The sequence below is a fragment of the Lampetra planeri genome, chromosome 17, assembly GCF_965212315.1.
Source record: "Lampetra planeri chromosome 17, kcLamPlan1.2.h2, whole genome shotgun sequence".
NCBI classification, from domain to species: Eukaryota; Metazoa; Chordata; class Hyperoartia; order Petromyzontiformes; family Petromyzontidae; genus Lampetra; species Lampetra planeri.
The window spans coordinates 12,525,005-12,597,093 of NC_136123.1; the positions used below are offsets into that span (position 1 = coordinate 12,525,005).

At 50.5% G+C, this 72,089-nt stretch overlaps 1 protein-coding gene and 1 long non-coding RNA gene across 2 annotated transcripts; one reads left to right on the forward strand and one right to left on the reverse strand.

Annotated features, from left to right (window-relative positions):
* Positions 1 to 31,083: 31,083 nt before the first annotated feature.
* On the reverse strand, positions 31,084 to 38,945 carry LOC144723386 (chymotrypsin B-like). Its single transcript, XM_078602125.1, has 7 exons — positions 38,748 to 38,945; positions 35,741 to 35,844; positions 35,489 to 35,568; positions 35,288 to 35,369; positions 34,940 to 35,120; positions 34,612 to 34,751; positions 31,084 to 31,376 (listed from the first exon to the last, which is right to left on the reverse strand). The coding sequence occupies exons 1-7, from the start codon at positions 38,797 to 38,799 to the stop codon at positions 31,215 to 31,217; spliced, it is 801 nt and encodes a 266-aa protein (XP_078458251.1). The 5' UTR covers positions 38,800 to 38,945; the 3' UTR covers positions 31,084 to 31,214.
* Positions 38,946 to 41,763: 2,818 nt separating this feature from the next.
* LOC144723388 (uncharacterized) lies at positions 41,764 to 46,265 on the forward strand. The gene is made up of 2 exons (XR_013586158.1): positions 41,764 to 43,048; positions 45,540 to 46,265. It is a non-coding gene; the product is annotated as an uncharacterized LOC144723388 (long non-coding RNA).
* Positions 46,266 to 72,089: the final 25,824 nt, after the last annotated feature.

A 72,089-nucleotide genomic window follows, 5' to 3' on the forward strand; every position in this document is an offset into this window, starting at 1 on the left:
AACCCCGTGCGACGGTGAGCCAGCAATTTAGCTAGGTCCCTCAGAGAGGGCGCTAGGATGGGGGGGGGGATCACCCGGTCGCCGGGGGTGGGAGCCAATCGACGCGGCGGACTTCGCGCCCCACCTGCCCGGGGTGGACGCCGGCCCCCACAATAGTATCAGCTCATTGTGGGATCATATTTCATACCTGTCAACCCCCTTATCAGTGCCTATCTTATTTACAGACCAATTCAAACCTTATTGGTCACCCTGTGCCTTTATCAATGTCAACGTTTATGCTTTCAAAGTCCCATCACAAGGGAGAAACACAAAAAATAGAAAAAACATTTATGCCCGTATTGAAACGGCTGCATGCCGTATGGACCTAAAAACTCAATTTCCCTGTACATGAATACGGGTAAACCGTATGGGTTGACGGATAATATATTTAATATTTCCACTATCAGACAGAGAGGGAGAGTCATGCGGCTGAATTTTCAGGTAGATTGTTTGATAAAGGGGAAGTGTATAAACAGGTTCCAGTGTTAAAGGCAGCATGGTATTTGGGCCACTCCCGGCCATTGCAGTGTCTGGTTGGTGGTCATGCCCCGCCTCTGCCGTGCACTTTCAATTAGGGAGAGTTTGCCGTTAATGAAGCTGCTAGGCCTCCACATTTCTGTGACCAGTGGGCATTCGACATCTACCGTACCACCGAGTATGGAGACTGCGAGTCTCCCAGACATTCACCTTGCTGCAACTAGTGATAGGCGTGTCTTCACTGCATCAGAGCCCAGGGGTCTGAGGCTTGTTGTATATGTTGTGTTGTAAAGGACGGACTTCTAAACTTCTTTATGGCACACACTGTTTATTATCTTAACACACAGTCTCCTGACCCTGCACAGCTCACACTCACTCTTCGCTCCTATTCTACGAAGGTACAGCCTTCGGACTTGCTGTCTATCTAATCTTCCCGCTAGCCTAGCGTCCTCCGGCTGGGACCTAGGGGAGGCACACTGACCCACCGCTGGCCCGGCGGGTCCCCGACCTCTGGTCGCTCAGGACCGTCACCCTCACAAGGGCGGGAAGGCTGGGAACCAGGGTCCTATCCAGGACCTATCTCCCCTGACCACTCGTTACACTGAGCCCCATCCCTGACAAGGGCTGGAAGACTTGGTCCAGGGTCCTAGCTGTCTTCAGCCGACTTGGGTCTTCGTGTAGCAGAACCAACCAAGAGCTCTCAGTGCTCCGGCTTTTATACCTGTTCGTGGCCGGGTTGACCAATCCCCGGCCACCTCGTGGACCCCTCCGATTGGTCCATCCCAATCTGGCATTTGGATCCTACCTCACCCCATTTGACCCTGACTGTTTGATTGAGCGGGAGAACCTTGTTTACTAACTGCTCTCTCACAGCCTGTGCACAGCGAGTAGTTAACACCACTACATCACCCCCCCCCCCCCCTCTTCAGAAGCCTCAGCCGTCCCGGCTGTTACAAACAGAAAAACCCCCCATCAATGAACCGATGTATGTGCCAAAAACAACAAGAACCACAAGAACCACAAGAACAACAAGAACACCCAATATAAATACCCCCCCAATAACGCAACATATGTACACGGTGAGAGACAATCACCAATGGCCAATCATGAAAACCGACGCGATTTAGCCCGTGTATATTTCGCGGGCCCATTGTAGGGGACGGGTGTCCTCATCCGGGTTGCAGGCTGGTCAGGCAGCCTGGCAAAAATGTCGGTAGGGACAGGAGGCCTCTCTGCGGAGACTCTTGGTGCAGACGGGTCAGGCAGTCTGGCAAACATGTTGGGTGGGTCAGGAACCCTCTCTGCGGAGCCTCTTGGTGCAGACTGGTCAGGCAGCCTGGCAAACATGTTGGGTGGGTTAGAAGGCCTCTCTGCGGAGCCTCTAGGCGCAGGCCGGTGAGGCAGCCTGGCAAAAATGTCGGGCGGGTCAGGCAGCCTGACAAAAATGTTGGGTGGGCCCAGAGGCCTCTCTGCAGAGACTCGTGGCGCCCCCCGGTTCCCAGCGGCAGAACGTGGCTCACACGACTCCATCAGTCCCGCGTCATCTGCGGGAGGAATGACACGTCTGCGCCGTGGATTAGGCATCAATGGGGCGACATCCGGCTCGTCGGACACATCACACGCTCGGCCCTCGTGTTGTGAGTTTGACGCAGAGCCGTGCGGAGCAACAAATGGCTTCAGGCGAGAAGGGTGCACAAACCAGCGACGCCGTCCCCAACGGATTTTAATACATTGTGGTCGCACAATCTCGACTACCTCAACCGGACCTCGCCATGGTTTAAGGAGCTTTGCCGATGTAGACACCGGCACCTGGGGGCAATGAAGCCATGCCTTATCACCTGGAGCCCACTGATGCACGGACGTGCGAGGGGCTTGCAACCTCGAATTGGCCCGCTGGCGGGAGGCGGAATTTTCAATCGCCGCATCACGTGCCTCAGACAGCTTCCGGAGATTGAAGCGTAAGTGATCAGTGAGCTTCGATGACCGTGGAAGCTGCTCTATCCCAAGCCGAACGTCAGCAGGGGGAATGGCCTCCCTGCCATACATTAGGAAAAACGGGGAGAACCCTGTCGCTGCATGTGGCGTCATGCGGTAAGCAGCGAGGACCCCTGGGATCTGCAAGTCCCAGTCTACGTGGGATTCATCAACCTGATGGCATAGCATAGAGGTGAGGGTTCTATGCAGCCGCTCCACCATGCCATCTGTTTGGGGGTGATAGGGCGAAGTGCGCACCTTCTTAGTGCCCAACAGGCGACATACCTCGCTCAACAGGGTACTCGAAAAATTTCTTCCCTGATCGGTCAGCAGCCGTTCTGGAGCGCCCTTGTCCAACACATAGCCTTGAACAAAGGCGTCCACGATGGCCGCTGCCGACTGGTTGGGGAGGGCCCAGGCCATAGGCCACCGTGTAAAATACTCAACCCCAACCAGAAGATACTTGTTACCACGAGGCGTAGTAGAAAAAGGCCCCAAAATGTCAAGAGCAACCAGCTCGTTTACACGGGATACCGAGATGGGCTGCAGTGGTGGGCATGCCGGCTTCGCTGGCGGTTTTCGTTGCGCACATTGGGTGCAGCCCATTAAAATATCAGTCACGTCGCGAAGCATGCCCGGCCAGTAAAATTGCAACCTTAGCAAACCCATGGTTTTGTGCACACCCAGGTGCGACAATCGCTCGTGTGCCGCGCACACGGCTGTACATCGCAAAGCCGAAGGCACCACAATTTTGTAATGGCAGGAATCCGCATCCCAATGCATGAGCAGACCCCGCCGCAGAACAAATGAGTTCAATTTACCAGAACGTGAGGCCGTATCACATGCGCGACGACGCAGAGACAACAATGACGCGTCCTTCATTTGGTGCTGACCCCATTCGTCCAGCATTATCCCCAGCAAGTCGTCACTCGCTGGTGGACTTTCGTCGTCCGCTTCTGGCACAGAATCGGAGGGAAACGCGGCAGAAAATGTTTCAGGAGGTGCAACCGGCTGTACCATTTGCGGTTTGCACCGGCCAGAACCCGTAAAGCACGCACATTTTTTTTCTGGCGGAAGACGAGATAGCGCGTCAGCATTATTGTGTTGTGTACCCTTACGGTAAATCACCATGAAATTGTAGTCCTGGAGGACTTCAAGCCACCGGGAGAGCTGGCCAGACGGTTGGTCAATGCGCAAAGCGTATTGCAACGCAGAGTGATCGGAGCGAATGGTAAACCGTTGACCATACAGGTATGGCCTGTATTGCTGGATAAAGTAAACAATGGCCAGCAGCTCGCGTCGGGTCACGCAATAGCGTTGTTCTGCAGGGGACAAGACCCTGCTTCCATAGGCAACGACCCTCTCAACGCCATTTACGGTTTGGGACAGCACCCCACCGATCCCGGTGTTACTGGCATCGGTGTCCAGAATAAACGGTTTTGCAAAATCGGGGTAAGCCAGAGGCGGTGCTGCTACGAGAGCATTCCGCAAGGAGTCAAATGCGGCCTGTTCAGTGTCTCCCCAATGAAATTTGACCCCTTTCGCCGTAAGAGCATGCAGTGGCTTGGCGATTGTTGCGAAACCAGCCACAAAACGTTGGTAATACGACGCGAAGCCGATAAAGCTGCGAACGTCCCCCGCAGAGGTGGGGGTAGGCCACTGGCTGACACATTTTGTCTTTTCAGGGTCAGTGGAAATTCCCGAGCGGCTGACTATGTGGCCCAGATAGCGCACAGACTCACGCAGAAGGTGGCACTTCTGCGGTTTGAATTTCAGGTTGGCGTGTGGCGGAAGGAGGTCCGTAGACATCGGACAGCCGCCAAAGTAGTGTCGCTCTTTGTCGCTTGGGAATGGAGATAAGCGCAGCGAGAGAGTCGTCGTCCAAAGTGGCTGGTAGTGCACAAAGAGCCTGTGCATCTGACCAGCCCACCATCTCCTGGTGGCTGAGGAAGCGACGCTCAAATGCCGCCCAGTCGCCCCCTGTGGACGAGAATTCACGGAAGACGGCCAGGCGTTGCTGTAGAGTAGCTGTGTCGTCGTCTTCGTCCAAGTCGGACTCTGTCCCGAACGCGGCGATCACCTGATCCATGACATTTACTGTACGGCGTCGCAGCCGTGATGATGTAGCGTTGCTGGAGGGTCCTGCAGAGGCAGCGTCGTGCTCTGATGACGCGGTGTGCCGTGATTGGCCGCCGGAGTTCCCATCATGCCCGTGACTTCCGCTTCCGGCGGAATCACGTGACCCATCGGCGGGAAACACGATCTCTTCCGGGTTTGTGATGGCGGGAATGTCCGCCGTCGGTCGCTCCGCTCCGCCCGCAGCCCCCAAGGTAATCTCTTCGAGGATGGCTGCTGCAGCATGCAGTAGCTGGACGAGACGGGCGTGGGCAGTCGGGATGCCGCCGCTCGCGGCGATCGGCTGCACCGCTGGTGGTGGGGTGGCTGTCGGCATGCCAGCGTCTTCAGCGCCGCCCTCAGCCCCCACAGGTGAGTCGGAGCTTGCGTTGTCGGGACCTCGCATGCGGTTCGTTCGTCTTGTTTCCATCTTCTGACGCCAGTTGTGTTGTAAAGGACGGACTTCTAAACTTCTTTATGGCACAGCTCACACTTACTCTTCGCTCCTATTCTACGAAGGTACAGCCTTCGGACTTGCTGTCTATCTAATCTTCCCGCTAGCCTAGCGTCCTCCGGCTGGGACCTAGGGGTGGCACACTGACCCGCCGCTGGCCCGGCGGGTCCCTGACCTCTGGTCGCTCAGGACCTTTGCCCTCACAAGGGCGGGAAGGCTGGGAGCCAGGGTCCTAACCAGGACCTATCTCCCCTGACCAATGGTTACACTGAGCCCCAGCCCTGATAAGGGCTGGAAGGCTTGGTCCAGGGTCCTAGCTGTCTTCAGCCGACTTGGGTCTTCGTGTAGCAGAACCAACCAAGAGCTCTCAGCGCTCCGGCTTTTATACCTGTTCGTGGCCGGGTTGACCAATCCCCGGCCACCTCGTGGACCCCTCCGATTGGTCCATCCCAATCTGGCGTTTGGATCCTACCTCACCCCATTTAACCCTGACTGTTTGATTGAGCGGGAGAACCTTGTTTACTAACTGCTCTCTCACAGCTTGCGAACAGCGAGTAGTTAACACCACTACATCTATACACGGGTTTTTTAAAATTAATAAAAAATATACAAATTAAATGAAAATTGAAAAATATGTCATTAGCCGAAATTATGCTAATTATGAACTTATGCTAATGTATGCAATTATGATAATTAGGCTATGCTTCGTTGTCTCGGGTTGTATTATCAATCGGGATAATACGATTAATTTCGCTTTAACTTTTACTGATTATGTTTTAGTGTGTTTATGTCAGGTCTCAAGATTCAGATCTCACCGCAGGATACAGTTATCATAAGGAAGGCACCACTCAGACACTTCTGTGTTAAGCAACTTTAATCTCTAAACAAAAACATAACACTCTAATATGCGAACTCTTATGCTTGGAATGTCAACACAGTACTCCTGGAGATGTCCTCCTCATTGCTCCGTACATTTAACCCTCAATCATCACGTTTGTTAAACTGCTGGTTAGCAGAACAATCGGTTAATTCCACAGAGTAAAGCGAGCATACACGGCGATGGGAAAAAGTCCTTAAAATGAATGTGACTATTCATACGAACAGCAATAAAGAAACATATCCCGAAAGCAACAGTAGACCTCAATGAATGCATTGGTAAGATTATGCAATTAACGAAATGTCTTGGAACAATGGTGTGCGGCAGTGTGCCTGTCTGTCTAGAAAATGCTTATCAATTGGCTAAGGGCTTCGATAAATTCACGGGCAAGATTCTGTGGTCAAAAGAAAGATTTCAACACAATAGTCTCCCTGCGAGTGTGTTGATTCGTAACGTAGGTTTCTAAATGTTTAGTTTCATCAATGAATTCATTGGTACAGTTATGCAAATAACAAAAAGAATGACTAATATACTTCTTAACGACCGTATCCACGTAACTCAATGGGCAGCATTGCTTTTCATGATCAGCTAATAGTTGACGCACCACCTTAAGATGGCCACCCTTTTTGAAACACAGAGATAACTTTGGAGTACTCTTATTAGTCCCAATATGTGCGTTATGTGTGTGTTAGTGTATCGTCTCCTTGCTCAACTCTTTGCGTTGAGCAGACGCCGAGGTGGCGTTTCTTGTACCAAAATTAGTTTGTTCCCTGCTGGGCGATGCATTGTGGGTGTGTGAGTGTGGAGTTTCATACACACGGCGCTCTCTCTCGCTCGGCGGCAGCTGCAGGCTCCTTTCACTGCTGGATGAGCTGAGTTGGCACGACGCTTGTCTTTGAAGGTGCTCGATCGCGCTCGCAGGTCGTCCGCTGACTGCTAACACCCTCGCCCGGTGGCGCTGGTTGCGCGCTCTCTCCTGCTTGTGCTCTCTGGTGATGCACGAATCACTCGCAGCTCGTTCGCTGGTGGCAGACACCCTTGCTGAGTGGTGCTGGTTGCGCTATCTCTCCTGCCCCGTGCTCTCTGGCAATGCACGAGGCACTCGCAGCTCGTTCGCTGGTGGCAGACACCTTTGCTTAGTAGAGCTGGTTGCGCTGGTTGCGCGCTCTCTCCTGCTCCATGCTCTCTGGCGGTGCACGATTGCGCTCGCAGCTCGTCCGCTGCGGCTGGTCTTCTGCGATGCTCGCTTGGTCGATGCTTGGCGCTTTCTGCCCTTCCTCGAGGTTGATTGCTTGACGTTGCTCGTCACTCTTTCTCTTGGGCTGCAGCTGCTGGTGGGAGCTGGCACTCAATGTAGAATAAACTTTTTGCGATACTTCATCTTTCAGCTCATCACTACTCTGCAAGCCTCGTCATCCTTGGTTGATTGCAGGGCCCACCCCGGAGCCTACCCCCTGCAGTACTCAATTGTGCGTTTCGTTTCTCCGTTTATATCTGACATTCTCTCCCCTCGGCTCGCCTTCTCACAAAGGAACGAGATTCCTTTGATTTTGCTCTTTGCTGTGGGGGCAGTTGTTTGTCCAGTGTACGTGTGTGTGTGTGATTCCAATAAATAATCTGGAAGGAGGGAGGGGTTCCTTTTGCCCAGGTTCATTCTCCCCCCCCCTCTTCCCTCGCGGCTCGGGTGTTGTGGCCTTTGAAATAGTGTTCTCTCATACCGTTTGGAAGTTAAAATATTATTTTACCTCTTATAGCTTGATACCGTACCACTTTTGCAGTTCTGACTCTGCAAGTGACTCAAGGTATGTTTGGAACAGTGTTTACAGTACTTCCATCAAGGTTTGGAATTCCTTCATGGTGTTTGATATTTCAAGGGGAGGGGCCCTCTTCATACGTATGTAATGTATTGCTACCACATGCTGCTGGGAGACAAAGGCGGTTGGGAGGCTCTCTCTATGAGATACATTTTGTCTTGGCCATATGTGAATGACCTATTTCGCCTTGTATCTCTGCTGGATGACCCTCGGTCTAATACTTCCCAAGTATTATTTGGTCTATCTAGATTTGAAGCTTTTGTGACTGCAGGAATCCATACTCTTTGGTTCTTTTGGTAAAGTCACGCAGATAGAAAAATACAATAAAAAACAATGTGAGTTGAATAAGAGTAAAATAAGGTAAGTAATAATACAAGGACACCAATGTGGACTGCAATCTGTAATGTTGATCTCCAAAATCTTTAATAAACACAAGATCCAGGTCCGATTCAACACATTACATAAAATCCGTGATTTGGTTCCGTCTGTAAAAGATGTGATTCCGGACATACAGTACCCTGGCGTTTACAAACTGAGTTGCCTTTGTGGTAGTGTAGAGGTGTTACGGAGGGAAAACAAACACACTGGGCGTGGTTATGCCCGTACGCCGAGAAGTGCTTACATCTGTAATGCGGGCGAAAGCGACCTTCCGGATGTGACGTCACGAGGAGGCGGAGCCAGGTGACGTGGGTGAAAGGTAGGGGGTCCTTAAGCGCGTAAACCGGAAGGAGAAGTCAGTCGGGGTGTGAATGGAAAGGTGTGGGGCCACGCGGGCGTACGAGCCGAGGGGGCACCGTCAGAAGCGGGAGCCAACCCTGGGAACAGTAGGGAGCTACTGGGAGGTGTAAAGCAGCAGACAGAGATAGGCAGTAAGGCTGTGTGTGAGGGGCAGCGAGGTGGCTGCCAAGAGTCGCAGGAGCAACGAGAAGGCGAGACAGCACGAGGCTGTCAGAGCTGCAGCAGGAACAGCCAAGGGAGCTGTGTGAGAGTACAGCAGCGGAGCTGCTGTGGGGCTGCAAGAGCGACAAGAACAGCAGCGGGGTTGCTGATGTGGACTGGAGTGACATCGGAACCAGCACAGAGAGAATAAGAGAGACAGCCGTGTGGGAACGCAGTACGGACCGAATAAAGGACACTGAGCCAGAGATCGTGGTCAAGTCTTTTATTACACTGGGGTCAGAAGTGAAACGGCATGTCTAAGCAAGTAAGGAAGAAAATTCCCCCGGCGCCAGCATCGGCTTCTTCGTCCGACGACGACGAATTCCCTCCGACCACGGATTCTGCTGGGGTGGTGGAGGAGAGCCCTGCTGAGGCGAGCACGGGGACGGGCGTGGAAGATGTCGGCGCGATGGCGGGTCCGTCAACAACATCGGACGCTGACCAAAGATGGCAACAGGTGGCAGAACAACTGAAGACACTCAAGGACGTCCTGGCGCATCTATGTCACCTCGTTACGCCAAGGACGACGATGGAACGAGAAGGTGCTCCACGGGCCGCCACGTTGCCTGCCCTGCCGCCGCCATTGGCCACGCGGCAAGAAGACGCCAACTTGCGCGCTCCGCGGCGCCAAACCGCCATCTTGGCCACGCCGCGGGCCGACGCCATTTTGAATTTGCCTCCAGAACAACCATCATTGGAAGACGGCGTCTTCCAATGATGGAGTCGCCACCTTACTACAGTTAAGGAATTCTCTATCGGGGGCGATTGGAGCGCTTTCTCCTGCCGATTTTTGGCGGCGGTTCGTTCAGCAAGATGGACCGATGCGGAGGCCTTGGAAGTGTTGCCGACTCTACTGGACGACGAATCTGTTCGATTTTTCCGTTCCATAACGGCCGATAAGAAGAAGACTTTATGTGGAGTTTTTGAGGAAATGGCCGACGCCTATGAGCCACCTGACGACGCGCATCGGCGATTCGCTCAACGACAACGAGCACCCGAAGAATCGCCCGTGGCGTTCAGGGGTGCGGTGTTGGAGCTGGCCATGGCAGCATATCCTGACACGCCACAGGATCTGCTCGAGCCTCTCATATTGGGGAAAATGCTGGAGCTGTCTCGGGATCTGGGGATCCCCATGCCTGTGTGTGGGCATGAGAAGCTCACGTCCCGGGCGGCAGCAAAGTGTCTGGATGCGCAGTTTAATCTCCGTCGCTGGAAGCAAGTGGCGGCATGGACGGGTGGGCCCGTCAAGGAAGGAGGCGCGATGGGGTGGGACCCCACAAGGGCGATCTATGTGCCGGATGAGCGGGGTCCACAGGAGCTGACGGCTGCCTCCTCTCCATGGCCGGGGCCGCGCGCTACGCCATCGGGACGGGGCCGCCGGGATGCAAGACCTGCGCTTCGGCGCAACGAGGCCGATTGCTTCCACTGCGGCCGTAGGGGCCATTACGCCAAAGATTGCTGGGCCCGCTTCCCGGGTCCGCCGCAGCAGGAGCCCACAACACCGGACAAGCCGACCAAGGAACCTCCGAAACAGGCATGTCGGCACGCACCAGACACTCGGCAAGGCTTTACACCTCACCCACCACCTTTGTTGCGCGATCCTATTGTTGTTGTTAAAGAAAGGCCATCGACGGGGCCTTGTCATTCAGTTACGCAGTGGCGCAAATTGGCACGGAGAGTTGTCGCGGCCGCTACGGGTTCGTCCACTGTACCGGGGTCCATACAAGGTGTGGACGTGCGCATTTTGGTCGACTCGGGAGCGTCTGCGACTATTATATCGGATGTCATTTTCCATCTGTTGGGCATTCCGCCGGGGGCTGTGCGTCCGGTTTATGGGTCTTGCGTCGCTGCGAACGGGGGTAGTATGGGTATCGTGGGCCAGGTGGATGCTAAGATATCTATAGGGGATGTGTCGGCTTCGGGCGTTGTGTTAATATCGAGATCTTTGGCGGTTCCTTGCTTACTAGGCACGGATTTTTTGGCTAAGATGCCCATTTTGATTAAAATCAATGAGAATTGTATTGAATTGCCGGGGGGCCGTCGAATCTCGTTTCTGCCGTCGCCCTGGGGGCGACCTGCTTCGGCCGTACAGGTGCAGGCGCTGTCCGTCGCATCTGTGGACATCCCACCTGGTTCACAGATGCTTATACCCTTGCGGTATCGGAAGCCCCTGCCCAATCGGCTAGGAGCACAAGGGGTCTTGTTGTCACCATCCGCCACGATAACAACGGGATTGGCGTTAGTTGGGGCACAGACCATCGTCCGGCCGGATCAATTACCGGTTTTACAGGTGCTTAATGCGGGGGTGGAAAACATCCGTGTTCCGGCCGGTACGGTTGTGGCACATGCCACTACGGCGTTTGCGACGCACGATTGTCCGCATCGCCGGGGAGTGGTCGCTGGTGTTTCCGAGCCAAGGGGTTCGGATAATCGTTGGATCGCTACCTTATGTGACGAAAATTCTTCCCTGTCCGTGGGGCAACGTGATGCGCTGCGTAAATTGTTGCTGATGTATTCGGATGTGTTCAGCTCCGACGATTTGGATTTGGGACGCACATCGTTGCTTTCCCATCACATTGAGACGGGCGACGCTGCCCCTATTCGGTTAAATTCGCATCGGATGAGTCCAGCGGAGCGAGAACACGTTCGGGGGGCGGTGGAAGACATGTTGGCTGCGGACATTATATCGCCATCGAACAGCCCATGGGGCGCTCCTGTGGTCTTGGTTAAGAAAAAGGATGGCAACTTGCGATTTTGTGTCGATTTCCGGAAATTGAATAAGATATCGGTGGCAGATGCGTACCCCCTGCCGCGTATGGACGACTCCCTTGACGCATTGTCGGGGGCTAAGTTCTTTTCCACACTGGACCTCTCTTCGGGATTTTGGCAGCTTCCCCTTGACGAGTCCTCACGGGAGAAAACCGCATTCCGTACGCCGCAGGGGTTATTTCAATTCAACTGCCTCCCGATGGGATTGAATGCGGCCCCTGCTACATTTCAAAGATTGATGGAGCTCGTTTTGACGGGGTTGCAGTGGGAGACGTGTCTTATATATTTGGACGATATTATTGTGTTCAGCCGCACATTTGAGGAACATTTAACGCGGCTGGAGACAGTGTTCACGAGGATGCGCTCTGCCAATTTGAAATTCAAACCAAAGAAATGCCACCTACTGCAACGGTCCGTCCGTTATTTGGGGCACATTGTGAGTGCAGAGGGGGTGTCCACGGACCCGGAAAAGACGGCGTGTGTCCGAGATTGGCCGACTCCGGCCTCTGTAGGGGATGTTCGGCGGTTTTTGGGATTTGCCTCGTATTACCGAAGATTTGTGCCGGGGTTTGCGACGATTGCGAGGCCCTTGCATCTCCTTACGGGTAAAGGACGGAAATTTGTTTGGGGAGAGCCGGAAGAGGGGGCCTTTCGGAGTCTGCGTGATCTATTGGCTACGGCCCCGACATTGGATTATCCCGATTTTGATCGCCCTTTCATTCTTGATACGGACGCGAGTGACACAGGTATTGGGGCGGTATTATCACAGTCTAAAGGGGGCGTAGAGCGCGTCGTGGCGTATGGTAGCCGAGTCTTGTCGCCTGCGGAAACACGCTACTGTGTCACTCGTAGAGAACTTTTGGCGGTTGTTTTTTTCCTACGGCAATTTCGACCGTACCTTTACGGTCGTTCTTTTATTGTGCGTACGGATCATGCGGCCTTGCAATATGCACTTAAAATGGACCAGCCATCGGGACAGTGGGCACGTTGGTTGGACACGCTGCAGGAATTTTCCTTCCAAATTCAACATCGGAAGGGAGTGCGCCATGCGAACGCTGACGCACTTTCTAGATTACCAGGGCGCGCCCCTTGTAAATGTGCGTCGGGGACGCATAGGTGTTCGCCGATTCTGAACCCCCCTCAGCCGCTTACGTTGGCCGTCGGGAAGTCGGATACTCCGATGGAACCGGGACCGACTGATGGGGTTTTGAATCTGCCGCGGTCTGTCTGGATTCGGGAACAGATGATGGACGAGTCGTTGTTGTCCATGCGGAAGCGGTCTATGAGGGACAATGGGAGTCCGAGTTCGGCTGTGGGGCCGCGAACCGCTCTCCGAGATGGTCTGCTTATGTGGCAGGAAAGGTTCCAGGAAAGCTGGCGTGTGGTGGTACCAACGTCCTTGCGATTTGAGTTGATTAGAACTCTCCATTGTGACACACTATTGCATTTAGGGGTGCAGAAGACCTTGTTGACGTTACAACGTCATTATTTTTGGCACGGCATGGCGACAGATGTCGTAGGGCACGTGCGCGCGTGCCCTGAATGCGCCCGGCGTAAGCCGCCTAAACATCCTTACGTGCCGCCTCTCCAGTCGATTCAGGTGTCTCGAGTCAATGAATTGGTGGCACTGGACATATTGGGACCCTTCCCACCATCGGCGAGGGGAAATAAATATTTGCTGGTAGGGGTTGAGTATCTCTCCCGTTGGCCGATGGCCTGGCCGTTGCCCGATCAGTCGGCCGCGGCCATCACCGACGCCTTTTTGTTTGGGTACATTATGGACAAGGGGGCGCCGGAGAGACTCCTCACGGACCAGGGCCGAAATTTCTCTTCTAAATTATTGGCTGAAGTGTGCGCAGGCCTTGGGACTAAGAAGATACGGACATCTCCATACCATCCGCAGACGGATGGTATGGTTGAGCGGCTGAACAGGACATTGTCTGCCATGCTTTGCCATACTGTGAGTGAACAGCAATCGGATTGGGATCTGCACATCCCCGGAGTGCTTTCGGCGTACAGGATGACGCCCCATGCGGCTACAGGGTATTCGCCGTTTTACCTTATGTATGGTCGGGAAAACGTGCCTCCGGTGGATGTGCAATTGGGTACTGGGGTGAAGGGACCTCGTAAACCACTCCCTGAATACATTCAGGACACGGTTCGCCGGGTTACGGAGGCGCGGGAAAACGCCCGCGTGGCTACGGCCAAAGCCCAGGCCCGGAACGAGCGGTATGCTCGGCGGTCTGAGGGAGAGTGCCCCTGGAAGGTGGGAGACCTGGCCTGGCTCCATTGCCCGCAGGTGCGGCCGGGGACCTCTCCTAAATTGCACAAACCTTGGCATGGTCCTGTGCGCCTCATTGAGGTTCCCAATCCACAGTCGGCGCGCGTTCAGTTTGGTTCTCGCCGTTGGTTTGTTCATACGTCGCGGTTGAAACCATATGTTGCTCCCCTACGTGATGCGTCATCTCCCAATGTTGCCTTGCCGGGGTCTGTTGCTGCTGACTCTGACTCTTCCCCGCCTACGTCCATTGATCTTGCTGGAGCGCCTGTCGTACCTGTTCCAGACAGGCCGACCGTGACACCGCGGGGGAGGAGTGGGCCTGTTCGGAGGGCGCCTGCCAGGGCTGCGGTACCTTCAAGCCCGGCGACCCTTCCGACCCCGCTGCAGGCGCATTCGCGGAATACGACCAAGACTGATTCGTCAGGGACACGAGATGTCGGTGGACTTCCAATCGCAGCAGGGGAATTACCCCCTGTCATTTCTCGTGTTCCTTCGCGTCCCCGTTCTACAAGTGGGCCGCCGACCGTCCGGGACGGGCCGGCGACCCGCACTCGTTCCAAATCGCTTACGTTTCGTTGATTGTATGTTGTTATTGTTCTTGTTCTTGCCGTCGTATTTATCGCATGCTTTCGTACGTTCGTCGATGTTACTTGTGTGTTGTTCTTGTTGTTATATTGCATGCTTAGTGTCCTTTAAGGGGGAAGGTCGGTTCACCGCATTACGCTTTGGTGTTGTTCAGCCGAGGTCGGCTGGGTTTTTTCTATAGGGGAGGGTGGTGTAATGCGGGCGAAAGCGACCTTCCGGATGTGACGTCACGAGGAGGCGGAGCCAGGTGACGTGGGTGAAAGGTAGGGGGTCCTTAAGCGCGTAAACCGGAAGGAGAAGTCAGTCGGGGTGTGAATGGAAAGGTGTGGGGCCACGCGGGCGTACGAGCCGAGGGGGCACCGTCAGAAGCGGGAGCCAACCCTGGGAACAGTAGGGAGCTACTGGGAGGTGTAAAGCAGCAGACAAAGATAGGCAGTAAGGCTGTGTGTGAGGGGCAGCGAGGTGGCTGCCAAGAGTCGCAGGAGCAACGAGAAGGCGAGACAGCACGAGGCTGTCAGAGCTGCAGCAGGAACAGCCAAGGGAGCTGTGTGAGAGTACAGCAGCGGAGCTGCTGTGGGGCTGCAAGAGCGACAAGAACAGCAGCGGGGTTGCTGATGTGGACTGGAGTGACATCGGAACCAGCACAGAGAGAATAAGAGAAACAGCCGTGTGGGAACGCAGTACGGACCGAATAAAGGACACTGAGCCAGAGATCGTGGTCAAGTCTTTTATTACACATCCACATCCACACCGTTTAGCCTGGGGGGCTAACACGGCGCTGGGATCCCCCACGGCCCCACCCCTCAGTGGGGGAGTTGCTATATAAGGCGGTGAGCCGGAGGGCTCGGGGTTCAGTGTTCAGCCTTAACCAGCGAAGCAAGAAGAACTGCTAGATAGGCCCTGGGACTCCCCTGGATCACTGTCCTTCTCAGGACCGACCAGGGCAAGCCAGTGGCGTGGCCCCAAGAGCCCAGAGCCGATGCTCTTGTAAGAGCCGGTCTGGGGACTCAGGGTGCCGTAATCCCAGCTTAACCAGAGCTTGGTTAGCTAGCCTCCCCTAGCCCTGTAGTGGAGGACCTAGGAGTAAGGCTAGCTGTGACATAGAGTGTTCATCTCCCTGTTAGACGGGTGAAGGGGCCGATACCCCTTCGAGTGTTGTACATCTCAGCCTGTTATGTACTTTGTGCTTAATAAATAAGTGTGCCTCCAACTACGTCGTCCCAGTCTCCTGGAACATACTACAACTGGCATCAGAAGTGGTCTTCTAAGGATGGATACAAGATGAACGGCTCGTACCAGGGAACCGGGGGAGGAGGAAACCTCGGCCGACTCAGAGCCTGAGATTGCGGAGGGCGAATCCGAGCAACCGGGGCCGAGTCCACCCACACCGCAACGGCAGGACGGGTGGGGACCGTCGGCTGACGGACTATTGTTGGCTCACTCCCGCCTGGCGGAGCTACTCTACGCGGCAGCCGCCACGTTGGAGGAAATCACTCGCCTGGGGGCTGGAGGAGCTGCACGGGACGACGGACGACACGTGGCGCCGGTTCCCGCCATTTCTACGGGCCTGAAAGTCGGATTTGCCGCCATCAGTACAGTGGGTGCCGAGGGCGGGGCCGGGCTACGTCAGGCGACCGACTCTCGCCAACCAGAAACCGCCACGTCATCAATGGCGGCCGGCGTGTCACCAGAAGAGCGACCGCCGATGGCACCCGCCCTTCCCCCCAAAACTGTGCGGAGTGGCGGGGAACGACGGGGCGCGATCTTTGACTGCGGACGCCGCGTTACAGCAGCAATTACCACCTCTCAAAGAGTTCGTGGGGGAAGACGGTGACTGGGGAGCCTTCCGAAGACGCTTCCTCGCTCACCAAGAAATGGCACAATGGACGGATGACGAGGCGCTACGCGCGCTACCAGCGATGCTCGACAATGACGCCCTCGCTACCCTCACCTGGGCGCCAAGAGCGAAGTGCTCCATGCTGCAAATGGCGCTTCAACTCCTGTCTGCAGTCTATGGACCACCTTCGTACTGCAGGCAGCTGTTTTACGATCGCCAGCGGGGTACCAAGGAATCGCGTCTGGCATACCGCACAGCTCTCCTGGCCCTAGCGAAGGTGGCTTTCTCTCGGATGGACGAGGAAGAGGTGGATGCCATGGTGGCAGAGAAGATAATGCTATTGGCGGACGATTTGGACATTGTCGTCTTGGTGCAAGACGACACGGAGATGTGTTCCCTGCGGGCCGCGTGGCACATCCACGCTAACTTGCTGTCCCAGCGTCGCAAGGCCAGCAAGGCGGCGGCCGGCCATACCGTGGCTGCAACCACCCTCCCATCGGAAGAGGTCTGCGCTGTGGATCGCCCGATGGAGTGGAGAGCCGGGGTACGACCGGCTCGGGATGGACCGAGCCGCCAGGATCAGCCCAAGCCGTCTGGGGCGCTCACGCGCTGCTACAACTGTGGCCTCCGGGGCCATGTGGCTTCGGGATGCTGGGCTCTTCGACAGCACGGGGCGATGCCTCGGCCAGAAGTCGCACCTCTACCCAAGCCTCACCAGCAAACTCCGGCGAGTCGTGGCACCCCACATGTTTGGCCTACGCACACACCTGTGACACACTCACGCACTGCAACGAACGAGGGTCAAAATTTGCCTGTCTTCATGCCAAAATGTGCCACAGTGGGGAGTGCGTTCCAACCGGGCCAGTGGTCCGAGTTGGCCCATCGCGTTGTTGCCGCGTCGTCGGGGTCGTCGGTCGTTGTGGGGCATATTGATGGGGTTGAGGTGCGGGTCTTAGTTGATATGGGAACATCGGCAACTATTGTGTCCGATTTGATTCATAACATTCTCCCCATTCAAAGCCGTCCTTTGCTCCCCGTTGATGTTCCATGTTACGCTGCTAACGGGGGCTCGCTGGGCATTATCGGACAGATCTGCGCGCAAATTTGTATTGGGGACATCAAATTATCCGGCCCGATATTGGTCTCCTCCTCGCTGGCGGTTCCGTGCCTGTTGGGGACGGATTTCTTGGCCAAAATGCCGATTCGTATCTTGGTCGACCAGGGTTGCATCGAACTCCCGTCGGGCCGACGTATGATGTTTTTGTCCTCCCCCGCTACTGTCCGTACGGCATTTGCGACGGTACAGGCGCTGGTTGCGAGGACGGTATGCGTACCGCCGGGAGCTCAGATGCTCGTGCCTCTTAGGCTGCGGCGACCATTTGCCCAGGGCTTTGGGGATCGGGGGGTTCTGTTGGGACCATCTAGGGCCGGGGTCAACGGACCCGATTTGATGGTGGCCCAGACCATTGTGAAAGGGGACGGGGACCCCTTCATCGCGGTCCTCAACGTGGGATCGCGAACGGCTGTGGTTCCTGAAGGGACCGTGCTTGCGCACGCGACGCCGGTACCCTGTGAGGAACCGGTCATTGCTCAGGTGAGCGCCACTCCGCCGGCGCGACCGCATTCGGACCGTGATGAGGGGTGGCTGGATGCACTTTGTGCGGGATCATCGGACCTATCCCACTCCAAGCGTGAAAGGCTTCGAATCCTCCTGCGCGAGTTTTCCGACGTTTTAAGTCAAAACAAATACGATATTGGGTGTACTAAACTGCTGCGACACCATATTGACACGGGTGACAGCGCGCCAATCCGCCAAAATCCTTTTCGGTTGAGTCCCGCCGAAAAGGATCATGTCAAATCGGCCGTAGACGACATGCTGGCTGCGGATATTATATCCCCTTCTACCAGCCCTTGGGGTGCGCCGATCGTCTTAGTTAAAAAACACGGCGGCTCATTGCGGTTTTGTGTCGATTTTCGTCGGCTGAACAAGATTTCTGTAGCCGACGCATACCCGCTTCCTCGGATGGATGAATCGCTTGATGCCCTGGCGGGGGCGCGGTTCTTCTCCACATTGGATTTATTGTCCGGGTCCTGGCAGCTCCCTCTGGATGATGAATCTAAACCGAAAACTGCTTTCCGTACGCTGCACGGCCTTTTCCAATTTAACCGCTTGCCGATGGGGCTACATTCAGCGCCGGCAACTTTTCAGCGATTAATGGAATTGGTCCTGGCTGGGTTGCAGTGGGATTCATGTTTGATTTACTTAGACGATGTCATCATCTTTAGTAAAACATTCGATGAACACCTCCAGAGGTTGTGTGCCGTTTTCCTCAAAATGCGGGCTGCTAATTTGAAATTCAAGCCCCAGAAGTGTCATTTGCTCCGCGAATCGGTGCGGTATTTGGGTCACATTGTCGGACGTTCAGGTATTGCCACAGATCCCGCCAAACCGCAATGTGTCAGCTCCTTGCCGACTCCCACCTCGGTGGGGGAGGTCAGGAGTTTCATTGGATTCGCGTCATATTACCAACGGTTTGTCGCTGATTTCGCTACAATTGCGAAACCCTTACATGCCTTGACATCCGAGGGGGTCAAGTTTCATTGGGGTCAGGAGGAGCAGGCTGCTTTTCGCTCCCTCCGGGACGCCCTAGTGGGGGCTCCGCCATTGAGTTACCCTGACTTTACAAAACCCTTCTTGCTCGATACAAACGCAAGCAACACGGGCATTGGGGGCGTACTTTCGCAGGTTGTTGGGGGCGTAGAGCATGTGGTTGCGTACAGCAGTCGGGTGTTGTCTCCGGCGGAACAAAGGTACTGTGTTACCCGTCGGGAACTATTGGCAATCATTTACTTCATTCAGCAATATCGCCCATATCTGTACGGTCAACATTTCACCGTCCGCACAGATCATGCGGCGCTGCAGTACGCCTTGCGGGTTCAACAGCCATCGGGGCAATTGTCTCGATGGTTGGAGATTCTCCAGGATTTCGATTTTGAAACTACTTATCGTAAGGGCGTTCGCCACACGAACGCAGATGCTCTGTCGCGGTTGCCGCCCACCTCTGAGTGCGCTTGCCTCCTGGGTTCGGGGTGTTGCAGACCTCCGAATGTTATCTCTGATTTGGTCCTTGCGGCCGCCGCTGATGCGCCTTTGATTGCGGGTCCTATTGAGCAAGAAAGGAGGGATTCTTTGCTGTGGTTGTCTGTTGCGGAGTGGGGGCGCCTCCAAATGGAGGACACCTCCCTCCTCGCTTTGCGCCGTCGCATCGGGGGAGTTGGTCGGGGGGGGGGGGGAAATGTCGACTCGTGGGGGTTATTTCAGGGTCTTTTGATGCATTGGGACGGGAGATCCCGCCGCCACCGGCTGGTGGTGCCTTCCACATTGAGGGGTAGAGTGGTGTGGGCTGTGCATGAGCGACTCCTTCACCTGGGTACTCACAAAACCCTTGCCATGCTCCAGCTGGATTTTTCTTGGCCGGGCATGGCAAGGGACGTGGATGATCTTTAAGGGTCGTGTACTCAGTGCGCGCAACGGAAGCCACCAACGCGAGGGTCCAACCCACCATTGCAGTCTATCAAATTTTCCCGGGTTAACGAGCTCATTGCGCTTGAAATTCTGGGCCCATTCCCCGCTACACCTAGGGGAAATAGATACCTATTGACCGGGGTAGAATATTTTACGCGATGGCCTATGGCCTGGCCCCTCGCAAACCAGTCGGCAGCAGCCATCGCGGAGGCCTTTGTCCAGGGCTACGTCCTCGACAAAGGTGCTCCGGAGCGGCTGCTGACCGACCAGGGTAAAAAAAATTCGGGTAAACTTCTACACGAAGTATGCGAGCTCCTGGGAACGAAAAAAAATCGTACCTCCCCATATCATCCGCAAACTGACGGGATGGTGGAGTGTCTGCATCGGACTATCACGTCCATGCTGTCCCAACAGGTCTCTGAATCCCAGACCGATTGGGACCTTCATATTCCGGGGGTTTTGGCTGCATACAGAATGGCTCCCCATGCGGCGACCGGATTTTCGCCCTTCTTCCTAATGTACGGCCGCGAGGCTAACTCACCTGTTGCGACTCAGCTGCAGATCTCCACGCCACAGGCTAAATCGAAATTGACCGACCATGTCAAATTCAATATCGCTAAATTGACAGAGGCGCGGGAGGTGTCCATCCAGAATTCAGATCTCCACCAAAGGGCGAATGAGAGGCTCAGGCTGGGTCGGGCACATGTGCTCCAGTGGAAACCGGGTGACAAGGCATGGTTGCATTGTCCCCAAATACCACTGGCGACCTCGTCTAAGCTGGTGCGGCCGTGGCGGGGGCCCGTGGAAGTGGTGCAGGTCTTGCGGCCACAATGTGTGTGTATCCGATGGGGGTAGCATCGGTGGTTCGTGCACCCCTCCCGGTTGAAACCGTTCCTTGCGCCCCATGTTCCTACCACACACACGTGTGGCCAAACATGTGAGGGGTCCACCGACTCCCGGAGTCCGACTTCGCTGCTTTCGCCTAACTTGCCACCGACTGTTCCACCTCCAGGTGCACCAGGATTGACGTGCTCACGACCGCCAACCCCTCCCGGGGGGGTCGGGGGTCACTCAGCAGCGAAGCCAGACACTCTCGCACCCGGACTGTTGACTCCCACCACTGGGCCAACCGGGGTTGCCCCTTGTGACGGCCCCGCTGCAAGAACGCGCGCCAAAACGCACATACTTTTGTGAGATCGGCTGCTTGTGCGGCCCTTGTGGGGGTCGCGGAGTGGGGTGGGGGTCCTGGAAATTGTATATATGGGGGTTTTTTTTACGGTATGGGTATTTATTCGGGGGGGGGGGGGGGTGCGTCGGGTTATTTTTCTCTTTCTTGTTGTTGTTGTTGATTGTTGTTGTTGTTCTTGTTAATTGCGTGAGGCACACACGGATTTGGGGGGGATGCATCTTTATTGTGATTTTGTTGCAGCCGGGACGGCTGCGGGCTATACAGGGGGGGGGGTGATGTAGAGGTGTTACGGAGGGCAAACAAACACACTGGGCGTGGTTATGCCCGTACGCCGAGAAGTGCTTACATCCACGTCCGCACCGTTTAGCCTGGGGGGCTAACACGGCGCTGGGATCCCCCACGGCCCCACCCCTCAGTGGGGGAGTTGCTATATAAGGCGGTGAGCCAGAGGGCTCGGGGTTCAGTGTTCAGCCTTAACCAGCGAAGCAAGAAGACCTGCTAGATAGGCCCTGGGACTCCCCTGGATCGCTGTCCTTCTCAGGACCGACCAGGACAAGCCAGTGGCGTGGCCCCAAGAGCCCAGAGCCGATGCTCTTGTAAGAGCCGGTCTGGGGACTCAGGGTGCCATAATCCCAGCTTAACCAGAGCTGGGTTAGCTAGCCTCCCCTAGCCCTGTAGTGGAGGACCTAGGAGTAAGGCTAGCTGTGACATAGAGTGTTGATCTCCCTGTTACACGAGTGAAGGGGCCGATACCCCTTCGAGTGTTGTACATCTCGGCCTGTTATGTACTTTGTGCTTAATAAATAAGTGTGCCTCCAACTACGTCGTCCCAGTCTCCTGGAACCTACTACAATAGTAGTTACTACCACAAAGGCAACGACATGTCTCTGACCGCATCCGTGAGCACAAAGCAGACATAAAACACGGTAGGACCAACACCTCGGCCAAGGCAGATCACTGTTATAATTCAGTGGGCTCACATGACATTGATTTCTCCAAGACAGAGGTTCTGTGCAAGCCATCTGGCTACCATGAGAGATTCGTTCATGAGGCTGTTCACATATACAAACACAGACAATTTCAACCGAGAAGATGGATTCTGGCTTAGCAATCATTGGAAGGATTTGATAAACCATTTCGGGTCCTAATTGATTGTGTTCACGCTTACAGTGACTTTCAGACCGCATTCTATTTTCTGCTCCCCCCCTCCTCTTTTCCGAACATAGATGGACTCGTCCATCTGACCAACTGCCAAATCGCTGTATGTGGTGCTGACGTTAGGAAAAAACCGCCACTTTTTTCAAAATTTCTAGCTGTGGATTTCACACCTGATAATGATTGCTTGTGTTGCAGTCGAAACGTCGTGAGACTTTTTTATTGTTTTATATTTTTATTATTTTATTATTTCCCTTATACATGACTTTACCGAAAAAACCAAGAATATAAGAATATGATTTGTTCTTGTTGCTAAGTTTCGAACTTTTACCGAAGTAAAAAAAAAACGCCAGTTGTAACGTCCGTTTGCCCTGTTTTGTGTCTGCGTTTTATGCCCCCCCCCCCGCCTTTCACCGAGTTTTTTTTTATATGTTATGGCTTATCTCCAACTGCCTTCTTGTATGGCTTGTGAGGGCAGCGGAGTGAGGGGTGATCGTGTTTTGTTACACCTTTTTTGTGCTCCATGCTACACCCCGATTGATTATTATTAAAGATCTATTGGCAGAATTATTCTTCATATACATTTTTGATAAAGGCCTATATATACAACAAGCTACAAGCCGCTACTGAATCTAGCTCAGTGGTCTGAGACTGCAAGTTGTTCCTGAGCCCAGGAGTCTTGACTGAGGCTGTAAGCTACTCCGGCGTGAGGCCCGGAAGAGTTTCCAGAGTCAAGACCCAATTGTGCGGTTGGGTGACTTTTTGGGGGAGATGCGAGTGGGCTGGTTATTGTGATTGTTTAGTTGTGTTTTGTTTTTATTAAAGTTTTATTGGTAAATGTCGGTTCTTCATTTCGGTTCACCTGTGCTTAGGAGTGGCACACTAAGAGTGATGTGGAGTAGTGTACCATTGTGATGTTGTGCAGTGCCTTGCTGGAGTACAGTTCAGTGTAATTGGAGTTGACGGTGTAGTTTAGTGGTGTAATTATCAAGTAAATTGGTCTAGTGAGTGTGTATTAACGATGAGGCTGGTGGCGGGTGAGTGGTGAGTGATTTCTACTGAATTCATCAGTTTAGGGTGTCTAAATGTCAGAAAAGTAGTGTGGTGTCTACCGAGTAGTGACGTGTCAGTTGTTTCTGGTGAGGGTCAAGTGGATGACTGGTGAATGGTGTCATGGGAGTATTGGGGGTGTTTCGTGAGCATTAGATGTCAGGTGAGCATCCCGCACCTCCAATTAGCATGGTTAGCTATGTACGATGTAAATGCGCACTGATCTTGCATACTAAGTTTTACTCTTTTAAGTATGTTGTAAGCTGACTCAGACTCAAGGATAGATCCAGAAGATATGCAAGTAACCGGTCTTTGGACCAAAGAACCCGAAACAGCACAATGTGTGTGCATGGGTACAGTAGATCACCATGAGCTGTGAATTGTAGAGTGCATCGTCTGGGGTCCATTGAGGCGAGTATACATTGCTCAGTGAGATAAGACAGAGCGGATTGGTGCAGCATCTTGTAAAATAGTAAGCAAAGTCTATTTTTGTTTATAAATTATAGATTTAATAGCCAATCTACAGTGAGGGAAAAAAGTATTTTATCCCCTGCTGATTTTGTACGTTTGCCCACTGACAAAGAAATGATCAGTCTATAATTTTAATGGTAGGTTTACTTGAACAGTGAGAGACAGAATAACAACAAACAAATCCAGAAAAACGCATGTCAAAAATGTTATAAATTGATTTGCTTTTTAATGAGGGAAATAAGTACTTGACCCCTCTGCAAAACATGACTTAGTACTTGGTGGCAAAACCCTTGTTGGCAATCACAGAGGTCAGACGTTTCTTGTAGTTGGCCACCAGGTTTGCACACATCTCAGGAGTGATTTTGTCCCACTCCTCTGCAGATCTTCTCCAAGTCATTAAGGTTTCGAGGCTGACGTTTGGCAACTCGAACCTTCAGCTCGCTCCACAGATTTTCTATGGGATTAAGGTTTGGAGACTGGCTAAGCCACTCCAGAACCTTAATGTGCTTCTTCTTGAGCCACTCCTTTGTTGCCTTGGCCGTGTGTTTTGGGTCATTGTCATGCTGGAATACCGATCCATGACCCATTTTCAATGCCCTGGCTGAGGGAAGGAGGTTCTCACCCAAGATTTGACGATACATGGCCCCGTCCATCGTCCCTTTGATGCGGTAACGTTGTCCTGTCCCCTTAGCAGAAGAACACCCCCAAAGCATGTTTCCACCTCCATGTTTGACGGTGGGGATGGTGTTCTTGGGGTCATAGGCAGCATTCCTCCTCCTCCAAACACGGCGAGTTGAGTTGATGCCAAAGAGCTCCATTTTGGTCTCATTTGGCCACAACACTTTCACCCAGTTGTCCTCTGAATCATTCAGATGTTCATTGGCAAACTTCAGACGGGCATGTATATGTGCTTTCTTGAGCAGGGGGACCTTGCGGGCGCTGCAGGATTTCAGTCCTTCACGGCGTAGTGTGTTACCAATTGTTTTCTTGGTGACTATGGTCCCAGCTGCCTTGAGATCATTGACAAGATCCTCCCGTGTAGTTCTAGGCTGATTCCTCACCGTTCTTATGATCATTGCAACTCCACGAGGTGAGATCTTGCATGGAGCCCCAGGCCGAGGAAGATTGACAGTTCTTTTGTGTTTCTTCCATTTGCGAATAATCGCACCAACTGTTGTCACCTTCTCACCAAGCTGCTTGGCGATGGTCTTGTAGCCCATTCCAGCCTTGTGTAGGTCTACAATCTTGTCCCTGACATACTTGGAGAGCTCTTTGGTCTTGGCCATGGTGGAGAGTTTGGAATCGGATTGATTGATTGCTTCTGTGAACAGTTGTCTTTTATACAGGTGTAGGACTTGAAATATGACGCGCCACACGTTCGGTTGTTCTGTTGCTATGCAAGCGAGCGGTGTACAGTGGGGGGTATCTGAGGACGGGGTTGTTGTTGTCGGGCGTGAGGGAGATGTCGTTAAGATGGGCGACAGGTGTTAGGGGGTAACCGAGGATGCAGGCCGGTGATTGGTTAGGAGGGTGAGTAGTTAATGACCGGTGCCGCTCTGGCGGGAATAACAAGGCCACGTGAGGCTGGGGGCCTGGGGGCGAGTGACAAAGCGGGGGGGTGAGATAATTGATTGGGACTGATTGGTGTGGGGATAAGAGGATAGCATAACGGAGAGACGGGAGTCTGGTTTGGGATTGGAGCTGGAGCGGTTGGTGCCAGGGAGAGAGACGGAGCAGCAGTGAGTAGAGAAGATACGATAACGGTAGCAGTGGATAGAGATAGGTTTGTGGTGAGCACTATTTCATTGTGTCCGTGGGTGTTTGTGGGATGACGGGCAGTCATCATCCCGCTGCTCTGGGCTTTTCGCCCTGTTGCCGCACACCCTGCTGGCATCAGAAGGGCTCCCCATTCTGTTGTACCAGCCTCACTGCCAGCACCGTAGGTGCTGTGTCCTTGCAGCCCGGCCGGCCGTGCTATATGTTATAGTAACAAAGAGTGCTCTAACGAATTATCGTTCGATGGGGTCGTGTTTAGCGAGATCTGCCTGGTATAACATACAGGCAGATCTCGCTAAGGGCGATCCCGTACAACACTAATTCGTCAAAGCGCTCTTTGTTCTGGAGATTTTTTTACAAAAATGAAGAAGTTCTAAAAATCCTTACGAGTCAGAACACGCAGAAAATGTGTCAGTTCATATGGACGCCTAAATGGCAAATCATTCACGTTCAAGTGACTTTGTTAGGGGCCAGCACCGCACTGGCAATTAAATGTCGGGGGCGAGTTATGGGCATGAGTGTCACGGTGCGGAAAGAAGAATGGAGATGGGGGTTTAAATTGAGGTGAAATTGAAAAATCAAGAATGTACACACAAACACACGAAATGGAGAGTGACTCAGCATCTTTTAGCATAATAACAACGGTAGAAATCGTGTGGAATTAGTTAAAGAGGGAGGGGTTGACACAGAAATGCAACTCCAATAAACTTGATTGTCGAACGTGGTTTTTCCCAATATGGCATTTTCCAAGAACGTTACCCCTGCGTTCAACGATATCTGCCTGTATGATTATACTCAGAGTTAAGCTAATCTTGAAGTTGAAATTTTGAAGTTTTGTTCACGTTAGGATTAGAGTTTCATTGCAGTGATATGACAGAGTTCATTACATATAACATACTCCATGGTACTTTTTGGTTATTTTGTTAAAGTCACATAGGTTATAGAAAGGTTTTTAGGTGGGTGTCACCCAAGGGTAAGTAGGCAGAGTCAGAAATGGAAAGGAGTCCCGTCGCCACACGCAAGCACAACAGCTGCGTGGAAGTAGAAAATGATGGCAAGCTACCATTTCTGGATGTTTTGATCGAGAAAAGACCTGATGGCTCGTTGGGACATTCTGTCTACAGGAAAGCCACCCACACGGATTCCTGTGATGCCACAGCGGCGAAGCCGCTCTGCCGGCGCTGCACCCGCGATACCAATACAACAAAGCAGCTTGGCCGACGCTGCTCTTCCCTCACCAGCCCCCACATGAACACACACACACATACCCATATAGGGCCTCGTGGAGAAGTCACCTGGCCTACAGGTTTTCACCAAGGAGCCCTCCTCGTGGGGAACCTTTTCCATGGTTTCCTGGGGCCAGGGAATTGGCCGAGGCTTCCCTGGGATTAAATGGCACTGCGGTGCCGCGAATTAACGTGAAATTACACGGTCACGACGAGGCTACTCAGCCACCGCGGATAGGACACACACACAATGGCAAGCAGGGGGGTAGGGCCACAAAATACGGGGCGAGCACGAACGTGCTCGGGGGTCACCAACAATAGCGGCGGCTCCCTTTGATATAGAAACCGGGACACGGACGGTGCTGAGAGCACTGATGCAAGTGATGGGACACCGCAGAGCAAGCGACCTGATTGGCCGAGAAGGCCACTGGATCAGCGAAATATTTATTTGATGTAGGGCACAATAAAAGGTGAGGGAAAGGGGGGGAATAATGAGTTCGTGTTCTTCTCGAGTCAGCGATCGACGCAGTCTACTCTCCGGGCACTCAAGCGTCTGTGTGACGCATCGCAGTGCAGCCAGGACGAGCTCTCCGAACTTCGTACGAGTCGAACTATGAGTACGAGAGAGAAGTAGAGAACAGAGTGAGAATTCCTCGGGAGAGTAAGTCTGAATAGACAGGATAGATTGGACTTAGACCGTCGTGAAACAGGTTAGTTACCCTACTGATTTCGGCTTCGGGCTCCGGGATATTTAGTATCGGGCACACCGGGAATAAACCATTAGTAATCTATAAACAGTTTTGTGTGTTTTCTGCGAGTATGGGGAGAGTGCGTGGTGGCGTGAGTACGCTCGTCGTAACGCGGAGATTGGTGCGTGTATAACTATATCGGGGCGACCATTGCGCAAGAGTCCTACGCGCACATCCAGTCGAGTACTGCGACCGTTGTGCCCGAGTCTGGTGTACGAAAACTCTCGCTAGTTATTAATCATTGCGCAGAGGAGCAGGAGGACGATTAACGTATTTCTCTAATTCCCCAGCGTACAGCAACGCTCGTGCTAAAACCAATCCCGAATACCCGCCCCACAGCCCTTTAAATAATCTCCATTACCCACTCTCGGCGGCGGCGCGTGTGCGAGTGACATCACTGCCCTTTGACCCCTAACCCCCCGTTCTGCGCGTGCGATTGGTGCACGTGGTTGTGAGAGCGGAGACGTCGCGTTTGGGTGGCTGCGTGTACACGAGTGTGGGCTGTGGCGTGCAGGGAGTCTCCTACTAATGTTTGGAGGAGTGTGAGTGAGGAGCGAAGGATTAATTCCAGGCAGCCGAGCGCCAGCCCCGAGTTATGCCCCACAGACAAGACTCGGAGATGGTGGGGTCGCGGATTCGAGGGGCCGCGGCGCGGCAGCCCTCACCCGAACGAGGAATCGGGGAACAGCTGCTCTCACACGAGTGAGGAGTCAGGAGGCAGCAGCTCCCCCGAGATCATCCCTCTCCCGTGGGGAGGAGCCGGGGGCCAGCAGCCTTCACATTCCCATCTAAAGCCTGATTCCCACCACCATCCAGCCCAGAATAACTTCCTCATCAAAACACTACACCATAGGGCACGTTGCATCTCCGACCAGCAACACCTAGCCAGTGAGCTGGAGCACGTACACCAAGCACTCAAGATGAATGGATATTCAAACCACACAAACTGCAAAGCTGTATCCCCAACCATGGGGAGAGAACCATCTGAGGACCCAATCAAAACCATCACCTTGCCATACCTAGCAAGTTTTACCAAAAATATTTCCAAAATCTTGAACAAACACAAAATCCAGGTTCGATTCAACACAGTACACAAAATCCGTGATTTGATCCCATCTGTGAAGGATGTGATTCCTGACATGCAATACCCTGGTGTCTACAGACTAAGTTGTGTCGGTGGTAGCAGTTACATCAGGGAAACGAAACGACATGTCTCAGACCGTGTTCGCGAACACAAGGCAGATTTGAAACACGGCAGAACCAATACCTCTGCCGTGGCTGATCACTGTTTCAACGCGGTGGGTTCACACGATATTGTTTTTTCCAAGACCAAGGTACTCTGCAAACCTTCAGGCTACCTTCAAAAATTTGTCCATGAAACCATCCAGATATATAAATACGGACACAATTTCAACTGAGAAGATGCGTAAAAAATTTGCAATCATTGGAAGGATGTTATTAACCAGATAAAGTCATAACTTGCTGTGATGTTTCCATCCTTGCTGCCATTGTTAAGCAGTTATTTCCGACTCTTTAAATTACATAACCTTATTAAATGGCTACACTATGGGAACCTCATTTGCCAGTAAAAATATGATAATTGGTTTTGACTGCAGGTATTGCGGTCTATACAAACATGACTCCTTGTAAAAAGGTGTCAGTTTTGTTGCCAGATAGAAGGGTAAAAAAACAATTATCTTATTAAATGTCTTTCCATTAACAGACTAAGGTCTCAATAACATAGCCACCGCTGTTCCCTTTTGCCTCGATGTAATGGTAGCTCTCTTTGTTTAATGGGCTGTAAGTCTCACTGGCACGGCCAGCGTTACGATGGTTCTCTTGCGTTGATACGCTGGCCTCTCACTGTACAGCAGCCAACGCCACAGCTTGTGTTGCCCACGAGGTGGCGCTATACCCGGTCCTCTGACACAGACATGCTATCTTCGCATTAAACTCGTTTACATTGACATGACAATCTCTCCCTTTAACGCAGCTGTTGTGCGTGTGTGCGGCAACGGTACTCCTTTCCATCTCTGACCCCGCCTACTTACCCTTGGGTGACACCCACCTCAAACCTATATATAACCTCTTGTTGCAGCAGCCCTTTCTTGTTCAGCAGTTCCACCTGATGACAATTGCTCGTGTTGCAATCGAAACGTCGCGATTCATTAATTATGTTCTACCTACGTGACTATACCGAAAGAACCAAAGAGTATGGATTCCTGCAGTCACAAAAACTTCAAATCAATACTCCATGGGTTTCCCAACTCTAGTTCAATCATGACGACGTTATCCTCTTTTTAAATAAAAAAAACCTTCAGATGTGCATGCAAAGCAATTTATTAATTAATTAAGAATATTCATGAGTATGAAATTTAGGATTGCAATTGGGAATGTCGACTAGCTTGTTGGAATATTAGCTATATTACTGTTGTAAAAAGATCAGTGGTTTATATTGTACAGTAGAACCTCGGAGATCAAACGCACCAAAACTAGAGCAAATCGGTGTTCGAACGATATATCCGAACGTTTATTGCCACGGAAACCGAACGAAATTCGGAGGTCAAACGGGCAATTGCGACTTGAAAGAACCTGTATGGCGAGCGGGCATGACACTTGCCCAGACAAAGGTTTTACCACCTCTCCTCCTCGCCACCTTCCACTCAAGCGATCAACTCTCCTTACTACAGGTAAAGTGAAGTTCAATGTTCATTAATTTCATTTATTCCATATATTTATTCATTTATTCCATTTATTTATTGTGATTTTTTTTGTATGATTTTATGCATGTAATTACTGTAAACTTCGTGTAAAAATGCTTTATAATAGGAGATTTATTGTGTCTGGAACCAATTAATGTCATTCACATTCATTCTAATGGGAAAAAAATAATTCGGTGTTTGAACAAATCGGTGTTCGAATGGCCTTCTGGAATGAATTAAGTTCGATCTCCGGGGTACCACTGTACTAGCTTTACTACCCAGCTTCGCCCGGGACTTGGATTCATCACGCCCGGCCGCCTTTGTCTCCCCAGTGGCGATGTTCACACACCACACCAGTTACTCGTTTGAGGCTGAGTCGACCTATGGGAAGCCCAGGACCGGTTAACATAATCGTCACCGGTGGTGGCCGTGAGCGGGAATCGAACTCGGGTCGCCGGGTTCGTAGCGCAGCGCGCGAATCGCTATGCTCCCCCCACACACAAACGCGCGCACGTCCATAGGTACACATACACGCGCTTGCTGCAGACACACGCAACTTTCAGGGTGCGTGCGGCAGTAAACGACTGAAAAACCAATCCTGCGCGAAGAACGCCTTAGACCTGCAACACACTTGTATTTCAATTTACCCGCGGAGGGTTGGGGGGGGGATGACCTCAGCAGGCACACTCCGTTACGTTTCCGCATACGGGTCACATGACAGATGTGACGTCACAGCTCACTTGCCGTGCAAAATATATGCCTTATTGCGCACCCCCCCCCCCCCAAAAGTACAAAAGTAAATTTTTTTAATTTTTGCATGGTGTACAGTCTGGAAAGTACCCGCATGGCGGGAAGTACGCTAAACATTTTGAACAGACACATAATTCACAAATTTCCCTTTTAAATATATAGATTATTACATGTTTCGATTACATTTCCTATTTATAAAATTCGTATTCCTTAAACTGCGCGATCTAACCCAAAAATCCTGTATTATGGATGATATTGGTCGCGAAAGCCTACGTGTTAAACCAATCCAAGTCAAGGATGAAATAAAAACAACTTTTTGAGAAAAAAGAATTGGTCAACAATTTTATTAATGATACATGTCATCAACAAATTGATTCGTACAATATCCAAGGTCTTCACAATCACAAATCCAATGCGACCAATTGAAAGCAATTACTGAATCGTTACCCATCGGTGTGTCTAGTTGGCAGCCATGGTCTGGTCCATCCAGCTTCGCAGGGCAGTGACGCGCGCGTACACGGCCGGCATGCTGGTGGAGCACGAGCTGCTGCCCCACGACACGATCCCCACGAGGTTCCACACGCCGTTCTTCTCGCACACCAGGGGGCCGCCAGAGTCGCCCTGGAGAGAAGACACGCAAGGTGCATAGCCACAAGCATATCAAAATGAGCTTCGATATCGAGACAGAATAAAGTAAAAAAAAACCGTCCTACCCATCTTTGATGACAATTGAGTTGTGTTGAGATACACTTCACTTATATGGTAATGCAGGTCTGCAATCATTACACTTTTTTTTTATAATGTATGTGCATTGTGCATGGTAATAATGAGCTGTCACAAATTTACATTAGATGATGGAATAAAAAAAAATATTGCCACTTAAAATTAAGTATTGAGGTTCTAGATTTGAAGCTTTCGTGACTGCAAGGATTCATACTCTTAGTTCTTTCGGTAAAGTCACGTAGGTAAAAAATGAAATGAAAATTAATAAAAAATAAAATAATAAAATCACGACGTTTTGGAGGCAACACAAGTCTCCGTCATCAGGTGGGACCGTCACAGCCAGATTTGTTGCATCAAGTGAGGCAGGGATTCAAGATGCAAGCTCTTAAATACAAGTTAAGGGGGAGGAGAGGGGGGGGGGGAGCTTACCAGAATGTGGTAGCCAATGAATGGAACATATCGGGAGGTGGGGGGGGCTAAAAGAGAACACGGGGTGCAACGTGTACGTGAACATGCCTGTACACAAGCACCTGTTGGTGCACATGATAGAAGAGAACGAAAATGCCCATGTTTATACCAGTGTTGGCTGACAATAAAGAGAGTACTGTTAAATGCTGGGGATGTTAACACTCGGTAAAGTAGAATAGTGCCTGTCAGATGAGATGGTCCAAAAATGTGTAGTTAAATATTTTTTGCATGGTTAATAACATCTTTCTAATGATTACTAAGTTTGTACTCATCATCACGGTTGAAATTATGTCTGTGTTTGTATATCTGAATGGCTTCGTGTACAAACCTAAAGAATCATACAACAAAATCATGGACCTACTTAACGATGGGAGTTACTCCAAATTTAAAAGCGATCCTACTAACAGCCTAACGACAAAAACCAACAAGATCATCACGAGTTCGACTTCCCTAATCGAACCAACCAAACGTCCTTCTCTAAAACCCTCGGCGGCTAGACCTCCCAGACTCTATGGTCTTCCCAAGATCCATAAAGAAGGCACCCCGCTACGACCCATCGTGTCAATGATCAACTCCCCTACCTACAAACTAGCCCGTTTTCTATCAGATTCTCTGCTTCCCTTCACAGGCAAGACCTCTTTGGCAGTATTCAACTCAACCCAATTAGTCTCTATGGTCAAGGACATGGTACTATCTCCTGATGATATCCTCGTCAGTGTTGATGTAGTATCTCTGTTTACCAAAGTTACAGTGCCTGACACCCTAACAATAATTGAGGACTTGGTCCAACATGGATTGAATGTACCTGCGCTGGTTAGGCATTACCTCACCAACACTTATTTTACCTGGAATGGCACCTTCTACAAACAGAATGAGGGTACCCCTATGGGCCCCCCCTTGTCACCAGTGATAGCCAACATGTTCATGGAAAAGTTTGAATCAGACGCCATCCAGACATCCACCCTGCGTCCTTCCCTGTGGAAGAGGTATGTGGATGACACTTTCATCATTTGGCCACATGGCCTCCCAGCATTAAACCACTTCTTGGACCACATCAATTCCAGACACCGATCCATCAGATTCACCATGGAAGTGGAGAAAGATGGCAAACTACCATTCTTAGATATTCTGTTTGAGAGAAAACCTGACGGATCCTTGGGACATTCTGTCTACAGGAAAGCCACCCACACAGATTCCTACTTGAAACGGGATTACTACCACCACCCATCTCAAAAGAATTATCTCATCAAAACGCTATACCACAGAGCTCATGGCATTTCTGACCAACACCACCTGGCCAGTGAATTAAGACATGTACATCGGGCCCTCAGGATGAACGGATACTCTGAACGCACCATCCGCCAAGCTGTTTCTCCCACCATACAGAAACAGCCACTTGAAACTCCGATCAAAACTATCACGTTGCCATACATAGCAGATGTGACCAAAAAGATCTCCAAAATTCTAAACAAACATAAGATCCAAGTCCGATTCAGATCAGTACATAAAATCCGTGATCTAATTCCATCTGTGAAGGATGTCATCCCTGACTTGCAATACCCTGGAGTCTATAAATTGGTGACTGTTACATTGGGGAAACGAAATGTCATGTCTCTGATCGTGTCCGCGTGCACAAGTCAGATTTGAAACACGGCAAAATTGAGTCTTCCGCCGTTGCCGATCATTGCTACAACGCAGTGGGCTCCCGTGATATTGTTTTTTCCGAGACCAAGGTGCTCTGCAAACCCTCTGGCTACCATCAAAGGTTTGTACACGAAGCCATTCAGATATACAAACGCAGACATAATTTCAACCGTGATGATGGTACAAACTTAGTAATCATTGGAAAGATGTTATTAACCATGCAAAAACATTTTACTACCCATTTTTGGACCATCTTATCTGACAGGCACTATTTTACTTTACCGAGTGTTAACATTCCCAGCGTTTAACAGCACTTTTTTTATTGTCAGCCAACACTGGTATAAACATGGGCATTGTCGTTCTCTTCTATCATGTGCACCAACAGGTGCTTGTGCACAGGCATGTCCAAATACACGTTGCACCCCGTGCTCTCTTTTAGCACCCCCCCCCTTCCAATACGTTATTATGTGCACCAACAGGGACTTGCGCACAAACACGTCCACGTCGACGCCTACGAGCACCTCGTGCTCTCTTTTAGCCCCGCCCCCCCTCCCGATACGTTCCATTCATTGGCTACCACATTCTGATAAGCCCCCCCCCCTCTCCTCCCCCTTAACTTGTATTTAAGAGCTTGCATCTTGAATCCCTGCCTCACTTGATGCAACAAATCTGGCTGTGACGGTCCCACCTGATGACGGAGACTCGTGTTGCCTCCGAAACGTCGTGATTTTATTATTTTATTTTTATTAATTTTAATTTAATTTTTTACCTACGTGACTTTACCGAAAGAACTAAGGGTAAGTATTGAGGAATTTATATCAAAGTTCAATCCTATTAAATTGTGAACAACTACTTTCATCAATGGTTTACTTTCAAACATGTTACATTTTTACAAGATAGTCCCATAAACCCCACCATCCCTCATATCTTCAATTATGATCGCCTACCTTCTGGTGTAGGCATTAAAACGCTGACTTCAGATACCATTTTAGCTACGTAATGGAAGGCCGTTAACGTTTACCATGCAGGAGCTCGCTCCAGCACCACCAGCGCAGATCATGACACTGGTGATGACGTTCACGGTGCCCCACTTCTGCTGGCAGGTGGGGGTAGGCACAATGGGCAGAGCGGTCTGCTGCAGGATGGGAGGCGTGTTGAAGGCTGTGAACGCACACATAGAAGAATGCCAAATAACATAATAAAGATTAGATCATCTCTTTAATAATATTTCTTAATAACTATTTGGCACGAATTACTGTCAAAGTTGTATAGGCCTACTAGCTGTAGGAAGTCTGAATGAATACCCTGCACAAAGTAAATTGTGTTAATTATTGGTCTTTGATGCTCACCGGAAGAGCGGACCTTGCCCCAGCCGGAGGTGACACACATCATGTTATCAGCGAAGACATCCGAGGCGGCGGGCAGGCAGACGGGAGAGACACGGTCCACGATCTGAGCGGGTTGAGCCAGCTTCAGCAACATGATGTCGTTGTTGATGTTGTAGGAGTCCCACTGCTGGTGAGTGATGGCCTGTGTGTGCAAACAGAACGAGATGTTATAATACCTTAAACTCACTACATTTGTTAAATTCAGGGTACTTAATCAACACAATTGGTCTCAGTTGATCTTCATCCATTGCAATGTCTAGGAAGTTGCAGGGAATGTTCATGAGGTCAATTCATGGCTTGCAAGTTTACCTTAGAGACGACGAGAGACTGGATGTTCTCGGCGTTGGAGTTCCTGTCGTGCTCGCCCAGAACGACGCGGTCACGGGACGGGCTGCGGACGCATTTAAGAAAACCGAACATTTACTGATTGATAAAGATATTCTTCCTCGTTTTAAAGTCGTTAACAATGAGCGGTGCTATGCTGGTGCAGTGACTCCTGCATGCACTTACTTGAACTCGCAGTGGGCAGCGGTCACCACCCACGAGGGGTCAATGAGGGAGCCACCGCAATAGTGCCATGTGGTGGAATCCTGTAGTGGCAAGACGCGACAGAATTGGTGTCGTGTCGCACTCTGGGACACGCGTAGCACACCTCACATACCAAACAGCAGTGCATACAGGCCGACTTTCACTTGTGTCGTGGACACCGCGATACAGTTCATGTCAATGTGGACTCATGATATACTAACATTGAGCACTCACCTGCAGGGACACCTGCCAGGGCCAGGAGCCCGACACCGCATCCTCGCCATTGACGATGCGAGAGTAGCCGGTGATGACCGGCTTGATGGCCGGGACACCGCACCCTGTGTTGTATAAAGAACACGGTGATTGGTGGTTAACATTATAGAATGCTCCTTGCATGAATTTACTACAACGTTAGCACTTTAAATAGTGAAGGTAATAGACAGAGTGTGGAGGAGCTCGGTAAAGCAACGGCTTGGTGAGGCATTTCATCCGGCAGTGGATAGATTATGGCAGATGATGATTACAGGGTGTTCATGTATACAAAATTACATAATTATACTTAGTACTGTTAGCAAGGTGGATAAAAACTACAGTGTACACAGACTTGATGGTTAAACATTTTTAACTTTTAAGATTCATCCTCCTCTTTAAATGAATGCATCAAGTGCGCAGTGTTATTTACTGAAAGTTGGGAAACTAAAGACAGGATGGTATTTCCAAGCGCACGAAGGAAGCTTTAATTAAAATTAATTGTCATAAGCGTTAAATGTTACAAATGATAAACGTAGTATGCATGCCTTTTTAGCATGTACTAGTTATACTTTTGCAACTGCATGCTGTATGTGGGCCTTCTAAGTATTAAGATAACTGCATTATGTTAAACTACTAATATTGAGGACTGCAATGCCATACACAATAGGTATTCCTTATTTGTAATATCTAAAATCTTACCTATAAACGTAATTTTTTTTCTGTCTGTCTGTCTGTGTGTCTGTCTGTGTGTGGACACAATTTGCGAAGGATTTGGCTCGCGAACCATGGGGTTTATGTTTTTAAAAAGTAGCCAGGTACCAGCGCTATTTGATGTTGCATCTGTCAATTTTAAAGTAGTTTACTTAACCATGTAGTACTATTTATTATTATTTATTTCTTTACGCCGATGAGCCCTCGCCAAAACACGCATTTTCGCATGCGCAACAAATCTGACCAGGGGTTGTTCCTAGAAAAGCACATGCCTTCGTTGGGATAGGGGGAAAATCTTTATTTTGCGTTAAAAATGCAAAGAAAAATACACACAACGCTGAGGTAAATTCTTCAAAGTGTCATGTCCTCTTATCCCGCCCCTTCACCCCAATGTGTGCACTTACTACTATAGGGTCGGTAGATACTAATATTATAGCGTTTAGATAGTATTTTTGTAGAGCGGGCCGGGAGATGGTGGGGGAGGGCGAGGGTAGCGGCCCAGCCCCATCTTGCCAAGGTGCCACCTCGGCCGGCTGGGAAATCTAGGCGAGGCCAGGGGCTCTGCACGGGACTAGGCCTCACGACATCACTCTATCAAGTTAGTAGTTTGTACTATCGAGTCGATAGATACTGCTATAAAGTCAGCATGTACTACCACAGTCAGTATGCGCTGCTGCAATCATAGCAGGTACCACCACAGTCAGTATGCACTGCTGTAGTGAAATCAGGTACCACCACAATCAGTATGCACCACTTTAGTTGAAAGCAGGAACCACCAATGTCAGTATGCACTGCTGTAGTCATAGCAGGTTTCACCACAGTCAATATGCACAGTTGCAGTGATAGCAGGTACCAACACACTCGGTATGCACTGTTGTAGTGATAGTAGATACTGCTATCGAGTCAGTAGATACTGTTATAGAGTTAGTAGTTACTACTATAGTCAGTGGATACTACTATAGTGTCAGCAGATACTACTATAGAGTTAGTAGTTACTATTAGAGAGTCGGTAGATACTACTGTAGGGGCAGTAGATACTACTTCGGTCAGTAGTTACATCAGTCAGTAAATACTACTAAACAGTCAGTAGATACTACTGTACAGTCAGTAGATACAACTACAGAGTCAATAGATACTACTTATTCTGTTGTATGTAGGGTGTGTAGGTATATATACCTAAGCGGGGGTAAAAATATTTTTCGAGGGGGGAAGTCGACAATTTTCGGAAATCTTAAATATCAACTATTTACCCCCCACTTTCTATGACTTTTTCGACTTCTAAAAGACTCTTATAATTTTGTTGGTGGAGAAATGGACAAACGGCCCACCGAGCTTCCAAAATAGATGAATATCTGTGTATGTATATGTAATGTTTTAGAGAAGTTTTTAAATATATTTATCGCCAGGACAACGCCGGGTACTTCCCGCTAGCTAAACTATAAAAACTATAAACTCTATATTTTACCAGGTAAGGTTCACTGAGCTGTTAGTTCTTTTTCAGAAATCAGCTGGACACGAATGATAACTCAACGAAGTCGCTTATCACGTGGAAATTTATAGCAGCCAAATACTCAAAATGTTTCTAATGTGGAGCGACCTGGACAAAAATCCACACCACCATGGGGAGAGAAAGAGAAAACACCCAGACTCCAGATATAAAGCAGGCGTCAGGGTCAGGATCGAAATCACGATCGAATGTATACCAGGCAAGGGAGATAACATCTCACCACCATTGAGACATTTAGTTTGAGACACCTCCAAAGAAGAGTGCCCCTCGTTTTAAAATGTCAATTTATGTTTACATTGTATTCTTTTACATTACCCCTGTTAAGAAAGCATCTACACAAAGCATCTGATTTAATTGCACTGGCAGTAGGTTCTGCCAGTTCTGACAATAGGTTGCCTGCATGATGAGCCTTTTGAAGATAGAAAGCTAAATATGTACATATTCCCTCTCTGTCATGACAATTGGGAGATTTATCAAAGCATTTGATACGTTTTGTCACCAATTGTCAGTACACCACATTCTTTTCATTCTAAAATATTGACAGGAAATTACCCATGGTTGTCAACTAAATCCCTGACCATGGTATACATTTTATGATTATTCTCTCACATTAGAATTGCCTGAATATATGCTAGTTCTTATGAAGAACTAACAAATACAATTGAAGTTTTCAAGTGTATATGTCCACTTCTTACCACGCTGCGCGCGACTCCCATTTTACTTTGTGAGTGTTTGAGTTCAACAGGTGTGTGACGGCAGTAGAATCCTCACCGAAGGCGGCGACGATGAAGGCGAAGCAGGAGACGAGCCAGAAGAGAGACATTGCTACTGTCGTAGACGGTGCTGGACCTCTGATGTTGGGAAGCCCCTTTTATACAGAAAATCTGCCGCTTGGCAGCGAGTTTAAACCTTTATTTCGAATTATAGCGATTGGCCTTGCTCTTGGATGAGCAGTGGAGTACTGGTGCCACATGCCACTAATCCATATCTTCCCATGAACAAAGAATATTATAAAAGCCAGCTGAAAAACACACGTAAGGATATGGAGCAACACATTTTCTTTCACACCCTTTGGTTAAAACATGACATTTTGGAAATTGGTGTTCAATGAAGATCAAACTCAGGAGTTTAAGACAGTTGTTTGTGAAGTCCAGAATTTATATTAATGGGAACAGATGAATCAAAATTTTGAGGAATAATGTATTTAATATAACAAATGTTTACTTTATCACCAGTAATGAAACTGAATCGTACAAGTAAAATCATTTTTAAGACGTATAGCTCATCATCATTTGTGGGTTTAATACACGCAGCTAGTGACCTGAGTTAAATTTCCAGTTATTGCTGCTATAAGTGGTGAGTGACAACTGAATCCACCCTGTCCATCCGCTGAACCATGCAGTCTTGCCACCACGCCACTCTGCCTTGCTCAAGATTGAGAATTGGTGTACTCATGCAATTTGAACTTATATACTTGATTTAGTGATTTCTACTTTGCACACATATCGTGTTTTGTATTGTTTGTTGTAACTTTCTGCCCCCCCCCCCCGCCTACTGAACATCTGGGAAAAAAGAGTCTCATGGCTCATATGATTTCTCCAGGATAAGTAATTATTTGGATTATCATTCACCATCAGAACACCAATTATCAACATATCAAAACCATGTATTATTACACCTCATCAACAATGCCTTACACGCATGGCTTATAATGTGTTATATTCACTAACACATTGAAAACCTTAGATTAAAATATTTCATGAATCCCATTTGAAACGTTTAAATGAGGTGTTGTAAACGTTAAATATTCACAGTGTTGTCAGCACTCGTCAAGCAGACGTGTATCGACCAAAAACGTCACCTTGTGAAAGCATACACACCTATGGCTATTGATGAAGTGATAAGACAACAGCTTTGAAATCTAAATATGGATGTGCAGTGGTTATGTAAGTGGGATGAACATCTAGAACAAGTAGGAGTGCATACGTTCCAAATTCATTTCAATATATGACAATAATGCAAATCACGTAATTCAACCAGGAAAGTCTCACACTTTTTTTCACGAAGGTTCTGCATTGAGATCTTATTCAATTATATTTAAGAGTGTATTGCGTTTAAGGAAATCAGAATAGTCAATTATCCACACAAACTAAATTTCAACCCTGAAGGGCTTTAAAACATTTTGGATTGTGAAACCGAAGAAGAATGGCACTTCAATAATTTTTTCAAGACATTTAAAAATTTTAGTCCCATTTAACTACCAGCAACTACTTTGTTAATCTAAGGGATTCATTTGAGCATGTTTCATTTGTATATGTAAAAACCTGACCTTTAAATCCAGCCCCTGTGCTATCCGTTAAAGTATAGGTAAAGAAGATCGTCACAGTTATTTTATCACTCATAATCGTCTCAAAAGTGTGTAAGTGATGAAGGTCCGTTGCACCACCGAGAACCTCTACATTCAAGCGCGATGTTGAAGGCTTCCCAAAAAGTATCGTGGACAGCGCCATTATGAATATGGTCGAGATCTGGTCTGTGGATGATTAAAAGTAGGCAAGGTGGGCCAGGGTCGTCATCTAATCTTGTAACGTGGCTAAACAGACAGATACTTTCTTGAGCAGATTATGCTATTGATTGCAGGAAGGCCAGTCCTAGACTGGACTTAGGTGTTGCAAACAAAGTCGTACCATCAGATGACAAGAAACTGTCACTGACAATCAGAATCTTTATTTTTACTGGAAAAATAGGAAGCGGTATGAAGCTCTTTTTCACGGATATCCAGTAGGGACGTGTCAGAAAGTTACAACAACGAACAATACAAAAAAAACACGCTATGAGTGTAAAGAATAGTAAAGGTAAGCAAGTCACTAAAATCAATAAGAACAATGAAGTATAAAGTATAAATTGCAAAAACATATAAATTCCTGCCGATTTTCAACAATAAATGCAAGCTTGGGCATGATAGCAAAACAACAACAGTCCCAGACCACAGAAAAACAACACAGTAGTCCCTCAATATAATTGCACATTAAAATTGAACTATCGATACATGGGTAAGGATAACAATTCCACATCACATTGGCAAATGTGGCTGTATCCAGCACTAATCTTCTACTTCAGGATATTCTTTGAAGGAAGATGTATGATGTTCAGGGAGAAAACAAGGTTTTTCTAAACCGTTTGGTGCAACGGCAAAGGCTTTGTCACCTATTCCAATTCTTGGTTTTGGGATAGTCAAAACCAGATAATTTAACTGATTGGAGAGAAATTCAAACGTAAAAGGCAGGGAAATAAGGGTCGACTGTCAAGATAATGTTTGACAACCATTAGAGAAGAAGGACGAGGAATGACTCAAGAAAATGGATTGAGCGAACCTTCGAGAAAGGGGGCTCGAGGGATATAAAAGGGGAAGAGACGGTTGGAGAGAAGAGAGGGTTCAAGCATCAAGAACCGAAGCCCGGGCCTAGGAATAGCATTGGGTCCAAAATAAAGGCTCTTAACAAAGCAAGGCCATGTGTCGGTGTCATTACACATGTGTGAAGCCTTCCGCTACATGTCTTAAACAAATCACATTTTCCAAGCTATGTGTACAAATGTTTCGCTGCTGTTTGCGGCAACCAACCATCAGCATAGCAACAGGCATCCCTAGCAATAGCTGCCCAAGGAAGTCATAAGTGAGCATCAAGAGAGCCAGGTTGGAGGTTGTGAATTAAAGGAATACGAAATTAATTAAGGGGGTATATCATACATTTTACCTCAACACTGCTATTTAACTTGTACGCTTATATGTGTAGGATACTGTACAAGAGAAGATTCTGGAAGGCGCGCGTTGAGATGATTGAAAACAGGTAGCCGGAAGGCACTGTAAGCATTATTCAATTAAGGACACACGTGTTATAATTCAATGGGCTGCCCACTGTCCGATAGGGGCGGGGTCAAGTGAGTATATAAAGAGAGCGAGGCTACGCGGTTTAGGCGCTTGCTCAGGGACTAATCGACGACCAGAGATGGACACCATCGGGGCTGACTGTTCGAGATCGACAAAGTGGAAACCATCGTGGTTTGACTGTTCGAGAACCTACTTAATGGAAACCATCGGCGCTGAAGATAGCCATAGCAATTATGAGTGTGGCAGTCATTTCATTCCGACTATATATACGTTAGGAGAAATAAAGCTCTACTCTCCTGAAAAGATTGCAAAGGGGCTTCTTTACACTGGTGGCAGCGGTGGAATTCCGTCTACGGTATTGATAAATAAAACCCACCGATGAGCTCTTTATAGAAGAACCATCGACCCTAAGCATCAAGACCTGGAATCCGTTGGCAGCCACGTTTCCAAGGGAAGTGGAGGCATCACCCCAGACCGAGGAACCAGGATCGCCATACCAAGAGATTTAGAGGCTAATTTCTAAAAGAATGGACCACCTTACCTCTGCGATTAATCGACTGCTGATAGCGATTGTGGATAGGAGAGAGGAAGAGGGAGCAGGTGCTGCCCAGCTTGAGCAGCCACCGCCCTTGACCACATGGCGAGCCGAAGCTCTTGGGAGGCACAAACCGCCGCTTCCCCTCACAGCGCAGCGAACAGGGACGCCCGAGCTAGAGCCGCTGCCACCATTGGTCACATGGCAAGCTGAAAATCAGGGGAGGTAGCATCCGCTGCTTCCCCTCGCAGAACAGCAGGCAGGAACCAATTAACTGCTTCAGCCACTGATAGAAGCTGCATCACAAACCTTGACCACCTTGCCCAAACAGGAGCACGCACGAAGGTTGGGTCCTATTGTAGTGACATAGAATGAGTCACTGGAGCGCGTAGCGCTGGGGACTGGTAGAGAATAGGAGTGAGGGTAGCAGCCCGTTCTACCAGTTGGACCAGTGGTCGAAGTCTGTGGCCTTCTAGGGGATCCAAAAGGGTGCGTGGCTGAGGGCAGAGCCTGGCCACGCTGGGGAGGATAAAAGGTGAGCTCCGACTCACAGTAGGGGCTGCTGCCATCTGGAGTGGAACTCGTCGTGCTGCCGTCGTCGTGGTCTTCGCCTCTTCGAGCTGTGGGTCTGTTGGCTGTCCTGATCCGGTATGTAGTTATCCCGTATGGCTGTAAAAGCCGGAATAAGAGAGAGAGTGCCTCCTACGAGTGTCTCTGAAATAGTACACTACATTTGGTGTCAGGAGTGTTAACGTGTAGGGTTGTTAGGAATTTTCTTTTATTTGTTTTATTTCGAATCTTTGTGGGGGGAAATGGACTATGTAAAAGTTTGCGAAGAGGAAGGCTCTCACTGGCATGTCCATGGGCGAAGAGGGCAACGGTGATGAGGGTTCCCGGGCAGCCCCAGCAGCCAGAACCCCAGTGGGGGGTTCCAAAGAGGACGATCCCGGCGGGCACTCAGAGCGCGCATCTTGGAGCTGCTCTCCACGGTGACGTTGCTGGTGGGGCAGTTGCGTAGGGAAGAGCTGTAGGAAGGGGCTGCAGCTCAGGTGCAGCTAGAGGGCGACTCCGCCGTTTCGGCCGACCGAGGGCAGGAATCGGGTCCGGCCGAAATTAACCTGCCACAGACAGCTCATCCGGGGGCATCTTCCCTCGTGCAGCGGCTGCCATTTATCAAGGAATTTTCGGCTGTGGGGGGTGATTGGGCGGCCTTCCAGCGCTACCACTTGCGAGCTCGCAGGGTGGTCCAATATTGAGGCACTGTGTGCTCTTCCCACTGCGCTGGATGACGATGCCTTGGAGGTACTCTTTGCCATTCCCCCGGCAGACAGGGCAATGCTGCGGCAAGCATACTCCCAGTTGGCGTCGATTTTTTTGCTGTTTGCAGGGAGACCGAGATGCCCATTGCCTTCCGCAGCGCACTAATGTTCCTGTCCCAGGCTGCGTACCCAAAGATGGAGCAGGCGGGACTGGATTTTCTGGGGCTAGAAAAATTGTTGGCACTCATCAGGATATGAGCGTTTTTTTGCCGGCCACGGAGGAAGACGACCTGTCCTCGATTCAGGTAGCCTGGTGCATCCAGGCCCACTGTAACCTGCGACGGCGTGCTGGGGTGGCTGTCTAGCCTGAATTCCAGCTAGAAGAGGGCGACCAGGAGCACTGAGAGTCTTCTCGGGTCTGCGTGTCGGGTGGTTGGAGCCCGTGCGGGAGGGTCGGTGCGGGATGACTATGGGACCAGCGGGGGGGACCTTCCCTCCACCATGGAAGGGCCTCGTTACCTGCTTCAGATGTGGCCTTACCGGGCCACATCTCTAGGGTCTGCCGTGCTGATCTGGGACAGCTTTTCCCGGCTTCACCGTCCTCTGTCCTACCAGCCTTCGCTCCTCTGAGGCCGAAAGCAGGTCGCGATACGTCACACACCCGGCCGATGCAGTCACCTCATGCATCTCCATTGCAGTCAGTGTCGGGTGCACACGCCATCACCGTTCATATTGATACGGGGTACGGAGAGAATGCATCGGTGTGTAATAGTTGGCTGCGGGGTTCCAGGCAATGGACTGCATTGGCACACCGTGTCATGGCAGGAGGAACAGGATCATCCACGGTGAGTGGATTTGTTCAGGGCGTTGAGGTGTGGGTACTCATAGACACGGGTGCATCCGCCATCATTGTTTCGGAGTCTATTTATAGGACTTTGCCATCGATGGTGGGTGGCCTTGGTCCTGTGAATAGTCCTTGTATGGCCAGTAATGGTGGGAATTTAGGTATTGTAGGCGAAATTGTGGCATCGATACGGATTGGAGATATTGAAAGAACGGGCCCGGTGTTAGTTTCGAGTTCATTGGTGGTGCCTTGTTTATTGGGGACTGATTTTTTGAAGAGGATGCCCCTCAGGACTTTGGTTGAATTAACGTTGGGGCATCGGTTGAGTTTTTGGAGTACCCTATGGGTTGTGTATTGCTAACGCTGTGGTTCGGGCCCTGGTGCGTGAAACTGTTAGTGTTCCCCCGGGTACACAGATGCTCGTATCCTTGAGGCTGCAAAAGTGGCTCGACTGGAAAATAACTGGGGGAGGGGTTCTTTTAACCCCTTCAAGTAGGACAGTTCGTGGTCTCGCCTTGATAGGAGCCCAGACGATAGTGATGGGGGGATCAGGAGCCGTTCCTGCAAGTGTTAAATGCTGGGCCAGGTACCGCGGTCATACAGGTGTGTACAGTGTTGGCCCACACGACGGCTGCATGTTGTGGAGAGACTGATTATGTATCCGCTCGGGACGTGGCCACAGTGGAACGGGAAGCGGTGTTGGATGATTCATGGATGGATCCGTGTGCAGGTAATCCGGATTTGTTGTGGGAGCAGAGGGGCGAGTTGCAGGAATTGCTTCGGGAATTTTTCGACGTATTTAGTAAAGGTAAATTCGATGTTGGCCGTACATCCCTGATGTATCACCATATTAATACAGCCAGCGCCGCTCCCATTCTTCAGAACTCATTTCGGTTTAGTCCGAAGGAGAAGGACCATGTTCGTCAGGCGGTCGATGAGATGTTGGCCGCCAATATAATCTCCCAATCAACTAGTCCGTGGGGATCTCCCATTATCCTGGTTGCGCCTCAGCGAGGGTCTGTTCTTCCATCTACAGGATCCGAGGGCCTGACGGCCATGGAACCACCGGCGGCGCCACCCACAGCCGGACGGGGGTGGATGTTATGACTGCCACCTGCTTCTTCCTTTTCTCCATCTTCGTCCCGTGGCCATCATCGAGAAACTCCCGGGGTCCACGGACGACTCGTTCTGGGCCCATATGGGGGGCCGGCGACAAGGACTCGTTCCAAGATGGTTCGGTTCGATTGACCGCACCTACTCGTCGGTCGGTTTCTACATATTTTGGGGCTGGATTGTTGCCTGTGTTCCGAATGTTACGTTGGAATTGTGGCGTTCATCATCCCGCCACGCGACGTATGAAGGTCATCTGGGACGACTGTTTCTTTTTTCACGGGGGGTCGGTGATGGAGTGATATAGAATGAGTCACTGGAGAGCGTAAAGCTGGGGACTGGTAGAGAATGGGAGTGGGGGTAGCGCCCGTTCCACCAGTTGTACACGTGGGCAAAGCCCAGGGCCTTCTAGGGGATCCAGAAGGGTGCTTGGCCAAGGGCGGAGCCTAGAAACGCTGTAAAGGATAAAAGGCAAACTTCACCTCACAGTCGGGACTGCTGCCATTTGGAGTGGAACTCGTCATGCTTCCGTCATCGTGGTCTTCTCCTCTTCGAAGCTGTGGGTCTGGAAGCATGTTGGCTGTCCTGACCCGGTATTTAGTTTTTCCCTATGGCTATAAAGGTTATAATAAAAGAGAGAGAGTGCCCCCTATTCGTGTCTCTGAATTAGTATACTATACTATGTAGACGTTTACGGTCTCTGGAGGTGACTGGGTGGCGTTTGTCAGAAGATTTGAAGCCGCCGTCAAATTCAGCCCAGCGGAGAGTAGAGAATGAGCTGCCAATGCCATACCATAGCACCTTGTTGGCGCTCACAATTGTGGCGTTCCCACGGATGGTCGAGGCAGCTCAGGATGCACTGGTGGCGGTTCGACTGCAAGCCCTCATCCATCAGTGAGGCCTCATTATCAATTGTACCAAAGAGAAATCAAATTTCAATGTGGTTCGCAAAGTGCCTCCAGGCACATGAAGAAGCGATAGGTGTCAAGGGCAACGGAGAGGAAAGGAGCGAGAGGACCAGCGGAGTCAACGGAAGCAGCGACAACGGCCTGCGCCACATGGCAGGATTTCCCAAGAACGAATCAGGCTAGTCGCGACACCCAGCCAGACCACACACACACCCCATCATCAAACGCCTCATCACCATTATCACCGGCATACCACTCAATCGTGGAAACCCAGGGCGACACAGCAGGATAAATTTGTCCAACAACCATAACTAAATCGAAAAAAACTTGTGAGATGGGTTGTAGCAGCAGCTACGGGGATATTGTTGCGAGCAGGAGCGATACGGGGAAATCCCGTTAGGGTGTTGGTGGACATGGAAGCCACCATCATTTCTGCGCTCGACTTCGATATGTTAGCAGTGGATTAACGTTGGCTAGAACCCGTTTCTATTAAATTTGTCACAAACGGCGGTAGCCTGGAAATTGTTGGGAAAGTAAAAATGGAAATCCACATAGGAGAAATGTGTTTATCTGGCCCCATATTGGTCTCTTTGGCCCTAGCAGTACCATGCATGTTGGAAACTGATTATTTAAGTTGGCTACCCATTAAAATACTAATGGATAAGGGCTGTATTGACACGCTGTCTGGAAGACATATATTATTTTGCAGCCTGACACGGAGACAGGGAAGGCCGCTAGAGTCACGCCCTGGTGGGAAAGTTGATGTCAATTCAACTCCTAGCACAGGTGTTGGTTCCCTTGCAACATCGATCGCCAATAATTACCTCGGGTGCGGAATGCCAATTATAGTGTCACCATTGGGACCAAAGATCAGTTGACATTCACTAATGGCAGCGAACACCATTTTTAAATGGAACCAGCGATTATATAATCAAGTTTTGAACACATTATAGCAAGCGCTAACAGTAATTGCACAGATTTACCTCGCGAGTGAAATAAAAGAAGATGAAGTAGTGGCGGGGATACAGGAAGTGATGGATGCGTTAGGGTCTCCCTGGCCAGGGGAAATCGTTCATCGGAACCCTGAGTTGACTCAAGGTCAAAGAGACCGGCTTGAAAGTCTTCTTCCCAAAATCAATTACATTTTCAGTAAGGGCCCATATGATTTGGGCTGCACTGACTTGATGCAGCACCACATTGAAACAGGGAATGCTCAACCCGTGAGACAGAACTCATATAGAGTGGGTCCGACAATAAAGGAGCAGATCCATCGAGCTATAGACGAGATGTTAAAAGCATGAATCATTTCTCCATCGACCAGCCCTTGGGGAGCACCAGTAGGACTGGTGATAACTCCAGATGGCTCCATACGGTTTTGCATAGATTTTCGACAACTAAATTAAGAAACGATAGCCGGCAACCTTCCAATGCCACATAAAGCTTGTACTGTCGGGCCTACAATGAGAGATATGTTTGATTTGTTTCTACAACGTCATTGTTTTGAGTAGGTCGTTTGAGAAACACTTGGTGAGGTTACGTCAAGTTATCTTGAAAGTGAGAGCTGCTAGACTCAAACTGAAACCCTCAGCGGGAAGGGGATATCAACAGACCCTGAGAAAACGTTTGCCGTAAAAAAATTGCCCGACACCTACTTCGGTACAGGAAGTGTGACGATTCCTAGAATTTGTTTCCTACTATCGTAGATTTGTACCCCGGTTCACTATAGTAGCGAAACCCTTGAAAACTCTCACACCAAAAGGGATGTGATTCCAGTAGGGGGATGAAGAAGAGTCGTCATTCCAAGCGCTTCGCTCGAGGTTGACTGATGCTCCCCCACTAGCATATCCAGATTTCTCATTACCATTCATTTTGGATACAGATGCTAGTGATGTCGGTATAGGTTATGTGTTGTCACAAAAATAAGGGAAAACAGAAGTGGTAATTGTGTACGGGGGTCATGTGCTTTCCACCACTGAACAGTGCTATTTTGTGACTCATAGAGAACTTCTGGCAGTGGCAAATTTTGGCACGTTTTGGTTACCGTGCGGACCAATTATGTGGCATTGCAATTCTTGCTCAGAATGGATCAACCTTTGGGACAGTTGGCGAGGTGGATTGATGTCACACACAGGAATGGTACCCATTAACAAGGTTACCGTGCAAAGACACATGCGTGTGTACAATGGGAGCGGCACAGTGGAAACTGACCGGCGACATCAATAAATGTGTAGTGGCATAACGCGCGGAGTTAGCAAAGAGCGGGTGCAACTGAGGTCGCGCAGCGCTATGCGGGGAGAAGCAGTGATTTGAGTGGGTGCATTTGGGGATGAACAGGTGCAAGCTTCGAGACATGGCTTAGGCGCTGGAGAGGCGGCAGCAATTAGGGAGAAAAGCATTAATTAAGCGGATGCATTTGGGGATAGGCAGGTGCAAGCGTTGGAACACGGGGTAGACGCCGGCGAGGCGGGATATGGAGGTGATAAGAGAGAGAGTGTGTGCTGGAGGCGCTATAGAGGTGCCAGCTTAATGAGGGGTAATTGAGGACCCCTAATGAGGAGGGAAATATATGGGAGTGTGCGGAGCAACACCGGGTGGTTGTTGGTTTGAGGTCAAGGGATGAAGAACACAAGAGTCGGGGAAAAGACGCCTGGGACCTCGCCCTCCTCACCTCGTCCTTCCCAGCAGTGTTGGCTGATCCCCTGCTGGGGGCAAGGATAAGGGTAGAGGTGTGAGGGAAGCAGGACAGGTTAGTGAAATATGGAGTGAGAGGTTAGCGGAGTATAGAGTGAGAGCATAGTGGAGTACAGAGTGAGAGGTTGGTGAAGTATAGAGTGAGAGAGATATCGGAGTATAGAGTGAGAAAGATAGCGGAGCAGGGAGTTCGGAACAAGGGTGTGTGTATGTTAGTGTAAGTGAGGAGCATCCACACTGGATGCAAGGTAAATAAAGTGACACAGGAAAAAAGCTAAGAGTGTCCGTGTGAGTACTTCGCTACATTTGGTGTGGAAGTGGTCAAGAACCTATGTCGCCGTCATGTCAAAGATAGTGGCTAAGAAAATAAACCTACCCGTCGACTTCTCCTATGACGAAAACAATGGAGACATCATTCTCGCCACGGTTCTTGACACTGCAGATCAGCCGGTGGGCGCCGGAGGACATGCTGCCGCCGAAGCAAGAGGGAGAGCTTGGGGAAAGTCCGGTCCGCCCGCCATGAAGGGTTGGCGGGACGTCACTGCCCATCTGGAGAGGACGCTGTCGGCAGTTACTTACCTGTTCAACATGCTGATGATGGCAACCCAGGCGACGACTTTGGCGGTGGCACTGGCGGATGCGCCAACTCTTCCCGCCACTTTAACGACGGCAATCGCGCAAGAGCGCAACAGCGTCCTCTCCAGATGCCTAGTGACGTTCTGCCAACCCTTCGTTGGCGGGTGGACCGGACTTTCCCCAAGCTCTCCCTCTTGTCGGAAGCCATGGCGACAATGATGTCTTCATCATTTTCATCATCGGAGAAGTTGACGAATAGGTTTATTTTCTTAGCCACTTTCTTTGACATGACGTCGACATAGGTTCTTGACCACTTCCACACCAAATGTAGCGAAGTACTCAGACGGACACTCTTAGCTTTTCTCCTGTGTCACTTTATTTACATTGCATCCAGTGTGGATGCTCCTCACTTACACTAACATACACACACCCTTGTTCCGAACTCCCTGTTCCGCTATCTTTCTCACTCTATACTCCGATATCTCTCTCACTCTATACTCCAATATCTCTCTCACTCGATATTCCGCCAACCTCTCACTCTGTACTCAACTATGCTCTCACTCTATACTCCTCTAACCTCAGTTTCCACTGTGCCGCTCCCATTGTACACACGCATGTGTCTTTGCACGGTAACCTTGATAATGGGTACTCTTCCTGTGTGTGACATCAATCCACCTCGCCAACTGTCCCAAAGGTTGATCCATTCTGAGCGAGAATTGCAATGCCACATGATTGGTAACCAAAACGTGCCAAAATTTGCCACTGCCATAAGTTCTCCATGAGTCACAAAATAACACTGTTCAGTGGTGGAAAGCACGTGACACCCGTACACAATTACCACTTCTGTTTTCCCTTATTTTTGTGACAACACAGCACCTATACCGACATCACTAGCATCTGTATCCAGAATGAATGGTAGTGAGAAATCTGGATATGCTAGTGGGGGAGCATCAGTCAACCTCGAGCGAAGCGCTTGGAATGACGACTCTTCTTCCTCCCCCCACTGGAATCACATCCCATTTGATGTGAGGGTTTGCAAGAATTTCGCTATTATAGCGAAACGAGGGTACAAATCTACGATAGTAGGAAACAAATTCTAGGAATCGTCACACTTCCTGTACCGAAGTAGGTGTCGTGCAATTTTTTACGGCAACCGTTTTCTCAGGGTCTGTTGATATCCCCTTCCCGCTGAGCGTTTCAGTTTCAGTCTAGCAGCTTTCACTTTCAAGATAACTTGACGTAACCTCACCAGGTGTTCCTCAATCGACATACTCAAAACAATGACGTTGTATAAACAAATCAAACATATCTCTCATTGTAGGCCCGACAGTACAAGCTTCACGTGGCAGTGGAAGGTTGCCGGCTATCGTTTCTTTATTTAGTTGTCGAAAATCTATGCATAACCGCATGGAGCCATCTGGTTTTATCACCAGTCCTACTGGTGCTCCCCAAGGGCTGGTCGATGGAGAAATGATTTATGCTTTTAACATCTCGTCTATAGCTCGAAGGATCTGCTCCTTTTCTGCTGGACCCACTCTATATGAGTTCTGTCTCACGGGTTGAGCATTCCCCGTTTCAATGTGGTGCTGCATCAAGTCAGCGCAGCCCAAATCATACGGGCCCTTATTGAAAATATAATTGATTTCGGGAAGGAGACTTTTAATCCGGTCTCTTTGACCTTGAGTCAACTCAGGGTTCCGATGAACGATTTCCCCTGCCCAGGGAAACCCTACCCCATCCATAACTTCCTGTATCCCTGTCACTACTTCATCTTTTTTTATTTCACTTGCGAGGTAAATCTGTGCAATTACTGTTAGCACTTGCTCTGATGTATTCAAAACTTGCATATATAATCACTGGTTCCATTTAAAAATGGTGTTCGCTGCCGTTAGTGAATGTCGACTGATTTTTGGTCCCAATGGTGACACTGTAAATGGTATTCTGCACCCGAGGTAATTAGTGGCGATCGATGTTGCAAGGGAACCTGTGCTAGGAGCAGAATTGACATCAACTTTCCCACCAGGGCGTGACTCTAGCTGCCTTCCCTGTCTCTGTGTCAGGCTGCAAAAAATATATCTGTCTTCCTGACAGCGTGTCAATACAGCCCTGATCCATTAGTATTTTAATGGGTAGCCAACTGAAATAATAAGTTTCCAATAAACATGGTACTGCTATGGCCAAAGAGACCAATATGGGGCCCGATAAACACATTTCCCCTATGTGGATTTCCGTTTTTACTTTCCCAACAATTCCCAGGCTACCGCCGTTTGTGACAAGTTTAATAGAAATGGGTTCTAGGCGACGTTTATCCACTTGTAACATATAGAACATGAGCGCAGAAATTATGGTGACTGATGCTTCTGTGTCCACCAACACCCTAACGGGATTTCCCCCATATTCTTATGCTCTTCCAATGGCTTCCTCCTGAACTCACGGCATTTCTGGAGAGAGTGAGGTTCATCATGCAATGGGCATTGCCTTTCTGGATCTTCTATCTTTTTCTTTGTGATGGTTGCCTGGACGGTATTTGCGAATAATGTAGGAGAGACCTCAGTCTTGTGTACAGAGATTGGCATTCTGGCTGTTCCTCGTTTCGCCGTTGCTCTTTTAATTTTGGGAGATCTGGACTGGAGATCCCCGTGGTGCTTCACATGAAACTCGGGTCATTTCTGGTCCGACCCAGGTTGTGGATAAACCTTGAGAAAAACGAGAATGGGGGGAATGCAACCTGATGCTCTGACTTGTATCTGGAACCCTTTGTTCTTCATTTCTCCTGCACGTCGAATGCCAATTTCTCTACGATGGGGTTCACTCAATGGTAGGTATTCAGGAACATGAGACCTGGTAAGTAGGGATAAGCCTGGGCTGATTGAAGTTCCATCAGAAGATATCCAAGCTCATGTAACCTTTTATTTTCTCGACCAGAGATTTTTGAAAAGTTCTGCAACTTCTTGAAGAGAGCCTTCTCAATGGTTTCTGGGCTACCATAGCACTCCTCAAGCCTCTCCCACACCGCATGCAGGCTTGAGGCAGGGTCGTCCATGTTTGCCTACCAGATCCTATTTGCATACTCTGCAGATTTGTTTCTTAACCATTTCACCAACAGGTTGAGTCCTTCACTTGCTGAGATATTTGCATTCCTGATTGCGTTCCTGAAGGTAGATCTCCAGGCTCGACAGTTATCAGAGTGGTCATCAAACTTTACGAGTCCTGTGTTGATTAGTTCGCGGGGAGCCAAGTACCTAGCAAAGTCCCCTATGCCTGCTAATCCAGGGTGTGTCCATACTGGCGCTTGTGAGGTGCTATTATTGGCTGTATTGCTTTGCATGCCATCATTCGCGATGGCATTGGATTATGGGTCCAAAAGGTTTTGGTCACGTTGGTTTGATCTCTTTATGTGACTGTATGTAATGTGGGTCTGACTTAATGCATCCTTGTCTGACCCCACGTGTAAGATGCTGAGTTGGTGATTAACTGCCAGGGCAGGGTATGCATTTTCACCATTTTCGTGGACATCATGCATGTTCACTCGGCATGGAGGTGGTGATGCCTCAACATCCGCCTTTTGCTAAGTATCGGTTGGTGGTAGAGCATTGGTGCGTTGTTCAGACCAGTCCAAAATATTGTTTCTGGTAAGTTGATCACGGTCCTTGACAGATATCTGAGTGCCAAACTCACTCCAATTCTCTTCCTTATCCAAATTGGCTGCTAATTCCAGCACCTCTGCCTGGGCCTTTGCAGCAGCTGCTTCTTTTTTGAGTTGTAGGGTGCTTAGCTAGCATCCAGCTCTGCTTTCTTCCGTGTGGCAGTAGCCACCAATGTACTCTTGGTTACGCTTGCTTTTTCATGAATGCGGGCCTTTTCAATTATCATGGCTTCCTCTTCAGCCATGTAGGAGATACGGGCCGTTTGCTGCTTCTACTGCTGCACGTGCCTGAGCTGCTGCCATCCTGGCAGATGATAACTGTGAGTGAGCTGAGCCTTTAGATTATGTGATGGACTTGAATGAGACAGAGTGCTGAGATCGTGTCTCTCTTAAGCCCTCCACACGGTCCATTGTGTCTTGTGTCACTGCCTTCACATTATCATCGAGCAGTTCAAAGAAGTGCTCTTGAATGTGAACTCCCTCGATGTCCTCGTCTGTCTTCACCTTCTTCAGGTGGGAGATGTATTTATTTGCCAGCAGCTTGTAGCTTGAACTGCCGACCTTCACTCGATGTATGGCCCGCTGAATTGAGGCCACTGTGTCTGAAGCGTTGTGACCTTAAGTTATACCTGCTTCAACCCAGTCCCATGCCCTTTGTATCCTGGCATCAAAGTCTTGCTTCTCAGCATCATAGCTTTCCAAGGCCCGTTGTGTCAGCCTGACTTTTCTTTGGGGCCTTGAACTCTCTTGGTTCTCTTGAGGCATGATTGGAGGTCCTGGATTGGTTAAATCACTTGTTTCAGCATCTCTCCCTGCTGAACTGTGGCTTTCCATGCTGCGATGCTTAGAACACAAGTTTAATGTAGACTCACTGCAGAGCTGGCTGCTTGAGAACTCCAAGCCTGAGGACCTGGCTGCTTGAGAGTTCTAAGCCTGAGGAGCTGGCTGGTTGAGAGCTCCAAGAAGAATGTATTTTTACTGTCACGGCCTCGCTGTGCACTGCGTTGCACGAAGTAGTTTACCTGGCATTCAATACATTTTCAGAGCCAGGGTGAAAATCCGACTCCAACGTTTTTAATGAATAGAACTAAATAAAACTGATGGAAAAATACAGCACAAAATACAGCATCTGTTAATACTTACAATATCAATACAATGAATGAACACTGCAGCATCATAACATTGTCTTAGATAACATGAATCTCAACAATAGGTCCTGGATGGACCAGGAACCTACATTAGCACTGCATAACTATACAGCAAGAGAATAAGCGACTGTGTTAAATAAGGTCACTTTGTGTAATCACCATACTGTAGCCTAAATGTACAGTGCTACATATAACACTGAACTGTGGATGAGATACTTCTTCATCCTTGCTCTCAAGATTGCATTAAAGTTACATGGGCACAAGTCTGGCACGACTTATCCAACTACTCGTTGTTAACTATGCCTCATATTTATCATAACAATTTACAGCATTATAAAGGCATTTACAGCATTATAATAGCAATCCTAACATTATAACAGCATTCCCAGTATTATAAATATACAAACGACCTTACAGACAATGCTTCTTAAAGTCCCACAATGAACAGATGCACCTGTCTTCATTGAATTTAACTCAGCGGTCTGAGAATGTAAGTTGTTCCAGAGCCCAGAAGTCTTGACTGAGACTGTAAGCTGCTCCGACGTGAGGCCCGGAAGAATTTCCAGAGTCAAGACCCAATTGTGCGGTTGTGTGACTTTTTGGGGGAGTAGCGAGTGGGTTGGTTATTGTGATTGTTAAGTTGTGTTTTGTTTTGTTCAAGTTTTATTGGTAAAAGTCGGTTCTTCATTTCGGTTGACCTGTGCTAAGGAATGGCGCACTAAGAGTGATGTGGTTTAGTCTACAATTGTGACGTTGTGCATTGCCTTGTTGGAGTACAGTTTGGTGTAGTTGGAGTTGAGGGTGTAGTTTAGTGGTGTAATTATCAAGTCAATTGGTCTGGTGAGTATGTATTAACGATGAGGCTGGTGGCAGGTGAGTGGTGGGTGATGTCTACTGAATTCAGGAGTTTAGAGTGTCTAAATGTCAGCAGACTAGTGTGGTGTCTATCAAGTAGTTAGGTGTCAGTTGTATATGGTGAGGGTAAAGTGGATGACTGGTGAATGGTGTCATGGGAGTATTGGTGGTGATTCGTGAGCATTAGATGTCAGGTGAGCATCCCGCACCTCCGATTAGCACGGTTAGCTATGTACGATGTAAATGCGCACTGATCTTGCATACTAAGTTTTACTCTTTTAAGTCTGTTGCATGCTGACTCAAACTCAAGGATGGATCCAGAACATATGCAAGTAACCGGTCTTCGGACCAAAGACCCCAAAACAGCACGATGTGTGTACGTGGGTACAGTAGATCACCATGAGCTGTGAATTGTAGAGTGCATCGTCAGGGGTCCATTGAGGCGAGTATACATTGCTCAGTGAGATAAGACAGAGCGGATTGGTGCAGCATCTTGTAAAATAGTAAGAAAAGTTTATTTTTGTTTATAAAATGTAGATTTAATAGCCAATCTAAGTCGTCTCATATCGAGGTCGTTATCATATTAAATTTTCAGCGTCCGAACTATCAGGTGAGCCGTAGCAATGAACACTGGCCAGAATGGACGTAGATGCACAGTGCTAGAACAGCAAAAGATGCTGTTGCAATCGTCCATGCGACTGATGATGAATGCATGGAAAAGCATCCTCGCTATCTCTTTAATCAATGCACGATGGATGGTGCGCAATTGTCGAAGCTGATAGAATCATTGACCAGTGAAAAGCCTGATGTGAGCAACGAACATCAGGTGGGTGAGAGTGCCCAACAGAGGAGAGATGGAGTCAATAGCAGAGAATAGTTGAGAGAAGAGGACTGAGTCAATGGAGAATATAACGCATCTGGAGGACAGGCTGCCCTCTCATTTTATAACGTAACTATAATTGTTATTTGGGGTTTCCTGAAGGTGACCTCACACTGGGTTCACATTTTGCAATCATACACACATTGGTTTTCTATCACCCCCAATGCCCCCTACTCGCCTCTCATGTGAAAAACTCATGGAAAAATAACCTTCAAGGTTGCCAGGATAAAAACCCATGTGGAGAGGTTTGGTGGTGAGCACTATTTCACTGTGTGCGTGGGTGTTTGTGGGATGACGGGCAGCCATCATCCCGCTGCTCTGGGCTTTTCACCCTGTTGCCGCACACCCTGCTGGCATCAGAAGGGCTCCCCATTCTGTTGTACCAGCCTCACTGCCGCCACAATAGGTGCTGTGTCCTTGCAGCCCGGCCGGCCGTGCTATATGTTATAGTAACAATGAGTGCTGTAACGAATTAGCGTTCGATGGGGTCGCGCTTAGCGAGATCTGCCTGGTATAACATACAGGCAGATCTCGCTAAGCGCGACCCCATACAACGCTAATTCGTCAAAGCGCTCTTTGTCCTGGAGATTTTTTTACAAAAATGAAGAAATTCTAAAAATCCTTACGAGTCAAAACACGCAGGAAATGTGTCAGTTCATATGGACGCCTAAATGGCAAATCATTCACGTTCAAGTGACTTTGTTAGGGGCCAGCACCGCGCTGGCAATTATATGTCGGGGGCGAGTTATGGGCATGAGTGTCACGGTGCGGAAAGAGGAATGGAGATGGGAGTTTAAATTGAGGTGAAATTGAAAAATCAAGAGTGTACACACAAACACAAGAAATGGAGAGTAACTCAGCATCCTTTAGCATAATAACAAGGGTGGAAATCATGTATATTTAGTTAAAGAGGGAGGGGTTGATCATTTCAGACACAGAAATGCAACTTCCATAAACTTTATTGTCGAACGTGGTTTTTCCCAATATGGCATTTTCCAAGAACGTTACCCCTGCGTTCGACGATGTCTGCCTATATGATTATACTCGGTGTTAAGCTAATCATGAAGTTGAAATTTTGAAGTTTTGTTCACGTTACGATTAGAGTTTAATTGCAGTGATGTGACAGAGTTCATTACATATAACATACTCCATGGGTTTCCAAACTCTAGTCTAATCATGACGACGTCATCCTCTTTAAAAAAAAACTTCAGATGTGCACGGAAAGCAATTTATAAATGAATGAAGAATATACATGAGTATGAATTTAGAATTGCAATTGGGAAGGTCGACTTGCTTGTTGGAATATTAGCTATCTTATTGTTGTGTAGTGGTGATACGCGCTGGGGTAGGGATCGTGTGTCAGCGCGTAGTGATTGGCTGTGTGTGTTGGTGACGCGCGCTGACGGTGAAGGATCAGGGGTCAGCGCGGGGTCATGGGTTATGTGGTAGTGATTGGCTGTGTGCCGGTGACGCGCTTGAGAGGGAGTGATCGTGTGGCAGCGCGGCGTGATTGGTTGTGTAGTGGTAACACGCGCTGGAGAAAACGGATCGTAGGAACAGCGCGTCGTGATTGGTCAACTAAGGAGCGATGCTCACGTCGAGGTCCGCATACACTCCGTCTCCCGTGAGCGGGGACTATATAAGGGGATGCGCACAGGCGCACGGGGGGGGGAGTACCAGCGAAGACTGAAGACGGAGGAGGAGGCGGAACCCTGGGACCCGGGGCCGAACGTCCGTGAGAGGGCCGGCTCGTGGGACTCAGAGGTTGTGGCCCACGCCCAAGCTGGGGTGGGCCTGTAGGCTCCACGGACGTTACGGGGTCAAGTGAAGTGTGTGTAGCCGGAGGAATAGAAGCTACACGAGTCAAGTGAAGTGTGTGTAGCCGGAGGAATAGAAGCTACACGAGTCAAGTGAAGTGTGTGTAGCCGGAGGAATAGAAGCTACACGAGTCAAGTGAAGTGTGTGTAGCCGGAGGAATAGAAGCTACACGATTCAAGTGAAGTGTGTTTAGTCCGAGGAATAGAGACCACTCGTTGTATAGTGACAAGTCAAGATTTAATAAAAAGTGTGTTACCTGTCAAGGAGTTTCCTGCCGTCATTCAAATACTTCAACTGGCGTCAGAAGTGAAACAGTCTTCCAAGCATGGATACAAGGAAGACCCGTCGGACTCACGAGATTGACCACGAGGATAACCTTGACGACTCGGGCCAGCTGGCATCGGGGGGTGAGGAATAAGAAATGCCGACGCCGCAGGATCCGCCGAGGGCGCCGGACGAGCAATTGGGGACCGAAGCCGTGCTCCGCGAGGCGCACTCCCGTCTGGCGGAGCTGCTGCTCGCCGCCGCGTCCATCCTGGCGAAGATCAGCACGTCGGGAGGAGCGGGGACGTCGGCGGACATTCAACAGGGTCGCCCCGCGGATTCCCGCCAAAATGACTGGGGGATTCCCGCCCTTTCTACTGCGCGGCCATCTTTTGGCGGGAACGGCGAGCACCACGTGGCGGCGGCTCTCCAAGCGCGCCCGCTTACGTCATCAACGCGCGCTGCGGACCACCATCAGACACCCGCCATTGGGGCCGCCATCTCGCACACCGACGGAGCGGCGGTGAGGAACCACGAGGCAGAGGACGACTTCATCTTTCAACAGCGCCTTCCAACATTGTCAGCCTTCAAGGCGGATGGCGGGGACTGGGGCCAATTCCAGCGCAGATTTCTGGCGCATCAGGAAATGTCCGCCTGGTCCGACGCTACGGCGCTGCGGGCACTGCCTGCCATGTTGGACGACAACGCGCTCGCGGCCTTCACGTCAGCACGGAGGTCGGACCGCTCCACGCTTAAGGCCACGTTGGGTCTCATGGCCAAGGTCTATGGACCTCCCTCGGCGTGTCGCCATCATTTTTACGCAAGGCGGAAGGCGGACACGGAGACCGTGCTCGCCTACCGGACGGCGTTGCTGGCTCTCGCCGACGCCGCGTTTCCTCGTATGGACGAGAAGGGCCAGGACGCGATGGTCTTGGAGCAACTGCTCAAGTTGGCGCAGGACCTGGGGGTCCCCATCAACACGGCGACGAGATCGATATTTCTTCCTTGCGGGTCGCAACAAGTATACAGGCGCACGAGGTCCTTCAACGTAAACAGGGGGTCGTCTGCAATGCTGCCGTGGCCTCAGCTCCGGGCCCGGTGTTCACCGAACCCCAAGTTGTCAGCCCACGAGAGGAGGCGTTCACCACGGGACGACCGGGGGACTGGAGGTCGGGGGGTCGTTCGCCTCTGCGATCGGCCCGCAAGCTGGAGCAACCGAGATCTCCGACGACCCTCATCATGTGTTATAACTGCGGCCTCCGGGGCCACGTGGCGTCCGGTTGCCGCGCTCTACGTCAGCGCGCCATGGGACCTCGGCTGGACGACGACCAAGGCCCCAAGTCATCCCTACTAACCCCGGCAAGTTGCGGCACCTCACATGCTCGGCCTACATGCACGACACACATGGGCCGTCGCGTTGCGGCGGAGGAGAGCCGGTTAGGGTTCGGGGATTCGGTTCGGCGAGGGGGGTTCGGCCGGGACCGGGGGGACATTAAATGGTCGGAGTTGGGGCACAGAATAGTGGCTGCCTCGGCGGGATCATCCGTCGTTACGGGATTCATTGATGGGGTCGAGGTCAGGGTGTTAGTGGACACGGGGGCGTCGGCGATTATTATATCGGACCTCATTTACAACATTCTCCCCGTCCAATGTCGACCGCTGCTCCCAGTGGACGTGCCATTTTACGCCGCTAATGGGGGATCGTTGGGCATTATCGGTCAGATTAGGGCGTCCATTTGCATTGGAGATATAAAATTGTCGGGACCCGTTTTCGTTTCTTCTTCCTTGGCGGTTCCTTGTCTATTGGGCACAGATTTTTTGGCTAAAATGCCCATTAAAATTCTCATCGATCAGCATTGCATTGAACTACCATCGGGTCGCCGTATTTCATTTTTGACGAACCCTACTGAAATTCGGACGGCGTGCGCTACGATACAAGCGTTGGCGACACAGACCGTGCACATGCCCCCGGGTTCACAGATGTTAATTCCCCTCCGGTTGCGGAAACCGTGGGTGGGGGAGACCTCGGAACAAGGCATGCTTTTGGGTCCTTCAAATAGGGCTGTCGGAGGTCTCGATTTGTCGGTGGCTCACACTTTGGTTCGGGCTGACAAGGACCCGTTTGTGATGGTTTTAAACGCTGGGTCGCGGCCGGCGTTATTCAGCAGGGCACCGTGCTAGCTCACGCGGCACGGGTCCCTGCGGAAGAGCGGCTGGTTGCGCAGGTTGATCCGAGCCCCACGCGGAACATTACAGCGAGGGAGGACCTTGGATGGGTCGATTCGCTGTGCGCAGACTCGAACGATTTGTCAACGGTACAGTTGGGTGCGCTGCGTGCGTTGCTGATAGAGTTTTCTGATGTGTTCAGTCAGCATAAGTATGACATTGGGTGCACGAACCTGTTACGCCACCATATTTAAACGGGCGATGCGGCACCGGTCAGGCAAAATCTCTTCCGACTGAGTCCTGCTGAGAAGGAACACGTTCAGTCGGCCGTCAACGATATGCTGGAAGCCGACATTATTTCGCCTTCTTCCAGTCCTTGGGGAGCACCTATTGTGCTGGTTAAAAAGCAGGACGGGTCCTTGCGATTTTGCGTAGATTTCCGTCGCCTGAATAAAATCTCTGTGGCTGATGCGTATCCGCTCCCCAGAATGGACGAGTCCCTCGATGCATTGTCTGGTGCGCGATATTTTTCGACTCTTGATTTATTATCGGGATTCTGGCAGTTGCCACTCGACGACGAGTCTAAACCTAAGACAGCATTTCGGACTCCAGGGGGCCTGTTCCAGTTTAACCGGTTACCCATGGGACTTCACTCCGCTCCCGCGACGTTTCAGCGCCTTATGGAGTTGGTTTTGTCGGGCTTGCAATAGGATACGTGTTTGATTTACCTTGACGATGTCATTGTTTTCAGTAAGACGTTTGAGGAACACCTCCAGCGATTGAGAGGAGTGTTCTTGAGAATGCGATCGGCTAATTTAAAGTTTAAACCGGCCAAATGCCACCTTCTTCGTAAGTCCGTTAGATACTTGGGCCACATTGTCGACTCTTCGGGGATCTCTACCGATCCCACGAAGACGGACTGTGTCAGTTCATGGCCGACGCCCACGTCAGTTTCGGACGTGCGCAGTTTCATCGGTTTTGCTTCTTATTACCGCCGATTCGTTGAGCATTTCGCCACCATTGCAAAACCCTTGCACGCTCTAACTGCAAAAGGAGTCAAGTTCCGATGGGGACCGAAGGAGGAGACCACGTTCTGCTCCCTCCGGGACGCCTTGGTGGGTGCCCCACCCTTGCGTTATCCTGACTTTGCGAGTCCCTTCTTGCTAGACACGGATGCTAGCAACACGGGCATTGGGGGGGTGCTCTTGCAAGTCGTTGGGGGAGTCGAAAGGGTGGTCGCCTATGGTAGCAGGGTATTGTCACCGGCGGAGCAGCGCTACTGCGTCACCCGTCGCGAACTGCTTGCTATTGTTTTTTTTGTACAACAATTTAGACCGTATCTCTATGGCCGTCACTTTACGGTCTGGAAGGACCACGCGGCGCTTCAGTATTCATTGAGGGTCGCCCAAACCTCGGGCCAATTGTCACGGTGGTTGGAAGTCCTCCAGGACTATCAGTTCACGACTACATACCGTAAGGGGTTGCGCCACACAAACGCCGATGCCCTATCGCGATTGTCGCCTTGTCACAAATGTGCGTGCTTATCGGGATCGGCGCGCTGTAAACCGACAGTTGGGGAAGGTATGGGGGCGTTGGCTGCGACCGTGGGTGCACCAATCGGGGATGTTCCCGCTACCCCTGAGGGAGAGGACTCGCTACTCTCACTGTCGCTGATTGAGTGGGGCCGTCTCCAAATGGAAGACAGCTCCCTGCTAGCATTGCGCCGCAGGGTGGGGGGTCCAGAGGAGGGCCGGGAGTGAACTGGCTCCAGGGTACTTAAGCAAGGCCTATTAATGAGATGGGATAGTTTGTCCCGGCGGCACGCACTTGTGGTGCCTTCCGCTGTGAGGGGGAAAGTTGTCCTGGCCGCACATGAACGCCTCTTGCATTTGGGAGTAAACAAAACGCTTGCTCTACTTCAGCGTGACTATTATTGGCCGGGGATGGGGAGTGACGTGGTGAATATTCTAAAGGGATGTGTTGATTGCGCCAGATGGAAACCACCGCCCGTGGCATCTAATCCACCGCTGCAATCTATTCAAGTCTCGCGCACTAACGAGCTCATTGCGCTCGATATTTTGGGGCCTTTTCCAGTCACGCCTAGGGGTAATAAGTACCTGTTGGTGGGTGTCGAATATTTTACCCGGTGGCCTATGGCGTGGCCACTCGCCAACCAGTCGGCGGTGGCTGTGACGGACGCCTTTGTCCAGGGCTACGTCCTGGACAAGGGGGCTCCCGAACGCTTGCTGACCGACCAAGGGAAACATTTTTCAAGTAAATTGCTGCAAGAGGTGTGCGACCTATTGGGTACTAAGAAGGTGCGTACCTCCCCGTACCACCCACAGACGGACGGGATGGTGGAGAGACTCCACAGGACTTTGACTTCTATGCTGTGCCAGCAGGTGTGTGAGGCACATGTTGATTGGGACCTGCAGGTCCCGGGGGTCCTCGCCGCGTATAGAATGGCCCCCCATTCAGCAACGGGATTTTCCCCATTCTATCTGATGTACGGTCGGGAAGCCGACCCGCCCATGGAAACGCAGCTGGGAATGTCCGCACCACGAACAAATTCGAAATTGGCAGAACATATTAAATTTAATATCCATAAGCTGACAGAGGCAAGGGAGGCCGCACGGCTTAATTCGCGGACTCGCCAAATTGCAAACGAGCGGTTGCGTGCACGGAAGGTGTCAGTGCACGACTGGAAACCAGGTGATAGTGCCTGGCTGCATTGCCCTCAGGCACCTTTGGCTACGTCGCCTAAATTGTTGAAGCCATGGCGGGGACCCGTGGAGGTCGTGCGGGTTGCACGCCCCCAGTGCGTTCAAATAAAATGGGGAAAGCGCCGTTGGTACGTCCACCCCTCCCGACTGAAACCGTTCTCGCCTCCATATGGCCTCCCTTTGTGTCGTGAGGGCCGAGCATGTGACGTGACCGACGACCCAAGGGGGGAAATGTCTCTGCCTGATCCTCACATGTCTCCGCCTGATTCGCTCCCAGGTGTCTCGGAACTGACAGTTGCCGACCACCGGCGGCCGGATCTTCGTGGCGCGGCCGGTCCTTCCAGGCCCGATCCGCGCCGTCCAGAGCAGCCGGAGCCACCGGACGGTCGTCAGCGTCCCGTCCCATACGACGGACCGGCCAGGCGGACTCGCCTCGTCACTGCATGTAGTCGCAGAGACACTGGACGCGTTCATTTTCTGGAATTCGCTTTTATTGTGTTGTTCGTCGGGCTGTACATAGCTTCTTTTCTAGGTGTTGTGTGTGTTGTTGTTGACTTTTATTGTGTTGGTTGTCGATTTGTACATAGGTTGTTGTTGTTGTTGTGTTGTTGTTGTTGCGTTACAGGGCACACTGGGGGGTGGGGTTTTTCTTGTGTTGACGTTGTGTTGTGTTGTTGTTTAGCAGCCGGGCCGGCTGCGAGCTATGTGGGAGGGGGTGATGTAGTGGTGATACGCGCTGGGGTAGGGATCGTGTGTCAGCGCGTAGTGATTGGCTGTGTGTGTTGGTGACGCGCGCTGACGGTGAAGGATCAGGGGTCAGCGCGGGGTCATGGGTTATGTGGTAGTGATTGGCTGTGTGCCGGTGACGCGCTTGAGAGAGAGTGATCGTGTGGCAGCGCGGCGTGATTGGTTGTGTAGTGGTAACACGCGCTGGGGAAAACGGATCGTAGGAACAGCGCGTCGTGATTGGTCAACTAAGGAGCGATGCTCACGTCGAGGTCCACATACACTCCGTCTCCCGTGAGCGGGGACTATATAAGGGGATGCGCACAGGCGCACGGGGGGGGGGAGTACCAGCGAAGACTGAAGACGGAGGAGGAGGCGGAACCCTGGGACCCGGGGCCGAACGTCCGTGAGAGGGCCGGCTCGTGGGACTCAGAGGTTGTGGCCCACGCCCAAGCTGGGGTGGGCCTGTAGGCTCCACGGACTTTACGGGATCAAGTGAAGTGTGTGTAGCCGGAGGAATAGAAGCTACACGAGTCAAGTAAAGTGTGTGTAGCCGGAGGAATAGAAGCTACACGAGTCAAGTGAAGTGTGTGTAGCCGGAGGAATAGAAGCTACACGAGTCAAGTGAAGTGTGTGTAGCCGGAGGAATAGTAACTACACGTGTCGAGTGAAGTGTGTGTAGTCCGAGGAATAGAAACCACTCGTTGTATAGTGACAAGTCAAGATTTAATAAAAAGTGTGTTACCTGTCAAGGAGTTTCCTGCAGTCATTCAAATACTTCAGTTGTAAAAATCTGTGGTTTATATTGTACTAGCAGAAGTACCCGGCGTTGCCCGGGTGAAAAATATATTTCTTAATAACCTTACATATATATACAGATACTAAGGTATTGTCAAAGCCCGGTGGGCTTTGACAATACTCACCACTCACGCTCACCACTCACCCTCTCTGTCTCCACTCACCCTCACCCTAACCACTCACCCTCACTACTCACTAATCACCCTCACCACTCACTACTCACTAATCACCGTCACCACTCACCACTCATCCTCACAACTCACTACTCACCTTCACCACTCACCTTCACCACTGACCCTCACCACTCACCCTCACCACTCACCCTCACCACTCACCATCACCACAAACCCTCACCACTCACCCTCACCACTAACCCTCACCACTCACCCTTACCACTCACCCTCACCACTAACCCTCACCCTCACCACTCACCCTTACTACTCACCACTCAACCTCACTACTCTTCATCACCACTCACCCTCACCACTCACCCCTCACCACTCACCACTCACCACTCACCCTCACTACTCACCATCACCACTCACCCTCACCACTCACCCTCACCACTCACGCTCACCACTCACCCTCACCACTCACCCTCACCACTCACCTTCACCACCACCAATCACCCCTCACCACTAACCCTCACCACTCACCCTCACCACTCACCCTCACCACTAACCTGCTATGATTACAGCAGTGCATATTGACTGTGGTGGTAGATACTATGATTACAGCAGTGCATACTGACTGTGGTGGTACATACCAGGGGCGGTTTCTTCATTAGGGCGATTGGGCGACGCACCACCAATGTCATTCAACCACAGAGTCACGCTAGCCGTCACTGTGCCTCTGGATATAGTCCAATCAGCGTCATGTCACGTTCTGTGGAGTACCGCCTCTTTTTGGGCGATTTCACTCCGGCTGAGAATCGCCCAGAGTGTTCCCATAGACTTACATTCAAAGATGTTTTTTTTCGAACGGCGGGCGCTGCAATGCATTCTCTATGGCTTCCGGGAGGGCTCGCACTAACGTGCTTACGTCATCATTCGTAAGCACGTTTCAGTCAACAATTGTATTTGTCGCCACCTAGTGGAATCTTCAATAAAAGAAACTTGAGTGGATTGTATTAATAGTGAGTATAGAAACAAACAAGATGTATTGTAAGAGTCACTTTATTTTTCATTAATATTAAAGAAGTGAAGTTGCCTTTACATGCTTAAGCTGTTAATTTATCCTTTGCATGGGTGGACCTTATCCTTATAAATCATCCAGACATTTGCCCCCCTGAGAGATTTTGCAGGAGCCGCCACTGGTACATACTATGATTACAGCAGTGTTTACTGCTGTGGTGGTACCTATGATTACAGCAGTGCATACTGCTGTGGTGGTATCTGCTATGATTACAGCAGTGCATATTGTGGTGGTATCTGCTATGATGAGAGGAGTACATATTGTGGTGGTGGAACCTGCTATGATGACAGCAGTACATAGCGAGTGTGGAGGTACCTGCGATGATGACATCAGTACATACTGTGGTAGTGGTGGTACCTGCTCTGATGAGAGCGGTACATACTGTGGTGGTGGTACCCTCACCATTCACCACTCACAGCTCACCCTCACCACTCATCCTCACCACTCACACTCACCACTCACTACTCACCACTTACCCTCACCATTCACCCTCACAACTCACCACTCACCAATCTCCCTCACCACTCACTCTCACCACTCACCCTCACCATTCACCCTCACCACTCACCCTCACCACTCACCACTACCATTCACCCTCACCACTCACTAATCACCACTCACAACCGCCACTCACCCTCACCACTCACCCTCACCACTCACCCTCACCACTCACCCTCACAACAACCACTCACCCTCACCGCTCACCACTCACCCTTACCACTCACCCTCACCACTCACCACTCATCCTCACCAATCACACCCTCACCAATCACCACTCACCCTCACTGCTCACCCTCACTGCTCATCGTCACCGCTCACCCTCACCACTCAACCTCAGCACTCACCACTCATGCTCACCCTCACCACTCACCCCTCACTAATTACCACTCACAACCACCACTCACCCTAACCACTCACCCTCACTACTCACCACTCATCCTCACCAATCACACCCTCACCAATCACCGCTAACCCTCACCACTCACCACTCACCACTCACCCTCACCACTAACTAATCACCACTCACAACCGCCACTCACAACCGCCACTCACCCTCACTACTCACTCTCACCCTCACTACTCAGCACTCATCCTCACCAATCACACCCTCACCAATCACCACTCACCCTCACCACCCACGCTCACCACTCACAATCACCACTCACTAATCACCACTCACAACCGCCACTCACTCTCACCACTCACTCTCACCACTCACCACTCATCCTCACAACTCACTACTCACCTTCACCACTCACCTTCACCACTGACCCTCACCACTCACCCTCACCACTCACCCTCACCACTCACCATCACCACAAACCCTCACCACTCACCCTCACCACTAACCCTCACCACTCACCCTTACCACTCACCCTCACCACTAACCCTCACCCTCACCACTCACCCTTACTACTCACCACTCAACCTCACCACTCTTCATCACCACTCACCCTCACCACTCACTCCACACCATCACCACTCACCCTCACCACTCACCACTCACCACTCACCCTCACTACTCACCATCACCACTCACCCTCACAACAACCACTCACCCTCACCGCTCACCACTCACCCTTACCACTCACCCTCACCACTCACCACTCATCCTCACCAATCACACACTCACCAATCACCACTCACCCTCACTGCTCACCCTCACTGCTCATCGTCACCGCTCACCCTCACCACTCAACCTCAGCACTCACCACTCATGCTCACCCTCACCACTCACCCCTCACTAATTACCACTCACAACCACCACTCACCATAACCACTCACCCTCACTACTCACCACTCATCCTCACCAATCACACCCTCACCAATCACCGCTAACCCTCACCACTCACCACTCACCCTCACCACTAACTAATCACCACTCACAACCGCCACTCACAACCGCCACTCACCCTCACTACTCACTCTCACCCTCACTACTCAGCACTCATCCTCACCAATCACACCCTCACCAATCACCACTCACCCTCACCACCCACGCTCACCACTCACAATCACCACTCACTAATCACCACTCACAACCGCCACTCACTCTCACCACTCACTCTCACCACTCACCACTCATCCTCACAACTCACTACTCACCTTCACCACTCACCTTCACCACTGACCCTCACCACTCACCCTCACCACTCACCCTCACCACTCACCATCACCACAAACCCTCACCACTCACCCTCACCACTAACCCTCACCACTCACCCTTACCACTCACCCTCACCACTAACCCTCACCCTCACCACTCACCCTTACTACTCACCACTCAACCTCACCACTCTTCATCACCACTCACCCTCACCACTCACTCCACACCATCACCACTCACCCTCACCACTCACCACTCACCACTCACCCTCACTACTCACCATCAACACTCACCCTCACCACTCACCACTCACGCTCACCACTCACCCTCACCACTCACCCTCACCACTCACCCTCACCACTCACCCTCACCACCACCAATCACCCCTCACCACTAGCCCTCACCATTCACCCTCACCACTCACCCTCACCACTAACCTGCTATGATTACAGCAGTGCATACTGACTGTGGTGGTAGATACTATGATTACAGCAGTGCATACTGACTGTGGTGGTACATACTATGATTACAGCAGTGTTTACTGCTGTGGTGGTACCTATGATTACAGCAGTGCATACTGCTGTGGTGGTATCTGCTATGATTACAGCAGTGCATATTGTGGTGGAATCTGCTATGATGAGAGGAGTACATATTGTGGAGGTGGAACCTGCTATGATGACAGCAGTACATAGCGAGTGTGGTGGTACCTGCGATGATGACATCAGTACATACTGTGGTAGTGGTGGTACCTGCTCTGATGAGAGCAGTACATACTGTGGTGGTGGTACCCTCACCATTCACCACTCACAGCTCACCCTCACCACTCATCCTCACCACTCACACTCACCACTCACTGCTCACCACTTACCCTCACCATTCACCCTCACAACTCACCACTCACCAATCTCCCTCACCACTCACTCTCACCACTCACCCTCACCATTCACCCTCACCACTCACCCTCACCACTCACCACTACCATTCACCCTCACCACTCACTAATCACCACTCACAACCGCCACTCACCCTCACCACTCACCCTCACCACTCACTCTCACCACTCACCCTCACCAGTCACCCTCACCACTCACCCTCACAACAACCACTCATCCTCACCGCTCACCACTCACCCTTACCACTCACCCTCACCACTCACCACTCATCCTCACCAATCACACCCTCACCAATCACCACTCACCCTCACTGCTCACCCTCACTGCTCATTGTCACCGCTCACCCTCACCACTCAACCTCAGCACTCACCACTCACGCTCACCCTCACCACTCACCCCTCACTAATTACCACTCACAACCACCACTCACCCTCACCACTCACTCTCACTACTCACCACTCATCCTCACCAATCACACCCTCACCAATCACCGCTAACCCTCACCACTCACCACTCACGCTCACCACTCACCCTCAACACTAACTAATCACCACTCACAACCGCCACTCACAACCGCCACTCACCTTCACCACTCACCCTCACCACTCACCCTCACTACTCAGCACTCATCCTCACCAATCACACCCTCACAAATCACCACTCACCCTCACCACTCACGCTCACCACTCACCCTCACCACCCATGCTCACCACTCACCATCACCACTCACTGATCACCACTCACAACCGCCACTCACCCTCACCACTCACCCTCACCACTCACCACTCATCCTCACAACTCACTACTCACCTTCACCACTCACCTTCACCACTGACCCTCACCACTCACCCTCACCACTCACCCTCACCACTCACCATCACCACAAACCCTCACCCTCACCACTAACCCTCACCACTCACCCTTACCACTCACCCTCACCACTAACCCTCACCACTCACCCTTACTACTCACCACTCAACCTCACCACTCTTCATCACCACTCACCCTCACCACTCACCCCACACCATCACCACTCACCCTCACCACTCATCTTCACTACTCACCATCACCACTCACCCTCACCACTCACCACTCACGCTCACCACTCACCCTCACCACTCACCCTCACCACTCACCCTCACCACCACCAATCACCCCTCACCACTAACCCTCACCATTCACCCTCACCATTCACCCTCACCAATCACCCTCACCACTAACCTGCTATGATTACAGCAGTGCATACTGACTGTGGTGGTAGATACTATGATTACAGCAGTGCATACTGACTGTGGTGGTACATACTATGATTACAGCAGTGTTTACTGCTGTGGTGGTACCTATGATTACAGCAGTGCATACTGCTGTGGTGGTACCTGCTATGATTACAGCAGTGCATATTGTGGTGGTATCTGCTATGATGAGAGGAGTACATATTGTGGTGGTAGAACCTGCTATGATGACAGCAGTACATACCGAGTGTGGTGGTACCTGCGATGATGACATCAGTACATGCTGTGGTGGTGGTACCTGCTCTGATGAGAGCAGTACATACTGTGGTGGTGATACCTGCTATCATTACAGCAGTGCATATTGACTGTACTCACCACTCACCCTCACCATTCACCACTCACAGCTCACCCTCACCACTCATCCTCACCACTCACACTCACCACTCACTACTCACCACTTACCCTCACCATTCACCCTCACAACTCACCACTCACCAATCTCCCTCACCACTCACTCTCACCACTCACCCTCACCATTCACCCTCACCACTCACCATCACCACTCACCAATCACCACTCACCCTCACCACTCACCCTCACCACTAACCCTCACCACTCTCCCTCACCACTCACTCTCACCATTCAACTCACCATTCAGCCTCACCACTCAGCCTCACCACTCAACCTCAACACTCACCCTCACCACTCACTGTCACAACCACCACTCATCCTCACAAATCACCACTGACCAATCACCACTCACCACTCACCCTCACCACTCACTCTCACCATTCAACTCACCAATAAGCCTCACCACTCACCCTCACCACTCACCACTCACCATAACAACCACCACTCAGCCTCACCACTCACCCTCACTACTCACCACTCATCCTAACCAATCACCACTCACCACTCACCCTCACCACTCTCCACTAACCCTCACCACTCAACCTCACCACTCACCCTCACCACTCATCACTCACCACTCACCCTCACCACTCACCCTCACCACTCACCACTCACGCTCACCACTCACCCTCACCACTCACCCTCACCACTCACTAATCACCACTCACAACCGCAACTCACCCTCACCACTCACCCTAACCACTCACCCTCACCACTCATTCTCACCATTCACCCTCACCACTCACCCTCACCCTCACAACAACCACTCACCCTCACCGCTCACCACTCACCCTCACCACTCACCCTCAGCACTCACCATTCACCCTCACCACTCACCCTCACCACTAACCCTCACCAATCTCCCTCACCACTCACCCTCACCACTCACAACTCTCCCTCACCACTCACTCTCACCATTCAACTCACCATTCAGCCTCACCACTCACCACTCACCACTCACCGTCACAACCACCTCTCACTCTCACCACTCACCCTCACTACTTACCAGTCATCCTCACCAATCACCACTGACCAATCACCACTCACCCTCACCACTCACCACTCACGCTCACAACTCACCCTCACCACTCACCCTCACCACTCACTAATCACCACTCACAAAAGCCACTCACCCTCACCACTCACCCTAACCACTCACCCTAACCACTCACTCTCACCACTCACCCTCACCCTCACAATAACCACTCATCCTCACCACTCACCCTCACCACTCATCCTCACCAATGACACCCTCACCAATCACCACTCACCCTCACTGCTCACCCTCACTGCTCACCCTCACCGCTCAGCACTCACCCTCACCACTCACCCTCACCACTCACGCTCACCACTCACCACTACCATTCACCCTCACCACTCACTAATCACCACTCACAACCGCCACTAACCCTCACCACTCACCCTCACCACTCACCCTAA

What these genes read in the sequence shown, in the direction of transcription:
- LOC144723386 (XM_078602125.1), bottom strand. Translation starts at nt 38,799, where the DNA reads ATGTCTCTCTTCTGGCTCGTCTCCTGCTTCGCCTTCATCGTCGCCGCC. An exon ending in CTTCATCGTCGCCGCCTTCG is followed by an intron (nt 35,845 to 38,747) that starts GTGAGGATTCTA and finishes TATACAACACAG; the next exon opens with GGTGCGGTGTCCCGGCCATC. An exon ending in CCTGGCAGGTGTCCCTGCAG is followed by an intron (nt 35,569 to 35,740) that starts GTGAGTGCTCAA and finishes TTGCCACTACAG; the next exon opens with GATTCCACCACATGGCACTA.